Below are 69444 nucleotides of genomic sequence, written 5' to 3'. Positions count from 1 at the left end.
TTTACCTTTAGTACCATAAAAGCCCCAATTTGCCATTTGCGTTAATATCACAAAAATTCCAAACTAATATATTTGTATCAAATTTGTGCAAAAATTGTTTCACTACTTAGAACCTCAAACTGGTAGATTTATGGTAAATTTTACTCAAACTAGTTTTTTTTTATCACAAAAATTTCAAATTGGTACATTGTAACAAATTTATTTTCTATTAATTTTTGTTAAATTAAATTAATATAACAAAAAATCATAAATTAATATAGACAAATGGAGGATAAAAACTCTACACTAATACACTTGTGATGTAACTCAACAATTTGGCTGTAAAATTTAATAAAAACTAATGAAATATGAATTTATTGTAGATCTATTAATATGAAGTTTTTTGTGATAAAAAAAAAGTTTCTTATAAATTTATCACTATCAGTTTGAGGTTTTTTGTTATATTAATCTTTCATTTTCCCAATTTTAAATGAGAAAAAGTTATCAAAAACCTCAAACTTTGTTAAATATGATAAAATTACCTTAAACATTTTTTGTGACACAAAAACTTTTAACTTTGCCAATTGTGACACATTTATCTCAAACCCATAGCTAAATGGCATCTTTGTCTTTTATTTTTATTTTTCTTGTTATGTTTTACCTTTTTCTTCTTCTTCTTCTTCTCCCTTTGCTGGCCATGGCGAAGGGAAGCTAGACTCGAGCAAGAGTTGCCCTCGTCGATGTTGGTGGAGGGTTGCCCTCCCCTAGGTTGGGCGAGGACAACCCTTGCTAGATTAGGCCCAGGCGAGGGGTGTTAGGTGAGGGTCGCCCAAGAGGGCAGTCTTAGCTAGATTTGGTGAGGGGTAATCCTTGCCCACATCGGGCAAGGGCATTCCTTGCCAGATTGGACCTAGGAGGCAAGGGCAGCCTTTGCTCGAGTCCAGCCATGGTGGAGGGAAGAGATGAGAAGAAAAAAGGAAAAAAAGAAAAGAAAAGTAAAATAAAAAAATTATTTAAAGTAAAACATGAAAATGTTCTATAATTTGAGGTAAGTGTATCACGTGGATATAAATTTGGATTTTTTGTATCACAAAAAATATTTAAGGTAAATATATGGTTTGAAGTTTTTTTATGTCATAAAAAAATTTGAAGTAAATTTGTGATATTGGATAAACTTTAGGGTTTTTGGTACTTTTTCCCATTCAAAATACAATTTTTGCGATTTGTGATTTCGGCTATCGCGGTGCATCTTCTTCCTCCCTGCAGACCTCAACTGACGCCAGCGACGCCACAGCCCAGCCCCCGCGCCTCCGTCCCTCTCGCCGCCGACCGCCGACCGCCGTGCAAGCACGAGGCCCGGCGAGTCGCAGCCAGCAGCCGAGACTCTTGCTCGCTTCCACGCTTCACAGCCGGTAGATTAATTCCGTCGTGTCCTCACGCCTCGAACGACACCTCCGTCTGGCTCGCCGAGTGCTCGACGCCGACTCGCTCGATCCTGCACGCCGACCAGGTCCGTACAAGTCTCCACGACGTTTTGCTTTCTCCGGCGACTTGGAGATCGGACGACTTAGCTGCTCTCGTCCCCGTTGAGTATCACATTGCTCTCAAGCTGGGAGAACTTCCTTGCTATGCTCCTGCAAAAGTTCATCTCTCTCGCGTAATCATTGATAGATATTTGGCCAGAAAGGAGCCATATAGCTCGTGAAGATCATGAAATCGTTAACGGATGTGATAAATCATAGAGTTTCTAAGCTCTATTCAATTGGCATTGATAGATATATGGTGAGAAAGGAGCGATATAATCCTGTCTTTTCCACACGACCTGTATCCTTGATAGTTCCTGGATTCCTCTGCGGTTGATTCGGTGTTCACAACGAAGATAAAGCTGTTACAACTCAAAAGCATTGAACTGTATGATCTTTTGCAGGTAATGGAACCATGGAGGCAGGTGCGATGCGTGATGATGTAGAGGTTGAGGAAGAATATGTGTTCCTTGATCTTTACTCTGTCTCTGAGCAGTTTGACCTTCCGCCAGATGCACCATATGTCTTGTCTGTATGTGTTCGACTCACAAACTTACGTTGTTTAGCAGTTTCCTGGTCTTATTTCTGTAGTTTGTAATCATGTCATAGCGATGAGATATGCGGTTTCTACCGACAGCTTTGTCGAGTGCTTAGCCAAAGTTCTGTCACACCTGTGGTCTATGATACAATAATCATTGGATAGACAATGTGCTTGGACCTGCAATAGATGGAACATGCTAATACTTGGGCATCAGTATGCCCTTTCCACTTTTGATGTTCTGCTATCTTCAAAATCATTTGATTAAGACTTAAGACACTCACCATCCACCAAACATGCTAGCAGGCTCAGTTGTCTTTTAGCCATGTCTCATAGTCGTAAATTCGCTGTCTTCTTTTGAGCGAGAAGAATTTTTTCCCTTGACCATTTGCTTCTTCTTTAGTTCCTCAATGGAAACTCATGTTCACTGGTGTTCATCGAGTCAGATTGTTTCTCACCAAGTATTTTCTGTACTTCAGGGTCTGGATACATTGAATCCCATATTGGTCATTGATAACAAATTGAAGCTGGTAAGCTCTCTGTCTAATTTACATGTTTATTTTTTTTGGGTTGGGGGGGGAATTGAGATAAGAAATTTTGCGATGCATAGTTTCTTCCAAGAGTTTTTTCTTTCTAGCTGTCCAGTGTCCTGACATATGGTCGAGTTTTTGACTTGTCATAACCATTGCATAACAAGCCTCCTCTTTCCATTCCTCCATCTCTTCCCTAATTTATTTGGAGTGATTATATATGCGACAGTAAATAATGACGAAATCATTAATCTGTTAAATTATTTGCAGCCAGTTGGAAATGAGGCCCTGAATCTGTAGCATCATCTCATGATCAATAATGCTTGTCGATTTAGTTTATCGCAAAAGTAGACCTGAACCTGATGTAACATGTAACAGTAGCTAACTGTGTCGAGAAATTTAGCATATTGTTCAACACATGTTTTGTTCGTTGTTCCTTTATATTAGGTGTGGTAAGTTAATGGACCTCAATCTGTTGAAATAAAAATACCATGGTTACATGTGATTAATTATGCAGAATTCTGTCTATATACTCCAAATTTATGTCTCTATCATTTATTTATAATAATGTGGCAGGAAATTATTTTTGTTGAATTCTTAAGGGAGAACATATGTCCTAGTTTCATCTGCAATGCATGTGTGTTTTATTAAAGTATTGTAAGACTCGGTGGCTTATCTATGTTATTGCCCTGCTTCATAACAATGATTTCAAACCGGGGCTGGACTGGCGAATTCAACCGGTTGGCTTGGGAGCCAGACCATGATCCTGTGTGGTTTTTTCTCATTTAGTTGTACTGGTCAAACCTGGTGTTACCTGGTTCAACCTTTCAACCCAGTTCTGGCCATTGGTTGGATCTTTGACCAAGTTTTTGACTTTGTGAAAAAAATTGACGAGCTGAGGCAAGAATTAATTGACCTACTGATCTCATGCGGATTGTAGAACACCTTATCCATTGGGGTAGATGCTCATGATGTTGTAAGTGGGCATAATAAACACATACAAATTGTGTGTGTATAAATGTATTAGTAAATTCTCCAACTTTGTTGACCCAGAGGTCCAATTGGTTGAGTGGGGAGCTAGAACCAATGCCGGTTCTTTGATTGGTCTGGGTGTAAAAATACTGTTCCATAGATAACATTTTGCCTATGTTTCAATTATCTTTTCTAATTTCAGCATGCTTCCTTTCAGAAAGAATAAAGTAATGATGTTATGATGTTATCCTGAAAAAGTGAAAAGCATTTCTTTCATTTTAGTTGATATAACTTGTTTAGTTTACCTGTAAAAGATATTACCATTGAAATGAGAAAGACACCAATTAACATGTGAACTTGTAAATTTTTTGTAAATTGGAATGATCCTTTGCAAACATGTATTATTTGGTGTAACCAAACATCATCGTCACTAGATAATTTTTAAATAATCTAAAAAAAGAAGAAAATTTTTTTATTAAGAAAAAGCTTTAGAAAAATGAATCTAAGTACTAACTCTTTTCATTTAGTGATTTATGTGTCTAATTTTGTGGTGAAGTGTGTTCAAAGCCAAGAGAGAGACCTAGAGTTGTGAATTATGAGGATGTCATGTTGTCTTTTCAACGTGATTGTAGTGCATGGGTTTCCTCCTTTCAAATATCATGCTTGTATTATGTTAATGGGATTTGAATGTGGATGTGGATGTGGAGGTGCTGCAGTCTCAGTGTCTGATTCATCTGTGTAAATGTGTGCAATGTGAAGTTTATATGTATGTATATATTTTTTTAACAGAACTAGTAGATGTAAAAGTACATTCTCACTTTGTAGAATGCAATATTTGCCTGAAAGGTCTCTTTTTTTTTTCTTAATGGTGTTCAGTTGTTTGTTATCTTTTCTTCTAGATGCTACCCAATAATAGTTTACATCAGTTTTGTTTCAAAGCACACGTGTGGCATGTTTCTTCTTGAGATGAAGAGACTCTCGTTTGCAACCACACCTGTGTGCTGTCATATCCTTATTACATGGTTATATGACCTCAACGAAAGAGTTGGACTTAGTGTCAGTGTTACCTTGGTTTCACAGCATAATTGTATTGAAATTTGCTAGTGGAAGTCTTATTGAGAAAACATTCAGCTTCATGGATATCACATCTTTGTTATTATTAGCCCCTCTTTCTGGAAGTCTTCTTTTGTTCTATTTTTTAGTAAATTGTTAATTTTATCTTTGCTCTAAATCCATTTCGTAGTTATGCGTGGAGTACTGCATGACATGTAAAAATGTACATGATTTTACTTAAGTATTTTCATGCAATCGTGAGATTTCATGTGGACTCGAATCTAATTGCTTATGTTTTCCTTTGGTGCAGATTGGGCATTACGAGGAAACAATAGGAACATGTATTGCTCTTACCGAAGAGAGTGAGTCTCCTTTGATTTAAATTTATCTCATATCCATGGATCATGACAGCAATGACCAATCTTTAATTTGATAAGGGAATCTTATGTCTTTAAAAGTATGAAAGATTCCATTCACTTTAATTTCCTGGCTTTCAGGAAGTTCAGTATATGGACATCTTTTCTATGTATTAAGAAGCCAATTGTTGTGTAAAAGGTGCTGTAAAAGCAAATTTACTATTTATTTTTAGAAGCTAGGGGAGTTGGGGAATTATTGTTTCATTGGTAATTAAATTATTAGAGTAGTGTCCATTGGAAACCGGAACTGAATGTCAAAAGAATTGTTTATTGAAATTCTACGTTCGATGCTTTCATCAGTGTCTGCCAACCATTGCCATTCAATCAGGAGTTATGTTCTTTTAGGCAATTAAGAGGATTGAGAGCTTCTTGGTCTTGCATTCTGCATAAGTGAAAAAGTACAATTTTTGCTTTCACGCCAAAATTTAATAGATGAGTCTAAAAAAATTACGAATATATATGCAAATCCACGTGTCAATATTTATATGATGCGAAAGTTTCATGTATTGTGGGTTAAAAAAGACAAAAGTACATGAACGGCAGGATTTAGATTAAATTAGAAGGAAAAGTTAATCCAGACCTGCTCTGAATTTTAGTGATGACATATGATCAAGGAAGTTTACTTTCTTATAATGGGACCAAAAAAGGAAGTTTGCTTTCTGCCATTGTGCTTTGTTTGAAGAAGTTGAACTCATTTTTTGTAGGCCTCTTTTGGCTTCTTTGTCAATGGCTACCTTTCTCTTCAGTCTCCACTACCTATATGTCTAATGATCGTCTTTTCCATGCAAGTGTCATGCTTTATGCTTTTCAAATCCCATATCTTTGTTTCTTGCAACTATAATACCTGCTTAGCTATTACTGGAAAAATTTAGGAATCCAGGACAATAAAGCCTTTGCTGCAGTAAGTGGGACGGTGTACATGTGCTCTGTTTCTTATTGAGTACTTGATAAGAACTAACTTCCTGAGGTTTTCTCTTGAACTTTTCTTTCATATTTCTATAGGCCTTGACTTTCCGTAGCCCCTTGATTTATATTATTATCATCATTGCACAGTTACATCTTCTTGTTTGGCTCAAAACATCTTAGACAAGCTTCTCATCTTATCCTTGAATGCCATTTCAAAGATAAAGAAAGGCTGTTGACTGTTTTTGACGATGTTATATTGCTCCAGATTTTCTTTATAAGAGAAAGCAATTATCTGCATCCTCTTAGGAGCCATCTAAGGAAAATGATGTATACGATCTATGCAGGTACTTCCCCCATCAATCCTGAAGCAACAGGACCATCTGAAGCGAACAAATCCTCTGGCAAATGCAATATGAATCCAAATCAGTGTCCCAGCAAGCAAGTAAAACCAGTTGCCTGCATCAATAAGGTTCTCAAGTTTAAATTATTGGTAGATACCGATGTTCCTGATGCAAGTGCTCAGCCATTAATGAAAGTTTTCAATTAGTCATCAATCACATGGAAAATTGGTTGTCTTGTGGATACGTTGGGTAAGTCTTTTACTTTAGTATTTGAGCAGTTTAGTTCTTCATTTTGTCCTTTTGTTCACTTCTATGTGGTCTATAATTACCTTTTATCTGATCGATCTACATAATGCTTGTAGTTAGCTTTGAGTGCCCAATGATGTAGCTGATGAGCAATTTTATCTCCATACATTTACTTGCAGTAAGTTTTTCAAGCATCCTTCTGAGGACAGGCCTCTAGAGATAAAGAGGAGAAGACTACTGGTTTCTCTGGGACTTAGCAATCACCATATTTCTATCTGAAATTATTGGGGAAAACTCTTAGTCAGCAGTTCACATCCTTGTGGATGTGTGTTTCTGGGGTGCAATTGCTGGTATAGCCTGAAGCTTTCTTCACGAGCTTTTCAAAATAAAGGACTGGCATGCTTAATGGGGTGGATTAGTAGGTAGACAAATCTTGAACTTTCCTTGTCAGGATGAATTGGAGATTCATTTCTAGACCCTCCATATGCTGCTGTTTTGTACTCATGACTACTAGAACCAAAACAACCTCTGCACAGTATGTAGCTTACAGGGCCAGAGACCCTACATTTGAAAAACTCATGGAGAAATACAAAAACCTTCTCAAAGTGGTTGCAATTCAAGACCTCATTCTTGCTTCCAGCAACCCTTCATCATCAATTTCATTGGACTTCCTCAATAGGCTCTCCCAGAAGCTCCACTTGAATCGTGGTGCTGCCTCCTTCCTCCGCAAATACCCCCACATCTTCCAAATATTTTATGATACTAATAAGTCTCAACCCTTTTGCAAATTAACTGATGCTGCCATTGAAATTGCCCTAGAAGAAAGTCAGGCTATCAAAGCATCAATGCCCCTTGTTGTAGACCGATTAGTTCGCCTTTTATTAATGACTTCTTCAAAGTCTTTGCCACTCCGTGCTGTTTTCAAGGTCTGGAGGGAGCTTGGTCTCCCAGATGACTTTGAGGATTCTGTGATTTCTCAAAATTCCAATCTCTTCAGACTTTGTGATGGTCATGAACCAAGTACACATATCTTGAAGTTGGTTGATGATATTCACGAAAAAAATCATCTTACAGCAGCAGTTGAGAATTGGAGGGTTACTGAGTGTTGTAGAGAAGACAGTCAAGTTGATAGAACTGAAATTAGGTTCAGTTTCAAGCATGGTTTTCCTCCGGGTATGAGACTGAGCAAGGACTTGAAGGCTAAGGTTAAGCAATGGCAGAGATTGCCCTATGTGGGGCCATATGAGGAGATAGGGGAAAAGAGAAAGTCTAAGGCTGCAATAATGGCATTGGAGAAACGAGCAGTTGCTATTGTTCATGAATTCTTGAGTCTCACCGTGGAAAAGATGGTCGAAGTGGAGAAGATTAGTCATTTTAGAAAATGGTTCGAAATAGATATGAATATTAGGGACTTGTTCTTGGATCATCCTGGGATATTTTATCTCTCAACCAAGGGGAAGACACACACAGTGTTCCTTAGAGAAGCTTATGAGAGAGGATGTTTGATCGACCCAAATCCTGTTTATGAGGCAAGGAGAAAGCTTCTTAATTTAGTTCAGTTGGGACATCGTGCATTTTTTTCTGGTAGTCCAATGATAAGGGATGCTGATCAGAGCAAGGTGGATGAGTTTCGAGGAAAAGAATGAGGCCAAAGAAACATGAGTTTTACTGCAATTTGGACAGATCCTCTCCAAGGATGAGCTGCCTTGACCTCATCCTTTTGTTTCCCTGGTTATAAGTTTAGAAACATAAAAGGATGAAGAAGCTAACCTATGAAGTATGGACAAACGGTCAACTGATTAGGGTTGTCTAAGAGGTTGGGTTTGTCCACAAAGTTTCAGAGATTTAGATACTTTGGCATTTCTGGATATGGCCTAATAAACTCCATTCAATCTGGTGCCCTATCATATACATATGGACTCCTCGGGGGTAGTTTCTTGCTGATGATGGACAATCTCAGGCGAGGCCGGCACATATTTGCATGTTCCGAGGATGCAATGCATCTATTTGTGGTCACGCACAAGCATATCGGGTATTATTAAGTGGGCAGACATGTCTGTAGTTACGTGTAGTGCTTGTTCTTTACTTGAATGCAGCACTGTGTTAGGTATAACACTGAAATCATTATCTAGTTGTTAAATTGTCAAATTATTGAGTTCCCACCTCAAATGCTGTTGGTTGTTTTTGCCATTTTGGGTTTCAATTGTCAGTTCTGACTGTTGTGCAAAAGATTGTATGATGTGTTTCTTATGTCAGTGAAGGCCCTTTAGGCATTCTCAGCTCTCTTCTTTTCTTCTATGGCCCTCTTTACTTTTAAATTTTGGCATTAATGAAAACTGAGAACAGTTAATCATACTTTCAGTTACATCTTTCCATCAGTAAAACAGTTGAGGTCCCAGGGTTATGACTGCTCATGTTACTGAACTTCATGTATTAGTATTATGACCTTCCGCTTGAACAAGTGTAGTCCTTGATGAGTTTTTACTCATTACGGGCTTTTGGGGCCTTATTTTTTCATTTGATGAGCATGAATCAATTAATCATTTAGCAACTTTCTTGGTTGGTCATTGAATAGATAATAAGCGATCCTGTTTCTCTTGCAGCCATACTAAATATAGGTATGATTCAAACAATCTGTGATTCTGAATTAGCAACAGTAAAAATGAGTACAACTGCAAAGCAGGCAAAAGAAAAAAACTCCAAATCTGCAGTCTTGTGCAGTGTAATTTGCTTCCGCATCTCTTATCAATGTAATCTACTCTGGATAATGATATTGTTTATATGTTGTCTTCTCTAGCCGGGTTGAAATTTCTTTTTCTTATTTTATTACATGATACTTGATGAAAGGACTTTAGATTAAATGATACATTAGAATCCATTATCAAAGATGTGTCTGTCTTGCCCAAATGCCAACTTGTATTAGCTGCATTCTCTGTCTTGCTCTATGTTCATTTTCACACAAGAAAAAAATCATTCAAGTTTCATTTACTGCATTGTATTTGACTGATGTGTCAGATTAGTCCAGTTAGTTCCTTTCTTTTGCTCGTAAGTTGTGCACTGTGTTGCCCATGGTCTATGATACAGTAATCATTTGATAGACAGTGCTTGAACCTGCAATAGATGGAACATGCTATTGCTTGGCATAAATATGCCATTTCTACTGTTGATGTTCTACTATCTTGAAAATCATTTGTTTAAGACAGGAAACACTCTCCAACCACCAAACATGCTAGCAGGTTCAGTTGTCTTTTAACACTGTCTCATAGTTGTAGATTTGCTGTCTCCTTTGGAGTGAGAAGAATTTTTCCCTTGGCCATTTGCTTCTTTTTTAGTTCCTCAATGGAAACTTATTTTCATTGCTGCTTATCGACTCAAATTGTTTATCACCAAATCTGGGGGGGTGTTCAAGATAAGAAATTTTTGTGATGCATAGTTTCCAGTGTCCTGACATATGGTCGAGTTTTTTACTTGTTATGACCATTGCATAACATGCCTTCTCCTCCCCTTCCTCCATCTCTTCCCTCAATATATCCAGAGTGAACACACGCAACACTAACAGTAAATAATGATGAAATCATGGATATATCAAATTATTAGCAGCCAGTAGAATTTGAGGCCCTGAATCTGTAGCATCATCTCATGATCAATAATGCTTGTCATAACCATTGCATAACTGCAGGGTCTGAATACATTGAATTCCATATTGGTCATTGATAACAAATTGAAGCTGGTAAGTTCTTTACCTAATTACACGTTCTTATGTTTTTGGTGGTTTGTGAACCCTCCCTGCCGGTCGCCCGGGGTGGGGTGGGGTGTGGGAGGGCGCGGGTGTTATCGAGATAAGAAATTTTTGTTATGCATATTTTCCAGTGTCCCGACATACGGTCAAGTTTTTCACTTGTCATAACCATTGCATAACATGCCTCCTCCTTCCGATCCTCCATCCCTTCCCTCAATTTATCCAGAGTAAACATACACACAAGGCAAATAGTAAATAATGATGAAATCATTGTATGTGTTAAAATTATTTGCAGCCAGTAGAATTTGAGGCCCTAAATCTGTAGCATCATCTCATGATCAATAATGCTTGTCGATTTGGTTTATCTCAAAAGTAGACCTGAACCTGATGTAAACATGTAACAGTAGCTAACTGTGTCAAGAAACTTAGTATATTATTCAACATATGTTTCATTCGTCGTTCCTTCATATTACGTGCGGCAAGTTAACAAACCTCAATCTATTAAAAGCAGAATAACATGGTTAAATGTGATTAATTATTCAGAATTCTGTCTATATACTCCAAATTTATGTCTATCATTAGTTTATAATGATGTGGCAGGTGCGGAATAGTTGTATGGATTGCAGTGGTTAAATCTGTTTAGTTCTATACCTTTCTTTATCAACAGATTTTTTTAACGGCTCAGTTATGTATGTAGACAATTAAAATCGATCGATCTTCGTGCAAAAAGGAAATAAAAAAAAAAAAAAAAAAAAAAAAAAAAAGTCGATCGGTCAGATGTCAATAATTGAAAAAATGTATATTTTGGGTGGTGTGTTACAAAGCCGGGCATGATGCTTGCATGTTGACCCTCGTCAGTTTAGTATTGAGAATTCCCTTTATCTTCACTAAGTAGTCTTTTGAACCATCTTTTCGTGTGGTACGTTAGGTAAGTTCACCTAATTTTTCTTGTTATCACTCGCATATTGACCAAAGGACTTTAGCCTGATGGATTTAGTATTGAGAATTCCCTTAATGTTCATTTAGGTTGCGTTTATTGAGAATTTTCTTATTTTCCACATATTCCCTTCTTATTCACATATTGACTAAGCCAAAGCGAACGCAGCCTAAGTGAACATTAATTGAAAAGGCATCATAAAAAACTATCCGAGATCTAGGTTCCGGAAAATGAATGATTTTGAAGATATTTTTCTAAAAATAATTGCCTAAATCACTTAAAAATTAATAAACGAGAAATACTTTTACCATTTACGAAAATATTTAAACACAAATTATTATTGATGATGAAAATATTTTACATTGATTATTTGTTTTAAGTAATATAAAAATCATCTTTAAAGAAGTATTTTTTAAATTATTTATTTTTCTCGAAACAAACGGAGCTAAAAAAATGTCAATATTGAGAGTTTGGCATGGACATTTACAGAGTATTTATTCTCAACCATCATTATGAAAATGTGGAAGGGGAAGAGTCGCCCACTATCGCTAAAGAGTCGAGAGAAGGCAGCTTGTTTCCCCAAAAGGTTGAATGACAGTTGCTCAACTCAAATCTATATGCAGCAAATGAGGCCAACTGTAAGTAGGCCTCCCCTTTGCTTGGTCAGTTGAGTAAGTTCTAGGTAAGTTTGAGCTTTAATTAAGAGAGTCATTTGGTCCTAATCGGGCAAAAAAAACGTAACTGTGTGCGGAACACTAAAGACGACATTGGAAAAACACTTATTGCACGATCATTGACATAATCAAAGCCAACAGACCAGTTGTATAAATGGTGATAAAAGAAAAACCGGCTTAATGAATGAGATGCATCACTGGTCCTTACAACTACTAGAATTTGTGACACTCACTTCCCACTTGTCTAGAAGCCATGCATAAAAATGGGAAACGTGATTTTCCTAATCTCCCTCGACATTGAACTCATGTTGCACCATTAGCAACCCATCCGATAGACTAAGCAAATAAGTGGAAGAGTAACTTTAATTCAGTTACTTCAATACCAAGCTCACATTCACAAACTTACAAACATGCATTTAAACATCAAAGGTTGGTCATGGGACAAGTAGCAATTGTGTACTTAAGGAACGACCCATTCTATAACTAATGTTTACTGTACGCAGGTGGAAAAACAACTGCACAATGCTATCTTCTTCCCATCATTAGTTTAGCTTCCCTACTCTATCAAGCCAGAAGCAATGATTTGAAAAGAGATTCGTCCTCTCTCCGGTAATTTCAACGAGGAAAAGTAAAAATAATACGAATACATCCAAACATAATAAGATTTTGAATCTTTCATCAAAGAAAGTGCCGTCTCCACAATTCATCAACTCAGGCTTGCAGAATAGGCAGCACGTCATCAGTTCTCAAGCCTCCAACCTGAAGCAATTGAATGCGATCCCTCTTGCTTTAATACTTTTTCTTTAAACATGCGCTTTCTAGACACCCATTTTCTAAGCTTACATTAAGGCCGGTATCAGCAAACCTAGAAACCACAAACTGAAGTGACCGCGGATCAAGACGACCATAGCTTTTTGGTAAAGCACGAACCAGCATAACAAATTGACTGAAAATTTTAAAAACCACAAATCAAAATCACAAACAAAGATTGCTTATGCAGCTAAGAAATAAGCCAGATCTGAGTTACTGACAAATTCCTCGAAGAACTTTCGTGCTCAACATACTCACCCCACTGTGGATATGTTGGTTCGAGCGTTCTCCCCTCTTCCGGTTGGGGGGAGGTTCGAGTCACCGCAGTCACATTTGCGCAATTTAAGTGCGGCGCCGTGGGAGGTGGGTTCCTGTGCTAGCGTCGCTCCGAGTTTACATCGCCGGCTGCCGGCTATAAGGTGGTTCCCGAATTATCAAAAAAAAAAATTTCATTCTCAACATGAACAGAGAAATTTTACTTGGGAAGAGAGGCAAGCACGGCGTGAAGGAAGAGAGCTCGATGGCCAACATGAGGGAGGAAAGGCGAGTGACTTCTTGAGTGAAGAGAGGAGTGCCAGGGGATGCGGAGATCTGTTGTGAGCGAAGAGACGACTAGGAAATCATGAATGATAAAATGAGGGTGGGATGGGAAATTGACATTTTCATCAAATTAGGGCTGAAAGCATTTTGAAAATGTTACTTGTCAAAGCTCTCCAAGAACTTTAAATATGTAATTGCATCTACCAAAAATCTTCAGAAAATTTATCAAACATAATTTACATTGGGCTAAAGGTATTTAGAAACCTAAAGAGCTTTGGCAAATCATTGTCAAGCCATCGTCATGTGTTTCAAATTTTAACTCAAAATTTTTAATTCTATGAAAAATATATTTGACAATTCAAATTTGTTTCTAACCTATGTTGGATTCTTTAACACCATTTCGAAGAGGGGATATTGAGTTGGATTCCTTTTCAAATTTCAATGTTGCCCTGGCTTTTGTCTTTTGTCTGATTTTCTCCTTGGCATATTTCCCTTTCAATTTTGTCAGTTCCATTGGAATATATTTATACGCCTTTACACTAGCAATTTTGATTTGCTATAAGTTATCTGAGTTATTTTTCTACATGGAAAATAAGAAGTAGGTTCTATTAAGGAAATTTGGCCTTGAGTGGAATCTTCTACATACATAATGCCCTAAAAGAGCAAGAGGATAATTAAATTACAGTATTAGGAGGGAGTCTAATTTTGGGAGAGATTTGATACGAGTTCAGAAGGTAAGGATTTATTACCGCAACCTTAAAAAGGCGTCGAAATTTTTTTGGAGAAAATGGTGATGATCGTAATTGCAATTTGGCCTAAAAAAAAAAACCAAAAACCTACAGCCTATAAAATATCCCCACTAGAGAAAGGTGGGTCCAATACAATTTAATCCACAACAATTGCCAAACTGCCGTGGAGCTGGGGCCTACAGACAACGTGAAAAAGCCCCTCCCCTCCTGTCCCTTTCCATTCCCGGGAAAATGGAAAAAAGCGTAGCAATTCCGGACCGCGAAGTTTGATTTCGACGTGCGATAAAGCGTATTTCCTTTTCTTTTCTTTATCTAAATAAATTTTGTCCCAAACTCAAGCAATTTGCATAAACTGTTAGTCGACATTTGGCATGCTAGGTTGAGCTATAGCGACTCAACCGTAAATTTAATGATGAATCGAGTGATTAGTCGAGCATCGAAATCTTATGATAATGTCTGTACGGACTTGTCCATGCTACTTTATTGCGCTCGCACTCCAATGATAGAAAGGAATTTCCAATTCACCTCCCACGAAGCCACCGCGAGAGAGACAGGGACGATCGGGAGTCAAACATTGTGGGCACCCATCAAGAGGAGCCTCCTCCCCACGCCTCTTGTCTGAAAGGAGCCACACAGAAAGAAAAGCAAAAAGGGTGCATTTTTTCCAGTGCCTTTCGCCCCGCTTCAAATGTCTCATTAGCATAGCACCGATGGGAACTTATGCTCCAATGAAAGACGAGGTCTGTTCTCTAACATGTACTTAAAAAAAAAAGAAAAGAAAAAGAAAAGGTGTTCATCCAATAACTGCTAAATTACAAATAGGACAGACAGGTCCAGGTCGGGCCAGCCTCATTCTCGGGTTCTGATCGATCAGTTCGACCTGCACACCGGTTCATCGGCTCGTGGCGGTCCATCATGACCATGATTAAGAATTGCGGGTACATACGTGGGGCGTTGTAATAAAATAAAATAAAATAAAAGAAAAAAAAGAAAGCGGATAAACAAGAATACCGGCCGGATCACGCCCACGCGCGCGACGGCCCCATCCGAAAAGGGGCCTTTTTTCAACCCACGCCCACGCGCCTGCACCCGGAAAGAAAGAGCCCAAAAGCATTTTCCAACCACAAGGACAGGACAGAAACATCAAAGGGAATTCAAAGCCGCCACTTCCCCCGAGTTGTGACTCAGAGTCACCCACCAGCCACCCCCACCCGACCTGATCATCACCTTGTCTTGTATTAGCCCCCTGCAGCAGCAGCAGCAGCAGCAGCAGCAGCAGACGCGCAGAGAGAGAATCTGAGGGGGAGCCATGGCAGAGAACGGCGGCGCAGTCCACCTCGAGCGCAAGCTCCGGCTCAGGCTCGAGCCGCCGCCTCCGCTCCCGACCGCCCTCCGCCGCCGGCACTCGATCGCCGCCCCCACCGCCCCGCCCCCCCGCCCCCGCCAAGCCCCCGCCCAGTCCCTCAGCTTCCCCAACGGCACCTCCGCCTCCCACCCTCCCCTCCCTCCCCCGCTCGACCTCTCCGGCCACGACTTCCCTCCTACACCACCCTCCGGGACCTCCTCCCCCTCCCCGGCCGCCTCCTCCCCCCGCCGCCGCCGCCGCCGCGCCGCCGCCTCCCCGACCTCCGCCGCGAGCTCGTCCTACGAGATATCGATCCGCAACCGCCTGGTGAACCGGGCCGCCTGGGCCTACCTCCGGCCGATGTCGGCCTCCCCCCGATGCGACGGGCCCCACCTCCTCCGCCGCCTCTGGCTCCGCCTCTCCGCCTGCCTCGGGTTCGTCCGCCGGGCCCTCGGCCGGATCGCCAGCTTCTTCCTGCCGGTCCGCTCCGATAGATAGCCGTGGCGCCCCCCCGGCGTGACGTCGACGGCGTGGCTTTTTTTTCATTGCTGACGTCACAGACATGGCTCCCCCCGACCATTCTCCGGTTCGTATAAATATTTTTTTGAGCCTCTTAATTTTTCTTTTTTAGCATTTTTATCCCAAGGTAATGTCATAATACATTGTAGTCTATCTTTCCGATTTTTAACCAGCTGGGTTTTTTACTGAATTGATCTTGTGCACCGTTCTTGCCCAAAATTAACCAAAGTCTGTGCATACCCATAATTCCTAACTAATCGAATTAGGAGGAAAGAGACTCCGTAGTTATTCAATTTCGAAAAAAGAAAGGTATCCCAACTTTGTGCCTATACACAAGAGAAAGAGAGAGAGAGAGTTCTTGAAATTTTGTCGAATTTGATCAATCGATATGGTGATCGGCGGTACGGTGGCCGTGATGGGAGAGCCTCAGCCCGCAGCTGGTGGACCCGTGGGGCTTGTCGTCCTCCTCTGGAGACGCGCCTCCGTGATCCGGCACTTCCTGTTGCTCGGCCTAGTCCGTGTGGGAGCCGGGATTCGTCTCCCCTGATTCCGATCTGGGCGTCCTTGACGCTGAGCGGTTGATCGAGCCGAGGCTCCTTCCCTCCTGCAAACACCACCCGCTATGTCTCATTAGAAAATGTCCTCTCTCCACTGCCTGGTGGGCAGTGCTCGATCGCCAAAGGCATCAATTGCACATACTACTCGTGATCAGTAAACGACGCTTTGGACATCTCGAACCTCGCTCTAACGACGACAGTGAAAGGGGGAAGATAGCTGTGTCCTAAGCAGGGAAATTTCTGTACCTTGAAATTGAGAATCTTAGACTGAGAGGCCAAGTACTGCATGGCTCGAGCGAAGGCGTTCTGCGCGAAATCCGAGGTGTATTGCCTGCAGGGAGAAGCGAACTCCCACGCTCTCGCCTTCCACTCCTCCAGCTTCTCGTCGATTTTGCTCTCGTGCTTCTTCATGAACTGATCCTGCAGCGTCTCGTACACATGCCCGGTTCCCTGCATTTTCGAAAGCAGAAGCAAAACATCAGATTGAATTCACCTCCTTTTTGTGAAGTGTTGTCATCGGGTTGAAAAGCCTTCTTTCGACAATTCAAGGGCTTGTTGGGTGGGTTTTTTACCTCGGTTTTAGGATGCCACAGGTAGATGATGAAACCCAGCTTCAGTGGTTCCCAATACATTGGAAGCCTTCAACCAAGAGAAGAAAGACAACAAGAAGGAAAGGATTTATTTGAATAGGGGGTGTACATAAATGTCATGTAAGGCTCTGATGGAATATGGTTCTGCTTACCATGAGATCAAGACGTCGGCAAACCTTTCCAGGACGGTGAACATCGTCACAATGATCCTGCAAGCATTCGATACTCGCACAGATGAACAATTTCCTCATGCTTCATTTAACGTTGAGAAGGATCGGGAAACATAGAGACAGAAGAAAGCAGAAAAAGGAATATCGACTCCATATAGTCAGAGTAATCATCAAAGCGACGCCCTCGAGTCAGAACTTGAATAGCATCTGCCGGAATTCATTGAATTGCAGTAGGAAAGGAATTGCAATGAGTCGTCGACTCCTATACGCGATATGGTTCAATGTAATTCAAGCATTCTCGCGCAGAAAAGATAAGTAATTAAAGGCATTGTATCAATCCCTTAGAATCAAAGAAGGGTTATTTCCCTCACCAATATTGACACCACTGCCTGAGTTCCTTGGTCTGCTCCCCATTCTTCGCCACCTCGGTGTTCTTCGCCATGGTTTTGTAACACTGGAATGCTGGGTACACATACCCGAAAACGAACCTGCCATGTCGATGAAAACCCAACACGAGAAATCCAATCAATTTCCAAAGAGAGCATTTTTCACCCTCTTCTTTCACATTACCAAATGGGAGGTGGGGAGGTAGTAACATAAAGAAGCGATTTTACAGAAGAAAACGGTGGCATACAAAAGGCATCGGATGATGAAATTCCACAGCATTCTCAGATCAATGCACACGGGTCGTCCGGCACCCTGCCGAAGCTTTTTGCATTGCAAACGAGAATCTCGGTCACCACCGCATCGTCCCATTTTGCAGGGAAAGAAAAAGAATGACTTAGCAAAAAAGGCAAAAAAGAGTATCGATTTCTAAGCCGCAGGGGCGAGCTTGTTGGACGAAGCCAAGAATGTCGAGCAACCAAAACAAGAAAAGCGGAAAAAAAAGACACGAAATCAGACCGTGCATACCAGAGAGGGAGACTAATTGCAGGCCAAGTTAAAACGGTGAAAATGGGCTGGAGATGCTTGGGAAGCGAAGGGAGATTAAGGATCTCTTGAATTGCTGCTTGGGGCGAGGAAGAAGGCTTCGTTTATTTATACATGAAGGGGAAGGCTCGCATGAGAATTCGAGACAACCTCCTGGGGGATTGGTCGTGCGGTACTGGACAAAACGACTTTCGGACCTGGAAGTTGCCATGTTCGCTTCATCTTTGCTCCGAAAACGGTAAACAAGTACTTGCCTAATCGTCGGCGTCGTCTGTATTAAGCTATGCTACAGACGAAGATCTTCGAGACTTGCTTTCAGATGAAAAAAGGAATGGATTTGGTTTGACAGCCCAAGATAAAGATGTCACAGGAGCTTGCAACTCAAGGGAATAGATTCACTGTGTTTTATCGCCAGTACCGAAGGCAACAGTCAACAAGCACCACTAAATGGCAAGGAATGAGACGCAAAGAAGAAGACAATGGACAATGGACACTGGACAGTAAGCTATCCTGATGTATTGGAAACTTAGGATATTGGAACAAAGCTTTAACATGTGCCCTATCCAAACCGACCACAGCCGGAAGATTTGTAAGCAGTTTCAGGCCATAGCACTTGAGTTCGATCGTAGTGAAAATTTCAAGTGACTCGGACTAGACCTCACAAAAAGGTGCCTGCACATCCTCACATGATCTGTTGAGGAACTAGAAATTGTTTTACCGAGTAACATGGCAATGTAATGAAGTGAGAATTTGACTGCGGATGGAGGCAATGCTCACACTTTTAACATCTCTAGTTCTTTCCCGAGTAATGCGAGGAAGTGGCCAGTTTCAAGCTCTCAAACTAGGTCTATCAATATGTCCATCATACTAAATTTATGGAAACAAAACAGAAACAGAAAGTTATGGATCGTGATATTGCGTTAACTTCAAAAGAAATGTTCAAGCTCCACGTGAGAAAACCTCTTCTCAATAGAAAAAATGCGGGTTGAACAATTAATAGTGTATTTGGTAACGTTTCCGTTCAAAAATTATTTTAGGGAACAGAAATAAAAAACTATTTATGTTCCTTAAAACAATTTTTGAACAGAAGAATGCGTTTAGTAACTGTACAAAATTTCTGTTCCCGGAATAGAAAAAGAACATAAACACGTTTGGTAAACTTCTATAATTTTTTTTGTTTATTTTAATATTTTTAAATTTAAATTTTTTTTCATTTTTCTTCCTTTTGGCCAATCGTCAGCCTCGGCCATGGTCGGTGACCAGCCGACAAGGACCGGTGGCCTCGCCCATGGCCGGCGACCGGTCAACGAGGGCAAGCGGCCTCATCTAGCCACGGAGAGGCTCGCTAGCCTCCAGCGAGGCCAAGCTTGCGCAGTCAAGGTGGGGCCGAGCCTCGCCGGGGGCCGGTGACACTCCAGCGAGGTCGCCGGCCAAAGAAAAAGAAGAAGAAAAGAAGAAGAAAAGAAAGAGAAGGAAAAAATAGAAGAGAGAAAAATTATTTCTCGAAAGTATTCCCGGAACAAAAAACAAGTTTTTATTATTTCTTTTTTACTGTTCCAAATGTGTTCTCGAGAACAAAAGTGTAAATAAACGTATTTCTGTTCTTTTTTTGTTCTCCATAACAAAAGAACATAAATTGTATTTCGGGGAACAAAAAAAGAACACAAACAAACAACCCCTAAATATCTTTCTTTAAAAACATAAAAACATTTGAAGCTACTGGCCGCTGGCCAGTCCTAGTGAAGAAAATATCACAAAGACATTTTCCTTTCGATTTTGTTAGTTACAAGGAAAAATATATTTATGCGCCCATACACCAGTAATTTCAATTTGCTATAATTTATTCAAGTTATTTTACTAAATGGAAAATGAAAAAGTAGGTTCTTTTAAGAAAATATGGACTTAATGGGAATCTTGTAAATACATAATGCTTAAAAAAGAGCGGGGCTAATCAAATTATAGTTTTTTTAGGAGGAAATATGGCCTATAAATTTTCACAAGAGAAATGTGATAGTCTTTAATCTATTGTGAGAATAATGTGATTTTAACTACAAAAAAATCGAATAAGAAATAATTATAGATGGTTGTGGGATTTATCTTTTAAGAATTTATGGTTCACAACAAATTATTATTTTTACAGTAATACGTGATGTTGATTATCAATAATTTTACTGACAAGTTGCCGATTTTCTTCAATTCGTCGATTGTGAGTAGAGGTGTTAAAATGGGTCACAAACCATTTATGACCCATTTAAATCTTAAATGGGTCATAAATGGGTCACTTGTTTATAACAAAAGATAGTTAAATGGGTTTCACAATTATAGGTTTAAGATAGGTGGGTCTTAAGTGGGTTTTTAAATGGGTTGGGTTGAAAACTCATCTTTATAAAAACATTTCCTTTTTCTCTTCAACTTTATAAAAATCAAATTATAATTTTTTATTTTTATTTTCTCTTTTCTTTTTCTTCCTTTTTTTCTTTCTTCTTTTTTTTTTTTTCTTTCTCCTTCCTCCTTCCGGTCGCCGGCACGGCGAATCTAGCCTCGAGCTCGCCGGCGTCAGGCGAAATCTGGCGAGGTGGAGGCCTCGCCGACGCCCGGCGAGGCTCGAGCCTCGCCGATCTGGCGAGACTCGAGCCTGCTGGCGTCGGCAAGGCTCGAGCCTCGCCGATCTGGCGAGCCTCGAGCTCGCTGGCGTCGGGCGAGGCTCGAGCCTCGCCGATCTGGCGAAGCCTCGAGCTCGCCGGCATCGGGCGAGGCTCGAGCCTCGCCGGATCTGGCAAAAAGATCTGGCGAGACTCGAGCTCGCCGGCGTCGGGCGAGGCTCGAGCCTCGCCGATTATAAACTCGAGCTCTTCGGGCGAGGCTCGAGCCTCGCCGATCTATCTTTTAAGAATTTATGGTTCGCCGGCCGTCGTCGTGGCCGGCGGTCGGCCAAAGAAGAAGAAGAAGGAGAAGAAAAAAGAAAAGAAAAAGAAAAAGAAAAAGAAAATTATATTTTAAAAATAAAATAAAAATAATTAAAAATTTAATTTTTTAAAAATAATTAAATTTCGATTTTTTTAAATAATTATTTTAAAATTTATAAAAATTGTCCATTAAATTTATATTGTATAAAACTATTTTAGCAATACAATTTTAAAAAAAAATAATATATATATAAAAGCTTGGAAGTATTTTAATAATATAATCTTTAAAAAAAAACATGGGAATAAGTTTTCTAAATTTGTTAAATATAAAAATATATTTATTAATATGAGTTGGGTCGGGTCGGGTATGGGTTGGGTATGCCGGGTTTTTTACTTCAATAATGGGTCATCGTCGATTGTGAGTTCATTGGTGACTTTTGTTTCCATCAAACTTTGATCTCATCGATTAGGTTTGTGAGCTGCAGAAAATGACCCAATTCTTTTTACTTTTTGGTGTCAACAGGTACAATCCGTGTGCCATACAAACCGGCGAAACATCCTCGCAACCTTGTATGGGCACTATGACGTTTAAGGACGTAAAAAGGTAAAATTGGAAAGCAGTCTCGTGAAGATGCGACGGAGACGGAGACGAAGACGAGACGAAGACGAAGACGAAGACTTGAATGTTCCAAAGGGAAGTACATGGGTCACGCGTGACCTTCGACACAACTCATCTGTTATGTCGCACATGTTGACATGAATTGCCGGGAAGGCGAGTGGCCATGGATGCCGCACGCTCCGATGGGTAGTTGTAGTGTGAATGTTTCACTCGTATTGGACTATATTTCAATTGTCCCTTTTGAAAGGATCGCGATGATGTCCAAATTAGATCATTCAAATAGTTTTGATACAGTTATACTATGCTTAACACGCTCACGACGTGTTTGCTAACGATCAATTGAGTCAATTTTTGATACATTATCTCCATAGATTTTCATTACTATATTGAAAAATTGTTGAGAAATCACAACTGCTCGGATTGAGATTCGTTTATTGTTCATAGTATGTTTTGTATCAATCCAGTGATGAAAGATTACCGTGAGAGATTATGAACTTTTAACTGCAATTTGGCCTAAAAATTAAACCCGGACTATAAATATTACCACGTGAAAAAGGTGGAGTCCAAATTCCGATACAGTACGATCCACAATAAATTATAAGGCTGATTGTCAGATTTACGTGGAGCTGGGGCCGACCGATAACGTGAAAAAACAACCCCCTCCCCCGCCGCGGGGTCCCCTTCCCGTCCCGGAAAATTGGAAAAAAACATAGCAATTCTTGAGCCCGAAGTTTGATTTTTTTTTTTTTGTTAGTCTTATTCTATTCTTACTTTACACTCATTTTCAGACTTTTGTCCTATCTCTTACAGGGCGTAAGAGTCGAAACCCACTTTTGAAATTTACGCGTTCCTACTCCATCCCCCTGAAAATGTGGGAATTTGAACCCTTCATTTCCTCCTTCTATGTTGAAAAGGTGATCACCGAGGCGAATTCCAGTGGTTCCCGAAGTTTGATTTTGACATGCGATAAAGGGTACTCTTTTTTTGTCAAAATAAGTTTCCTCCTGAGATGAAGAGACTCTTGCTTGCAACCACACCCGTGTGCTGTCATATGCATATCTTTATTACATGATTACATGACCTCAATGAAAGAGTTGGACTTAGTGTCAATATTACCTTGATTTCACAGCCACAATTGTATTGAAATTTGCTAGTGGAAATCTTATTGAGAAAACATTCAGCTTCATGGATATCGCATCTTTGTTATTAACTTATTATTCGTCCCTCTCTCCGGAAGTCTTCATTTGCTTTATTTCTGAGTAAATTGTTAATTTTATCTTTGCTCTAAATCCATTCCGTAGTTATGCGTGGAGAGTACCGCATGAAATGTAAACATGTATATGATTTTACTTACTTATTTTCAGGTAATTGTGAGATTTCACGTGGACTTGAATTTAGTTGCTTTTTAACTTATGCTTTCCTTTGGTGCGGATTGGGCATTACGAGAGACAATAGGAACATGTATTGCTCTTACCGAAGAGGGTGAGTCTCCTTTGATTTAAATTCATCTCATATCCATGGATTATAGTGGCAGTGACCGATATTTAATTGATAAGAGAATCTTATGTCTTTAAAAGCATGAGGGATTCCATTCACTTTAGTTTTCTGGCTTTCAGGATGTTTGGTATGCGGACATCTTTTCTATGTATTAAGAAGCCAAATGTAGTGTGAAAGGATCTGTCAAAGCAAATTTATTATGTCTTTTTGGAGGCGAGGGGAGTTGTATTGTTTCATTGGTAATTATTAAAGTGGTGTCCATTGCAAACTGAAACAGAATGTCAAAAGCATGTTTACTGAAATTTTACGTTTAATGCTTTTGTCGTTCAATCAAGAGTTACGTACTTTTAGGGAGTTAAGAGGATTGAAACTTCTTGGTCTTGCATTCAGCATAAGTGAAAAAGTACATTTTATGCTTTCACACCAAAATTTAAAATGTTACGCAAGCCTAAAAAGTTGTGAAAAAATATATATGCAAATCTACGTGCCAATAGTTATATGATGCGAACGTTTCATGTATTGAGGATAAAAGTATGTGCACCGCAGGATTTAGATTAAATTAGAAAGGAAAAGTTAATCCAGACCTGCTCTGAATTAGACTTATGATAAAGGAAGTTTACTTTCTTATCATGGGACGGCAAAAGGAAGTCTACTTTCTGCTATCGTGCTTCGTCGTGAAGAAGTCCAATTCTTTTTCCGTAGGCCTCTGTTGGCTCCTATGTCAATGGCTACCTTTCTCTCCGGTATCCTCTACCTATATGTTTAATGATCATTTTCTTCATACAATCATACTTGTTGACATCTAAATTTTAACGATCCAATCATTTATTTATTATATAACATATAGTTTTATGAGCATTTATTATATAACTTATATTTTCATTATGTGCATTAGCATTGGACCGCGGTGGATGGTTTTGAGCTTAAAATTTCGATAGTGGAGCCCACGAAATAAGGGAAAATTTTGGCTAAGCCTAGAAGGCTAGGTGGCTGAAAATCACATGAAAACTACTTTAATTGGCCATGGCCTCGCAAGATTGCCTTTGCCCCCTACCGGTGAGGCCATGGGGAGGCTGCCTTGCCCAGAACCCTTGTTGGCCACTGCAAGTGGTGGCGGAAGAAGAATAACAATAGGAAGAAAAGAAAAAGTAAAAGAAAAAAAAATTATTAAAAAATTAAAAAAAATAAAAGATTATTAAAAAATTATCTTATTAGCATCGGTTGGACACTCATCACTAATTGGCCGAATTTAGCCAGATGGATTGAATTGACATAAATACAAAATGTCGATAATCTGAATTGGCCAAAAAAATTCATGACTTAATTGACAAAATTATAATAAGTTTAGGATTTTTTTAGTAATTTTTCCCATGAAAAACTAACACGATCTAGATCTAGGCTCAATTCGTTTCGCAGAAAATAATTTCTGGGAAAACGTTTTCTGGATTTTCCGGCGTTTGTTTCACGGAAAATGAATTCCTTGGAGAAAATGTTTTCCATGAAAGGAAAAACGTTTTCTTAATTATGGGAAAATGTTTTCCACTTTTGAAAAGTGGAAAACATTTTCCTTACTTGATCTTTCTTATCTCATACCTCTACAAATCATCACTTCCGCCTCCCTTTCTTCTTCTTCTTTCCTTTTTTTTGTATTCAAATTAATTTTTAATTTTCTTTTTCTTTTCTAATTCGAATTATTTTAATTTCCTTTTTCTTTTCTATTTCTTTTTTTTTTCTTTGTTTCCCATCTTCTTCTTTCTTGGCTAGTCGTCGGCCATTGCTAGGCGAACCTCGAGCTCGTCGATCTCAAGCTCTCGCTCTGCACTCTTACTTATCATTTTCTTTATTTACTTTACTCTGCAGTTGTACATTACTCAAGTAAAGGGTTTTACATGATTTGCTTCTTTTTTCTTTTGTTTATTAGAACACAAAAAAGTAAGGAAAGAATAGGCCACTCAAGTGGAAGATTCTCATTAGGGCTATACATGTTTTGCATCTTTTCTCTTTTACTTCTTTTCTAAAATTAAAATTATACGAACATTTTTTAGAGTAAATAAACGTTTGGTGACAATGAGGGAACAAAGATATGAAGCAAGTTTGTCTGGATTTAAAGACAAGTTCATATTTGATGGATTTATAAATCGGTAAGTGATGCATGCCTAAGTGGTGAAGTTTTAGAAAATATTTTCCTTATCGAACACCGAAAATATTTTCCAAACATTTTCAGGTTTTAGCCAAACACCGAAAAAATATTGTCATTTTCCCCGAAAATGACTTTTGGAAAAAATGACCAATTTTCCACGAAACGAACGACCCCTAAATTCTATTTGTTTCGCGAAAAATGAATGATTTAAAAAAATTCTCTAAAAATAATTGCTTAAATCGTTAATGAAAATTAATAAACAAAAATATTTTTACCGTTTACAAAAACATTTAGACACAAATTGTTATAGATGATGAAAACATTTTGTATTGATTAATTGTTTTAAGTAATATAAATAATTATTTAAAAAAATATTTTTTAAATTATTTATTTTTTCTGAAACAAACGGTACCTTAAAAAAGTGAATATTGACGGAGCATTTATTTTCAACCGTTGTTCTAAAAATGTGGAACTGGAAGAGTCGCCCACCATCACTAGAGAAGGCAACTTATCTACCCCAAAAGGTTGGAATGACAGTTGCTCAAGTCAAATCTACGTGCAACAGATGAGGCCAACTGTAAGTAGGCCTTCCCTTGCTTGGCCAGTAGAGTACGTTTTAGGTAAGTTTAAGCTTTAATTAAAAGGGTCATTTGATCCTAATCAGATAAAAAGAACGCAAATACGTGCAGAACACTAAAGAAGACATTGGACAAACACTTACTTATTGCATGGCCATTGACAAATCAAAAGTCTAACAAACCAGTTGTCCAAATGCTGATATGAGAAGACTGGCTGCATGAATGAGATGCATCATTGGTCCTTGCAAGTCCTAGAATTTGTGGCACCACTTGGCACTTATCTAGAAGCTACGTATAGAGATGGGACACATGATTTTCCTGATTTCCCTCGACGTTGAACTCATGTTGCCCCATTGACATCCCATATGATAAATTAAGCAAATAGGTGGAAGAGTCACTTTAATTCGATTACTTCAATACCATGCTCACTGTTCCTATCTTACAAACGTGCAGCTAAACATCAATGGTTGGTCATGGGACAAGCAACGATTCTGTACTTAGGGAACGACGAATCCAATAACTAATTTTTACTGTGCGCAGGAGTACAAGCAACTGTGCAGTACTATCATCTCATTGTTAGTTTCCTTATTCTCTCAAACCAGAAGCAATGACTTAAAAAGAGGGTAATTTCAACGAGGAAAAGTACAAATAATGCGAATGCATCCAAACATAATAAGGCTTTGAATCTTTCTTCAAAGAAAGTCTCGGGTCCACAGTTCATCAACTCAGGCGTGCAGAATAGGCAATACGTCATCACTTCTCAAGCCTCCAACCTCAAGCAATTGAATACGATCCCTCTCGCTTTAATACTGTTTCTTTAACGCATGCGCTTTCTAGACACCCTTTTTCCTATTTACATTGAGGCCGGTACTAGCAAACCTAGAAACCACAAATTAAATTGACCACAGATCAAGACGACCAGAGCTTGTTAAAGCACGAACCAGCATAACAAGTTGACTAGAAATTGTAAAAACCACAAATCAAAGTGACATCACAGAAGCGCGAATGAACCTAAGCAGCTAAGAAATAAACCAGATATACAATCACTAACACATTTCTTGAAGAACCTTCATGCGCAACATGAACGGAGAAATTTTACTTGGGAAAAGGCGCAAGCACGGCATGAAGGAAGAGAGCTCAACGGTCGGCGTGGGGGAAGAAAGGCGAGTTGCCTCTTGAGTGAATAGAGAAGCGCAAGGAAATGTAGAGATGTGTTGTGAGCGAAGAGACGGTTGGGAGATCACGGATGATAGATGAGGGTGGGATGAGAAATTGACATTTTCATTAAATCAGAGCCGAGAGCATTCTTAAAATGTTACTTGTCAGAACTTTCCAAGAGCTTTAAATATGTAATTGTTTCTCCCAAAACTCTTCAAATTTTTTTATCAAACATCATTTATGTTGGGCTAATGGCATTTAGAACCCTGGAGAGCTTTGGCAAAGCATTGTCAAAGCATTTGTCAGCCCCCCCTTCGTGTGTTTTAAATTTTAACTCAGAACTTTTAATCATATCAAAAATATATATAACCTCTGCAGTTAGGCTTTGCATGGTAAAAACTTATTCGATAAGCATTATGTTTTCAGAAATAATTTTTAATAAGAAATAATTTTTTTTTCTATTTTCCGGACAAATTTCTAAGCATTTAAAGGTGTTTGGTAATTATCCAAAATTTCTGTTCCTAGAATAAAATTGCGTTTGGCATCGCCACAACCATTTTGTTTTAATTTTTTAAAATAATATCATTACTTTTTTTTTTCTTTTCTTTCTCTTCTTCTTCAAGCTTTGGCTAGTTGGCAACCTTTCGGATGACTAGCGATTGGCCGGACAAGAGCTAGTGACCTTTACCGAGCATCGTTGGTCCCGAGCGAGGTCGAGCTTGCCTAGCCACCGGCAGGGCTTGATCTTGCCAGGCCACCATGAGGTCAAGCCTTGGTAGCGGTTGGGCGAGCCTTGCCGGTGGCTGGGGGAGGCTCAGCTGGCCATCAGCGAGACTTAGCCTTGCCCAAATTTGACAAGGCCGAGCCTCACCAATGGCTAGCCAAGCCTTAGGCGATCAACGGCGGCTAATGGTGGTGGTGGTAGTGGAAAAAGAAGAAAAGAAGAAGAAAAAATTCGGATTGACTTGATTTTGGAATTGTTCTTGGGAACAAATAATAATTTTTTTTTACTCGTTCATTTTATTCCAAATTTATTTGTTCTCCGGAATAAAAAATTTAGTTCCCAGGAACAAAAAAATATAATCGAGTACTATTTGGACGTTTGCCAAACATATCGTAAGGCTCTGTTTGGCAACGCTTCTATTTCTTTGTTTTTTTTGTTCTTTTGCTCCTCATAATAGAAAAAGAGCAGAAATTCATTTGGTAACGTTAATTAATTTTTATATTCTTCTTAATAAAAAAGTGATCGGGGAATAGATTTGGAATAGAAATAGATCCTCTATTTGATAATATTTCTATTCTTGGTGCAATTTCTTTTCGGAAATATACTTATTCTATTTTTATTCCCTTGAATAATTTCTGAGTAAAATAATGTATTTGATAATTTCATAAAACTTTTATTCTGGAAATAGAAAAAGATCAAGAATGTAATTAGTATGACCTACATTTTTTTTCTTTTTGTAAAGTGAAATTTCTTTTTTATTTTTTAATATTTTTTTTAGATTTTTTTTTCCTTCTCTTCTTCTTGCTCCTCCTCTAGCCAGTGACCAATGGCGGCGGCGGCAGGGGCGGGCCACAAGGAAGAAGAAGAAAAGAAAAAAAAAAAAGAAAAGAAAGAAAATGACTTAGTTTTAGAAATTGTTCACGGGAATAACAAGCTGTCTTTTTTTAATTCTTAATTCTGTTTTAAATCTATTCCCTAACTATTTTTCTATTTCAGGTAATAGAAAAATTAGTCGACATCACCAAACAGATTTTTATTTATTTATTTATTTATTTGGTTATGGAGAGCAAAAGAACACAAGAATGGAAGAAAGCCTAGCAATTCCTGAGTGTGAAGTTTGATTCCGACGTGTGGTAAGGGGTATTCTTTTTTTGTCAAAATAAAAATTTGTCCCAAACTTGAGTAATAACCATAAATTTTTACTTGATTGACATTCAGCAAGCTCGGGCGATGGAACCGTACATGTAATGATGAATTGAGCGACTAGTCGAGCATTGGAATCTCATCATAAATGTCTGTATGGAGCACACCCGCACTCGTGTATCACGTTCGCACTCTAATATAGTACAGGAATTTCAATTCACCTCCCACGATGCCTCCGCGAGGGAGGCAGGGACGATCGGGGGGTCAAACTGTTGTGGGGCATCCATCAAGAGGAGCCTCCTCCCGTCGCCTCGTGTAAAAGGAGCCACACAGAAATTAGCAAAAAGGGTGCATTTTGTCCTTGCTTTTTCCCCCAACGCAAAACGGTCTCCACGTCCCTTTCGCCTCTCTTTAAATGGCTCATTTGCATAGCACCGGGGGAGGAACTTATGCTCTAATAAAGAAAAAGACGAGGTTTGTTCTGCACCACATACTTCACAAAAGAAAAAGAAAAGAAAAGAAAAGAAAAGAAAATGCTTTTATCCAAAAACGGGAGATTCCTAATCGGTACTAACTATGTAGAATCATGGATGAAGCGGACCGGTAGGGCCGGATCAAGCCGATCTCATTCTTGGGTTCCGATCGATCGGTTCGAAGTGCAGTGCCCCACATTCGAATGCGCGCTTCACCGGCGCCTAGGGCGATTGTGGCGGTCCGTTCGAGTCGTGACCTAGATCCGCAAGGAACATTCGTGGGCGTTATAATAAAGTAATGAAAAAGGAAAGGAAGAAAGCGGATAAATGGGGATATCGGCCGGAGCACAGCTCTGCGCGGCAATGGCCCCCATCCGGAAAAGGGCTTTTTGTCCCCCGCGCCCACGCGCCTGCTCCCGGAAAGAAAAGGCCCAAAAAGCATTTTCCAACCACAAGGACTAAAACTAAAACCAGAGGAAATTCAAAGCCGCCACTTCCCCCGAGTTTTGACTCGGAATCACGCACCACTCCTGACCAGATCATCACGTTGTATAGCAGCAGAAGAGACGACCTCTGTTCTGTTCTGCCTCCTTCAGATTCTCTCTCTCTCTCTCTCTCTCTCTCTCTCTCTCTGTCATCCAGCCATGGGAGAGAACGGTGGAGCAGTCCACCTCGAGCGCAACCTCCGGCTCAGGCTCGAGCCGTCGCCTCCGCTCCCGACCGCCCTCCGCCGCCGGAACTCGATCTCCACCTCCGCCGCCGTCGTCCCCGCCGCCGCCAAGCCCCCCGCCCAATCCCTCAGCTTCCCCAACGGCACCGCCGCCGCCCACCCTCCCTTCCTCCCCCGCTCGACCTCTCCGGCCACGCCTTCCCTCCTACACCTCCCTCAGGGAACTCCTCCCCCTCCCCCACCGCCTCCTCCGCCGCCGCCGCCGCCGCCGCCGGTGGCTCCCCGACCGCCGCGGCATGCTCGTCCTACGAGATATCGATCCGCAATCGCCTGGTGAACCGGGCCGCCTGGGCCTACCTCCGGCCGACGTCGGCCTCCCCCGGATCCGACGGGCCCCACCTCCTCCGCCGCCTCCGGCTCCGCCTCTCCGCCTGCCTCGGGTTCGTCTGCCGGGCCCTCGGCCGGATCGCCCGCTTCTTCCTGCCGGTCCGCTCCGGGAGATAGCCGCGGTCCCCCCGCGTGACGTCGACGGCGTGGCTTTTTTTTTTCATTGCTGACGTCACAAACAAGGCTCCCCACGACCATACTCCGGTTCGTATAAATATATTTTTTGGGCGTCTTAATTTTTATACTTTTTATCCCAAAGTAATGTCATAATACACTCAGTCGCATTCGCCCTTTGATGTCAATTCTAATTTCCATAACATCAGTTGTAATCTATCTTTTTGATTTTTCAAAAGCTGGGATTTTTATTGAATTGATCTTGTGCATTGGTCTTGCCCAAAATTAACCAAAATATATGCATACCCATAACTCCTAGCGAATGGAATTAGGAGGAAAGAGACTCCGTATTTATTCAATTTCGGAAAAAATAAAGGTATCTGGACTTTGTGCTATACACAACAGAGAGAAAGAGAGAGAGAGAGAGAGAGAGAGAGATTTAATATTTTGTCAAATTTTAATCAATCGCTGTGGTGACCGGCGGCGCGTTGGTTGTGATGGGAGCGCCTCAGCCGGTGGCCGGTGGACGCGTGGGGCTTGTCGTCCTCCTCCAGAGATGCGCCTCCGTGATCCAGCACTTCCTGTTGCTCGGCCTGGTCCTCAACGTAGACGTACTCCGTGTTGGAGCCGGGGTTCGTCTCCCCCGACTCGGATTTAGTCGTCCCCGACACCGAACGGTTGATCGAGCCGTGGCTCCTTCCCTCCTGCAGAGACCACCCGCTATATCTCGTCAGAAAATGCGTCTTCTCTCCACCGTGTGTATGCTCATTCTCAATTTGATAAGCTCGACACCTTCTTTTTACCCCTAAGTTTCTTACCGAGCATGCCTGGTGGGCAATGCTCGACCGTCAAAGCATCGATTGCACTCACTACTCGAGATTGGTAAGACGACGCACTCGACAATCTCGAACCTCGCTCTAATGATGACAATGAAAGCGGGAAAGATAGTTATCCTGAGCAAGGAAAATTTCTGTACCTTGAAATTAAAATTCTTAGACTGTGAGGCCAGGTACTGCATGGCTCGAGAGAAGGCGACCTGCGCGAATTCCGAGGTGTATTGCCAGTAGAAAGACGCAAAGTCCCACGCCCTCGCCTCCCACTCGACCAGCTTCATGTCAATTTCCCTCTCGTGCCTCGCCATGAACGGATGCAGCAGCGCGTCGTAAACGTACCCAGTTCCCTACCATTTTCAAGAGCAGAAAATGCAAGAAGATATCAGATTGAATTCACCTCCTTTTTGCAAAGGAAGGAAAATCTTATGTTGTCGTCAGAAAGAAACAGCCTTCTTTGGACAATTCAAGGGCTTGGTGGGTGGGGTTTTTACCTTGGTTTTTGGATGCCACAAGTAGATGATGAAACCGAGCTTCAGCTCCCAATACATCGGAAGCCTTCAACCGAAAGAAGAAAGGCAACAAGAAGGAAACGTTTGAACGTATAGGAGGGGGTACATAAAAGTCATGGAATGCTCTGATGGAAAATGGTTCTGCTTACCATGAGATCAACACATCGGCAATCCTTTCCAGGACCGTGAACATCGCCAGGATGATCCTGCAAACATTCGATACTCGCACAGATTAACATTCCCTGCGCTTCGTTTATCCTCAAGAAGGATCGGGAACATGGAGACAGAGGAAAGCAGAACAAGGAAAATCGACTCAATCTAGTCGAAGCAATCATCATCAAAGCAATGTCCTCGAACCAGAACTCGAATCCTATCTGCCGGATTCATTGAATTGCAGTAGAAAAAGAATGGCAACGAGACATCAACTCCTATATGCGATATGGTTCGATGTAATTCGAGCATTCTCGCTTAAAAGATAAGTAAATAATTCAAAGGCACTGTGGATCAAAGAAGGGTTATTTCCCTCACCAGTATTGACACCAATGCCTGAGTTCCTCAATCTGCACCCTGTTCTTCTCCACCACTTTGTAACACTGGAATGCTGGGTACGCATACCCGAAAACCAATCTGCCATATCGATGAAAACCCAACACGAGAAAGCCAATCAAATTCCAAAGAAAAAACATTTTCTACTCTCTTCTTTTACATTACCAAAAGGAGGTGGGAAGGTGGTGACATAAAGAAGCGATTTTACAGAAAAAGATGGTGGGCATACAAAAGGCATCGGGTGATGAAATTCCCCAGCATTCTCAGATCAACGCACGCGGGTCGTCTGGCGCCCCGCTGAAGCTTTCTGCATTGCAAACGAGAATCTCGGTCATCACCGCATCGTCCCGTTTCGCGGGCAAAGAAAAAGAATGACTTGGGAAAAAAGGCACAAAAGACAATTGAATTTTAAGCCGCGGGGGCAAGCTTGTTGGAGGAAACCAAGAATGTCCAAATGCTTCCGAGACGAGAAAAGCGGCAAAAAAGAAACGAAAGCAGACCGTGCATACCAGAAAGAGAGAGAGAGAGAGAGAGAGGCTAATCGCAGGCAAAGTTAAAACGGTGAAAACGCGCTGGAGATGCTTGGGAAGCGTGTAGGGAGATTAAGGATCTCTTTGATTGGTGCTCGGGGCGTGGAAGTAGGGGTTCGTTTATCTATACATGACAACGATTCAGTAAAATTCGAGAGATTAGATTTACACGGGGCAAAATGGCGTCCGGCAAAATGACTCGTTTCGCAAATTCATGTTGCTAAATAGAGCCAATGAAGGACGAAAAAACAGACGAGGGGCATTTCTTCCACACGGGCAGAGAAAAGAGAGAGAGAGAGGGAGAGGGACATAAAAATAGGCGAAGACAAATTCACGAATTTAGCAAATCCAAACCGGTACGACCAGAGAGGAAATCTACGGATTCTTCGAAGTGTCTGTTGGGGCGGTTATTTTTCCCTTCCCGGTCTCTACCTTGTCTTCCTTTTCAGGTGGCAAATCCGTCAAACCGTCATGGTAAAGCGCGGGAGGCGGGTAATTCGCATGCGCTGGTGCTGCTCCATCCTTTGAAAAGAAATGGATGGTGGAATCCGGCCGTGCAATGGCGGCACTATCTTTATGGTTCAACTTCTATGCAGTGTTGTATTGTAGTTGTTCATATACTCGTTGAAAAGAATTTTTAAAGTTAAGGACACAAAGGCTCGTCCCAAGATGGCAAGAATCGACAGATAAGAAGAAAAAGAAGTAAAGTAAATTATGTTTTTGATAATTCATTGATGAAACATAACTGTGCACGATCAAAAAATTGTCAGGATCTTTAAGATGCCTATGAGAAAAAAAACTTACCCTTTTTCGAGTTTTCCTCATTTGGCGATCAATAAGTACAAAATTCTTTTCTTTTATGTTCGTTGAAAATTACAAATAATGTAATATAAATATAATCTAATGACACTGGATAAACACTCACTAAAAAAGGTTTTGTAATTTCCAACATATTGTCTTTCCCGTGCTGAATATAATTAATGAAATAAAAATCGAGACTTTATTAATTAAACATGGTTAATTAGTACCCAAAAAGCACTATTTAATAAAACCTTTTATAGTAATCGACAATCATTTATTACGTAAATATCAATCGAATGTGACGTACAACCGAAAAAAAAAGAAAATCGAATGCGATACAAGAAGAGATAATCAAATTAAGTAGATAAAAAAAAAGGGTTTAAAATTGGATAATTGGATCGAATTGCCCCAATTTTTACGATCTCGAGAGATCATCAACCATCATATCAAAAAATATAACAGGCCAGAGATAAAATATTATTTCAGGTCTGAAACAAAGAAAATCCGAAAGGGGGAAAAAGGAAAAATAAATGCTGCTTCGTCCTCCCTGCTTAGCAGTTGCGGTCCGACCACTCCCCCTCTTCCGTCGTCGCCGGTACGTCGCCGTCGCCGTCGCCGTCGTCCTTGTCGAGGTTCCACTCAATGGCGACGCCTGTCTGTATTTCTTGGTCATTTCTCTCTGCCGTTGTTCCCGAATTGCTGGCTGAATGAGCTTAATCGGTGATGTTTTGCATGGCTTCCTTGCTCGCCGCTCGCGGTCCGTTGTTCGATCGTTCAGGACGAGATTCGGTTTGAAATGTGAATTTGGAGTCATGGGTCGTGAATCCCTCACTTCGAAAGCCGCTAATTTTCGAATCTGCAACGTGTCCGGGTACGTAGAGCCGCTCGGCGATTGATGACCCATTTGATAGCAGGAGCTCTGTTCGCTGATCTTGTCGTTTCCATCTTCAGCTGTGCCACCGAATTGCTCGAAGTTCGATCGGAAGATCCTGCATTGCATGTTCTGTTCATTCCTGGGAATCCAGGTAATTTCCCCTTTCTTCGTGCTTCTTGTTTACGGTTGCTCGTAGTTCTTGATTTGTGTTTGCTCATGGGAATTGTCGCTCTGGCTTGGTGGCTGTGATAGGTATTGTTACATATTACAAGGACTTTGTTGAGTCGCTGTATGATCAGTTGGGAGGAAGTGCATCTGTTACGGGCAAGGATTTTTTTTTTTTTTTTTCAATTCTCTTGTGTGCATGTGTTTTGTGTGGTCTCTGTTCTTATTGATTTTTGTGTGCTTGATCTTCAGCTGTTGGCCACATATCCCATTCCAAAAAGGTACTTTTGCACTGTTTATGATGGATCTTCAAGCTCTCTGCTTTGGCACCTTATTTTTAATTTGGAACTTTGCCATATTTCTGCTGCTATCAGTTCTTGGTTCCTACTACAGTGTTCTTAGTTATTATTGAATCAACATTTGCACATTTTGAACAGTGGATGTTGCAATTCCGTATGGATATTGATACTGCATGACCTAACACGCAATTTTATATTTTCTGCAATACCCCTAATTTAATTTATATCCTTGCTTCACTTTGCAAATGGTGGTAATTAATTAATTTTTCCCAACAGGACTGGGAGAATGGAAGGTTCTTCTCATTACAGGAGCAAATTGACCATAAGGTAGGTTTTTGCTTTATTAATTGATTTTAAGCATGTATTAGACCACTAGGAGAGAGTTATGGCATTTTTAAATTTTAAAACATTAGCTAGAAAGGATAGAAACTATAACTTGAATAATCCATGTTGAGATGCCTGGTTCCTTTTAGTGGGCTGCGAGACTTCCGATCTTTACCTTTGAATCTTTCGAGCAGTCTAGTCTTTTTGGCCCATTATTAGTCTAGGAAGTTTAGCATCTTAGAAACTCTCTCTAGAATGGCAATCCTGAGTCTAACAGTACCTTATTATTTATCTATTCTGTGGCAAAGTACCTTTTCCCTAACTTTGGATTATTTCAACTGAAAGCTTGGTACTTATCCACTTCACCTTTCTTGTGTCTTAGGATAATTGTTCATGATGTTATTTTCATTTAATCCTTCTACAGGTGGAATTCATGAGACAGGAAATGCAAAATTCCAGAACTCCTTTATTACTGGTAGGGCTATCTTGGGTTAATTGATAAGACTTACTTTCTCAGTTTCTCAGCCCATACATTACTAAATTGCAAAATGTGCAAGGACCAATCAAAAGCTTGTTGCTATAAACCTAACGAGCCCCCTGACAATTCCTTTATAAGGAGCATGAGAAGAAATTTCAGTCCATAACAATATTAGGGCCTTCATGTGCAAATTTACTGGTATTATACTTTTGGCTGAAAGGTGTCGCAAAAGTAAAGCTACCATGTTAGTTTAATTAGTTACTATCCATAAAGTCCATCCAGAATTTAGTAAATCATTCTGTCTACCTTCCTTCAGGAAGTGTTCCTTTGTAATTCTTTTCATAAAACAAGCTTGTTTGGCATCGGCTGCAAGTGAATTTATCAAATGTTGTTGCCTTGAAGGGAATTCTGCAGTAAAAAATTTTAATTTGCGCGTCAACAGAAGAACGGAACAGATATACCTGTAAAGATGGTCTGCATAATTTCTTCTATCGCCAAGGACAGTTTCACCATCACTTTAAGTAGTGTTATAATAGAGTTATTGCGATTAGTATTTGTGAAATCAATAGAGTAGTGGAACTGCATGGAGTTGAGCATGTGTCGTACTTTCTACAAGTGTGAAGAAGGATTTCTGGCGTACATTAATCTGGTTTAGTTTAAGCTTCTTCTCTTCATGGTAAAACATACATAATTGTACTTTGAAGCTTGAGTTTCTCAAGCAGACAACCTTAGTGTAGATTCAAAAGCTCAAATGGTCTAAAAAGTTTAGTGTATTCTGGAGTATGAGGAACTTCATTTGTACCATAGAGCTTTATTTTCCTTATCTTGTTTGAATTAACAGTGTGGATCGTTGCCGGATAAGCTCTCAGATATTTGAGATCTAGGACATTTAAAGTTGATTCAATTACACAGCTTTTGTTTATTACCAAGTTTTAGCGTTGTGAGAATTATTAGTGATAGGAGGCCCTTTCTTGATCATTCTTGTTCTGATAGTTATCAGCACCATGATATTCTCTTATGACATGCAAGCATTTTAAGAATGATTTATGAGCGATGAGGACAAAATTCTGATGTCTCAACATTCTTACTTTGTTGCTTTCATTTTCGACCGATAAAGTATTACATAATGTTATGGATCAATTCCTATGTGTAACTATGTATGGCACATGTTATTGGCTATTTTATACTGAAACAAATTCTGGATACTTATTCTTCATAGTGACAAAAATGGCACACGCACATGCACATGTGTGTTAATAGTGAAAAACAGTTTTAATAAAGGAAGAAAATTTGAGATTTCAGTTTTGCAGAACGAGGAAGATTAATTAGAGTTTGGAATCCATGAAAGATTTACAGGGTAACATGATTATGTGTTGATCAATTTAATTTATCATTTTGTGCATTTTTTTGTTATTAATCTTACAGCAAGTGTGGGCTTTTCGCAGAATTTTGTGGAGAAAGTTTGAGGTTGAATGTTGTTTTTGGGTTTACTTTATTATAAAGAGAGATATTCTGAAGGGGATTTCGTCCCTGAAAAAATGAGGAAAGATCTTTTGCTCTCTTCTGACCTCTAATCAATGGCATGTTATGTTACTCATAATTCATACTTGAAGGTTGGGCACTCAATTGGTTCATATATCTCTATGGAGATCCTCCGGAAGTGCCCTGAGAAGGTGAATTTACTGTCACTTGATGATTTACAACCTATTAAGTTTCTCATAATGCTTTTAATTTGAAGAGGCAGGCTCCTGATTCTTTGGCTTTGCTAGGTCACGTATTGTATTGGACTATATCCATTTCTGACATTGAACCCAGGGTCCATGAAGCAGTCTATGATTAAGAACATTTCAGCGTAAAGCTCTTTCCTTGTCATGAGTAACATAATGATTCTGTCATTTGTTTTCTACAGAAAGTGGTGGATGTCTTCATTGCCTTACCTTTTTCCAGTACCCTTTACTACTAAGCGATATCTTTGCATCATATCACAAATATTTACCTACATGATTTTCGCTATTCTATATTTGCCATAGGCCTGGGGTTAGTTTGCAGTTCTCCTTCAGCTCTTTAATATATGTACAAACTATATTGCTCTGTAGTCCTAATGATTAACTGTTTAAGTAATTTTGTCAGGGCAAGTCCTGCATCTTTTCTTTGCTTTATCCAGTGCTACTAGGAACCAAATCCTCCATGTTTTTATTTTTGGTAAGACCATTACTGATTCAGTCAGTGGGTCTGATGTTGCACAGTCTTGAGTTTCAGGTCCTCCATCATCTGTGCAGCTGTGAGCCTTATCGTAGCGTCATTGGGTTCATTGCCAAGTAGATTTTCCAGGTTTATTGTTGCAAACTCCCTTGGAAAATCGTGGTCTCCATTGGCTATTAAGGCTACATGCACTCATTTACTGCAGGTGATGTTAGCTCTTCTCGACTTAAAGTACTACCCTCTCTGAATCCCTATTGGTGGAAATCGTCACAATCTTTTGTTGAATATCAAATTCACCGTAATGGCATGCTGTTTGTACTTACTGATAGTTTACTTCATTTTTACAGTATCATACAATGCGGAATGTGCTCTTCATGGCAATGACGGAATTTAAACAGGTTAGTGTTCCATAATCACATTTCCTAATTCAAAAGCAAAATCAATGCAAGTACTAATAAATTCAGTGTTCCATCAGGTTGGAGAAGTGAAGTTTTGCTATTTCTTTATCAAAAATCAGTGTAGTCATTTTTCTGATATTCAAGCTAGGCTTTGCCAACTGTGCTTTTCCTTAATGAAGCCACAAACACTGTGTTTTCACTTCATCTTCTGGAAGCATTATGATCCTTGCAAAAGATTTACTCCCTTCACGGAACTTAGATACCAATTCTAGTTGCCTAAAGCTTCGCAGTCGCTCTGGTGCACCCCGAAGTTGTTCCATACCCCATTTTTTTCTCTTTGATAATTTGTTCTATACTACATCGAAACTACTACCATATAGATCTGGCTTTGCTTTCTGCAGCATCAGATAAAAGAGATAAATCAACTTTGTAGCTAAAATGAGAGGCCTAGACTTCTGGTTATAGAGTCGCTTTAAAGATAGATAATCCTCTTACGCTCATAATGTCCGACTGAAACATTTTGGAAGTCTCATTTAACTAAGTAAAGTTTTCTTAAATTTCTGGGGCCGGTTAACCTGGTCTATATTCTTATAAGACGGTTCACCTTTTTCTATTTCCACTGTCCACAGAACAAATATTGACTCATTTTGCTCAAATGTTTCTCGTCATTGCTTGAACTTTTGGGGTTTCCACACATTTCTCAGGTGCCTGGTGAAGCTTATTCATTTAGACAGTAAGAAGGAATCATCTATAGTTCTAGCTTATGTGGGAAAGTAGTGGTAGTATGCATATGATAATCATGTTGGTGGGATGTTTTTTAAGCCAATTTCACCCAATCATTTAAAGAGAATCGCCTCTTGTTTCTCTATTAGATATTGGGCTACTTGTAGTATTTCCTGCATAGAGAGACAATGAAATGAAAGCCCGTGCTGACCATTGTAGTCCATGTCAGCTTCCAGAAGTACCAGATTGGGCATTTCTGAGAGCAAACAGGGAAAAAATTGCATTTCTGTTTGGCCTTGATGATCACTGGGGCCCGCTGCATGTGCTTGAAGAGGTAAATCTTAAAAGATCTCATAATGGACCAGGACTTACGTGGTGAATATGTGCACAGGCAGAGTTATTCTCATGATCGCTTTTTCACTATTAAATGTCTTCAACAGTGAATGATCATAGCTTCATGTCATCACTCATGATTATAATTTCATGCTTGAAGAATTTATGATCTCGTGGTTATTTGTTATTCTAATGCTACAGAGCTGTTCTCAAACTATTTGTAGGTGGCTAAAGTGATTCGTGAGCATTCCCCTGTGCTTTGATGTAATCAATGGCAATTCTCACTTTTTTGTTTTTCTTTTTTTCGTTGTAGATATCCAAGACGATCCCTGAAATTACTTTAGCAATTGAAAGGGAGGGCCATGCTCATTCTTTCTGCTGCACAGAGGCTGGATCAGTTTGGGTAGCTGAGCATATTGTGAGCTTGATCAAAGCCAGGATATTGACTTCGAACCAACGGATCTAAATTCAACAAAAAGACCTTGATCCGGTGAGTTGAGTTTCATAGTACCTTCTTGAATAATATGTACAGGGGGGAGGAGTCGTTACTAGACATGTAAAGTGATCTTTCTGTCTAAATTCTGACTCCCGTAGTGTCTGCCATATATTCGAATTGAACATTTTGTTATTGACAGTATCCAACTCAAATTGCTTTGCCATGCCACCAGTTGGTCAATGGTTGCATGTGGTACAGAAGTTCAAGTCTGAGAATGTGAATTCTTGTCCGTCTGTATTGCTAGTTTACTTTAGTTTCATCATGTCTAGGCTATGTACACTCGGATTGGAGGATTTGGCTGTTTATATCCCTACAAATTTTTTGCATGCTATATTGACTTCAGTGTGCAAGACATTGGTTCTCCACCCCCTTCACATGAAAAGAAGAGAGGGTACACCACAATTCTTTTTCCCTGGTATTGACTTCAATTATCAAGATTTTGGTCTGGAAGCATCTCCAGCCCCTTGACATGGGAAGGAAAAGTGATCATAGGAGGCATCGATGACTGTTCAAGGACCACTTTAAGTTCACAGATACTGCAGAGAATATGTGACCGGGCATAATGCACTGATATTGCAGAGAATATGGGACTAGGCATAATGCAAATTATGCAATGACATGGAAGGATTCAGTAAATTAGCTCTTTAAGGTTCTGCTAACCATTTAATTGGTTTGGCTGATAATTAAGGACACCCTTGCCGGTAAAACCAATTTCACAGTGATATCAAGGAACTTGGGATGGGAGTTCATCGTTGTAGAGAAGGCACTTTATGCAGGTTCGAGTCAGCTGTTTCATTTGTTAAGTTGCTTTCTGGGACTTACTTTTTATCACTGTTGAGGGATATATGCAAGTGGGTTGGGCCAATACATTGTGTCTACGCCCCTCAACTCCAATACCTGTACATGCCGAAATGGCTTGATGTGCCTGTTCGATGCCCTTGTGTCGGCACACGGTGTCTCAAGTAATTGAACTGCTATTGCATTTGCCTGGTCTACTGTTAGAAAAAAGAAGAAATAGAAATCTTCATAGAATTCCTTTACTGTGATCAACTTTCAGATCATGTGTTCCGAACAGGCCTTTCTGGTTATCCTTCCTTACCAATTTACAGCAATTACACCCACCGGTAGGCAGCTGTGATGGTTCAGGGCTTGCTCCTTATCGCCAAGGTTGCAAGTTCGAATCTTTAGGTGCTAGCGTTTTAAGTGGGGGGTCATGATGGTGGGGTTTTGTGCTAATCTCCCCCAAGGTATAGGGGCCTGGTCCTTTGGTGCTATCCGGGCACGGGGGGCCTGTGGTGGAGTCTCGGTTACCAAAAAAAAAAAAATCACAGCAATTATTGTTAAACTTTGCCTTCACTCCATTCTTGTGCTATTTTAGTACGTAGATAGACATGACAAATTCGACAAAACAACAGTTTCATTATTTCCCCGCGAAAGCTAAAGATTCTCAGCTCTGAATAGAAGTTTTGTTCTCTGATATCCACAACATTAAGGTACGAATAAGAAGCATCATTTGACTATTTGTGCTGAATTTGCTGATTCACGGGTTTGGGTTTCTCTCTGAAAACACAGTTAAGAGTTTCACGCAAGAATATCTTCATATACGCAAGTCACAGAGTAGTTCCATCGACTGGTATCAGAACAATGGAGTTTGTTGGTAATATCGAATTGTGTAAGCTTTACAGTGACAAAATAGAAGATCAAAATTTAGCAGCATATAATGACATCTTATCACAGAAAGAGACGGAGGACGAGCTCATTGTGTTGGCTTGTTCTGCCCCGTGACATTCTAGACTTCTATACCTGCCTGACATCTTGCTTAACAACCTCAATTATAGCTTAGTTCTTTGGGGACATATCGCCCGCCAAAAAGAGAAAACCAATGGAGTGTGTAATGGAATGTTTATGCACATGAGGAACAGTAGTACAATTAGATGTCAAATGAAAAGACTTGCGGGTACGGATGAATCGTCTTTCGGCTCCAACATGCTCTCTCTCTCTCTCTCTCTCTCTCTCTCTTTGTCTGGCTTTTGTGTATCAGGTTGGAAGTGCAAGCCGAACCTGCTGATTTTTGTCCTGAAAATGCTGTATCTGGTACTCGCTTGCTAACCTTGCAAGGACAATAATTTCGAAAAGATTGACATGAGGAAACGAAAACAAGCATCGTTCAGTCAAAATCCAAAGGCCGGCCTTTTTTGGAGCGTCCTCCATCACATCCAAGTTCAAAAAAAAGAGAAAAGCTCATTGGTCGAAGTGATTTTATGTATACTTGTGCGTATAATATACGCATCTCTCAAATTAATATGGTTTTGTGGGGGAAATTCAACGCCCCTTTGCAGGATGATAACGACAAGAAAAGGGAGAAATGAATGTAGCCCGTTTACGTCGGCAGACGCCCAAATTATCGAAGCGGGAACGTGCACGGAAGAATCATCACCTGTAAGGATCGCGGGTTGGCCCAAAATTTGAAGTGAGCTGCCCCTGCTGATTTAACGGATCGTTTCATTTAAAAATGCATATAATGCAATTTCCTGCATTCCCAGATCATTCCACTGATGTGTCAGTTTCTTAGCTGCTTCTGAAATTCTTCTCTTGTGTATTTTATAACTATGGCAACCAGCTGATGATTCATTTTCATCAGAAGATATATCTAGATATATGTATATTATATGACGGGAAGATATGGATATGCGAATATAATGAGAAGCTTTGCCATGTGGAATTTCAAGTCAACAAGCGTAGATGACAGCCATGCGATTGGCTCCTCCTCATAGGGAGCTCTGAGGAGATCTACTCTACTTTTATCTTCTTTTTTTATTTCTTCCTTTTACTGGGCCAAGTTTTTTGAAAAATGTAAATATTGATATATATGTATGTTTATATGTATATTCCACAAATTCATGATTAAAGTCATTCATGAACAACAAAAGGCGATTATAATCCAAAGTCATGTTATTGAATAATTAAGGGAACTTATAAAGCATATTTAACGAATTTTGAATTATTTATTCCATATGCATAGTTTCATGAGTAACTTAAAAGTGCACCATATTCCTTGGTTGGTGGGGAAGAAAAATATTCACCTATTAACAAGGGGCGGAAGGCATGCAAGCACTGGTATGTTAAAATAAGGAATGCAACCTAACAGGGCACCCCACTAAGGGTCTACCATAGGTGGCCTTTGCAAGTTAGGCAACCACCTCGGTCTAAAGGGAGACAAAGAAAGGATACATGAACTTGTCCTTTCTTTGTTAATGATCTTCACGCACGCCTAAATCACTTTTTTTTTTAATCGAACTCTACAATACTCTTTAAAAAGATTCTATGATAAACAAAAAGGAAAAAGTCAAAGGCTAAGGTAAAGATGGAAATGGTCGTGCCGTTTTTTACTACTTTCTTTTAGGTTACATTTGGCCATCCGGTTTCTAATTATGATATGACTAGATATGAAATCTAAGAGTTTTGCTATGTTCTATCCATTGTTTGGTGATTGTGGTAATAAAACTTGATATATTTATATTATATCATATACATTATTTGGTATAAACGACATATTAATATAAATAAACAAAAAAAATTATAAATGAAAATAGTAAAAATCTCTCGCGACACTCTTGCCTTTTATTTTCATTTATTTTTTAATTATTTTTTCCTTTCAATCATTATTTAATAAAATTTATTAAAGAGTAAACTATATTGATATACCTAAAATACTAAAATACATAAAATATATAATAAATAAATATATATTTTAAATATTAAATTTATACTATAAATATATTTAAATTCGAATATATAAATAAAAATAAGATTAAATTAAAATAACTCAGTTGTTATTTTTTGTTATTTTGGATTTATTTTATTAGAATTCAAATATTATTTATATTTAAATATAACTTTAATTTTGTTAATTTAAAAAATTGTTATTCGAGAAAAATAACTTTTCTATTGTAAATGTTAGAAATTCTATCCACATTTACCCTACATCCCTATGGGATAATTTTATATGGTTTATATCTCATTATATCAAACTTTATTCAATCTTGAATAGGTACCAAATGCGGGGTATAATAAATTTTATTGTATCCTAAATTTTACTTGATTGCTAAATGTAGCCTTTTTGATTCTCACGTTAAAATTTAAAAGATATAGGTGGTTAATGAAACAAATAAAATCACCATATAGGAAAAAAGAGTTACCCAGATCGTGCTGCATCATCTAAGTAGGAATAACATTTTATTTTCCAAAATAGTATTTAGCCCTTGTTGAGAAAATTGCACCACTCTTGAGTAAGGAATGGAATCAAGTCCAAAAATATTAATCAAATGGTTTGATCAAACTCATAAACCTTTAGCGAAGAGTGCAATTAATGTTTAGACCTTTCAAATGATTCAATTATGTCCTAAACCTCTATTTGAAGATGCATTTAAATCCTCGAAATTATATCATGAAAGTGCAAGTTAAAGATGCCGTGAATGCAATTTCTACATGACGTGTAGCAATATGCACTATTCAATGAAAGGTTTAATTGCACTTCTATGAAAAAATGTTTTGCCTATTCTGTAAACAAGACTTAGAACTTTTGATCCATTTTGAGATCTACTACTTAGCTATTTGGGGCGCGCATGGTAATGCTTCTTGGTTGGGGAACAGTTTCTTTTCATAAATAATTCTTTTATATTTCTACTCCGAGAAACAATTTTGAGTAAAATAAGGTGTTTAGTAATTACACAAAATTTCTACTCTTAAAATATAAAAAGAATAGAAACAAATTTTTTTTTGTATTTATTTGTTTTTTATTTTTGCTCATGGATTGCCGACCACCGACCACCGGCCGTTCGTCACGCTCTTCTTTGCCATCGCACGACTCCAGCCGCCGGGATCACATCGCCGACCGCCACCGCATAGCCCATCGACCGCCACCTCCCATGGCCGCCCGTCTCGCTACGGTCGGCGGTTAGCGACGGCGGTGATGGTGGGTGGTCGGCGGCGGTGGCGAGTGGGCGTAGGCGGCAGGCGGCAGTCGGCAGTGGCTCCGAGCGGTTAGAGGTGGCCACGGCAAAAGAGAGGAAAAAAGAAAAAGAAAAAAGAAAATTGGCTTATTTCTAAAAATTATTCCTAGAACAAGAATCAACTTTTTTTTGTTTATCATCTATTCCCAGAACAAAAAAATAGAGAAATTATTTCTAGGAACAAAAAGGGCTGTTTGTTTTCACTTCTTTTTTGTTTAAAAATAGTTTTTTTTTTCATGGGAACAAAAAAGGAACAAAACACATTTGTTTATGTTTTTGTTCCAAATCTATTTTTTTGTTCCCAAAACACATCTCGGAACAAAATTTTGTTTCTTGTTTTTGAACACTTTTAACATTTTTCTCTTTCTTCCATTTTCTTCTCTCTGTTTTCTTCTTCTTTTTTCTTTGGCTGGCGAGGGCTGGCGACCTCGCTGGAGCGCCGCTGGCCCCTGGCGAGGCCGACCTCGCGCCGAGCTAGGCGAGCTTGAGCTCACCCGGCCAAGGCGAGGTTGTCACCAAAAGAAGAAAAAAAAAAAAAAAAAAAAAAAAAAAAAAGAAAAAAATGAAAAAAAATAAAAAAAAAAAAAAAAAATTAAAAAAAAAAAAAAATTATACAAATTTACCAAACGTGTTTATATTCTTTTTATATTTCAAACAGATTTACCAAACACGTTTTTGTTAAAAAATTGTTTCCTCAAGCGAAATATTTTTTCTATTTTCGTTTAAACAATTTTTAAACGAAATGTCACCAAACACACCAAAATTTTACCAAATGGATTTCTGTTTTTTTTGTTTTTTTTTTGGTTCCGGAGAACAAAAGTATAGAAATCCTAAAGAACAGATTTGTTACCATGCAAAGCCTTGCTACCTAGCTCTTGCTCTTGATGTAGTTATTTGAAGTGGGTCCATGATGTAGTCATCGATACAAAATCTAGCTAATCACACTAATCATTGCATGAGCGAAATCCTATTTTCTTATAAGATTGTCATAGCTCATTACCGACGTCGCCTATAAGTGGTTGAGGCTTTTGGCTATTCTCGAGAAGGTTCAAGTTCGAACCCATTTAGGAATGTGTTTGCATGGTGAGAGAGGGTATTGGCCAAAGGACTCTTTAGGAAATTAAGGAGTTATAACTCAAATTAGACCTAAACAATTCCTTAAAAAGTTTCCTTTCGGTCCTTGTCTGGATCTCGAAATTACCGGAATGTAAAACAAAGAGAAGGGTATTCCCTCTCTCGGTAGAAAAGACAAAAATACAGGGAGAATTGGGAATGCAAGTACGTGAGCACCTGTACATAAAAATACCGGAATGTAAGAGTGAAAGCTTCTTTTCTTGATGAGGCAACTCATTAATCAACACCAAGAATCCAAGGAAGCCTCAAGCCAAGGTAACCTCTTTAGGAAATCGTGGAGTTATAATTCCAATCTTGAAGTAAATTATGAATTATTATAACGTGGTCGAGGGTAGAGAATTGATACGTTGGTGGCTCCAGTTCTCGAATACCACAAAAGGGTCGAAATCAGCGAGTTGCGAGTCCGGGAGGGGAAGTCGAGATAAAACTGTCATGATGAACAACGACAGCCCTGTCATCATAGCACCCGAGAGAGAGAGAGAGAGAGGGACCCACTCCATCTCCCCTGTCTTCACATGCAGCAGGCAGATTGCAGATTATTTATGCGACACTCACTCGCACACTCCCCCTCTCTCTTTCATCCATCCTTTCCCGACTCCCAAAACTCCTCCCCAATCTCTCTCTCTCTCTCTCCCTGACTGCTACTACAATGTCAAGCGGTGGCGGCAGCAGCAGCCGGAGGAGGGTCCTCCTCAACACCGTCGCCGTCGACGTCGGCTGCAGCTGCCGGAAGCCCAGGCTCTTCCTCCACTCCCTCCTCAAACCCGGCTCCAAGTCCAAGCCCTCCTCCTCCTCCTCTACCTCCTCCTCCTCCGCCAACCACCACAGGCGCTTCCTCTCCCGCTCCCACTCCCATTCCTCCTTCACCGCCGCCGACTCCCCCCCCGCCGCCGCCGCTGCCGCTGCCGCTGACCACTCCCTGCAGTACCTGCTGGACGCGGAGGCGGACGTGGCGCGTTCGGCGAAGGCGGTGCGGGGGTTCGGGAGGATCGACGACGAGGGGGTGGCGGTCGAGAAGGATTCGCACGACCCCTACCTGGACTTCCGGCACTCCATGCTGCAGATGATCCTGGAGAACCAAATCTACACCAAGGACGACCTCCGGGAGCTCCTCAACTGCTTCCTCCAGCTCAACTCCCCACACTACCACGGCGTCATCGTCCGCGCCTTCACCGAGATCTGGAACGGCGTCTTCTGCGACCGCCCAGCCGCCGGTCACCACTCCCCCCTCCTGCACTTCGCTTACAAGTCCTGGGAGTATTAATTAGCAGGCGGGTCGACGCGACGTCGTCGGTACGTCGAGACCGGTTTACCGAGCAAAAAGCGACGAGATAGTCCGTCGCGTTGTTGTTGCTCTGTAAACCAGCCTCGCCGTGTAACTGTGTGTTAACTGTTTAACAGCGTTAGCGGAAGATGCTTTAGTTTGACCTCGAAGTTAGGTATGTCTGTATGTGTAAGGTAGAACTAGTTTTTGTTGTGACTTTTCCCCTTTTTTTCTTTTCTAGGATTTTGAGGTCTTTGTGTTGTGTTTGGCATGCAAATGTGATTATTACAGCGCCGAAAATGGTCAGCTGCGTGTTGCGGGAGGCCGGCCATTAAAGCCGACCTTCGTTTTTCCTTCTGGTTTTTTGTTGGAAAGGAAATGAAATGAGATGTTGGGGGAGAGATGGTTAGACGTCTTTCCCCCTTTTGTTTTCCTGCATTAATGGGACTTTATGGTCGGGCGACTATCTGATAGGCCCGTGTGCGCTGCGCGTGATCCTTGTACGATGGCGTTCGAACGGGTAACGTGTGCGTCGAAGAGCCGTTTCGTCTGATACGGTTTTAGAAAGATTCGAAACTTTAGTCAGGTGGATGCATACGATCTGGAGTTTGGTTCTCAAGGGTTCCTAGGAATCGACACTCGAGAGCTCCGTGACCGCTCCGGTTGCCCTGGCAAACCGAGTACAGTACGCTTACGTCGATAGGTACACTCACACTTTCGCTACGTACAAGTAATTACAGAAAAAGGGAGTGAATATTATTAAAATAATCACAGACCTATTAGACATACACCGATTTAATCATGAAATCATTTAGTTCGGCTAATTTAGTCGCTGAGGGCTGCCTACAGGCGAGGGCTGGCAAGGGTGACTTTGCTTGAAGTCGATTATAGCGAGGTCGAGCCTCGCCAGGTAACCTTGCTTGAAGTCGACAAAGTCACCCCTCTAGATCTAAGGGTAGTTGCCAATATAGACCTTATAACTTACATCGATAAGTTCATTTACACTTTTACTACGTACAAGTAATTATAAAAAAAGAGAGCGAATATTACCAAAAATAGTCATAAACCTATTAGAGAAACACCGATTTAATTATGACACCATTTAGTTTCACAAATTTAGTCCTCGATGGCCGGCCACAAGCAAGGGCCGGCAAGGGTCAAGCTCACCAATTGCTAGATTACAATGAGGTTGAGCCTCGCTAGGTGACCTCGCTTGAAGCCGGCAAGGTCAGTCCTCCAAATCCAAAAGCGGTTGCCAATATATATCTTATTTAGGAAATTCGGTGATTCTATATATTTCTCTTGATTGCTCCCAAGCTTGGAGCTGGCAAGGTCAGCCCTCCTAGATCCAAGGGCGATTGCCAATATAAATCTTATTTAGGATAATCCGTGATTCTATATATTTCTCTTGATTACTCCCTCGCTCAGAAACTGGCAAGGTTAGCCCTCCCAGATTTGCCAATATATACCTTATTTAGGATATTTCGTAATTTTATATATTTTTCTTGATTGCTCCTTGTTTTATTACTTTAGATAGCCTCATGTAAAGCCTATTTACTCTTTGATCCAATAAACGAAAAAAAAAAAGAAAAAAAAAGAAGAAAAAAGAGCCTCTTTACTCTTGTAATCTTCACTTGCAAATAAATAGAATATTACATTTTTCTATCATCCCAATTCTTGACATGATATCGAGCCATCTATTTAGTAACACCAGTTGAGTTTCTCCATGGTGGTCATCATGACACCAGCTGCATCGGCCCCGCCACTCCAGTTTACCCCCCAAGTCTGCAATTTCAATTATTGTTCGAGACTCTTCGGCTGCTAATTTTGAAGAACAAACATTTTTTTTTTTTTGGTAAAAGTAAGCAATTGAAGAACAAATATTGAAATATAGAAAATTTCACTTTTTCGCGTTATTCTTAATTTGGTATTAGAGCAATACCGGAGATACTCTAAAGTATCATATATGAATACAACAGATACCCATCGAGTAAAAATTATGAACGTTTTACTTTAGCTGCGTAAATATAAGCGTATCGGATTGTTAGTGACCTTAGATATTCTACTACGTGAAAACCTATAATCTCAAAGATGTAAATAAACATGCCGGGCAGATGCCAACCGGCGAGGGTTGGTCTGGACTGTAGGAGCCCAAGGTGGGACTGGTCAAACGCCATGGCAAAGACGATGCTTGCTTCGAAGTGAACGTCCTGTGGGAAAAGCTAGGCATCGGGATTTGAATGGTGCTTGCAAGAGACAATCGATTTGAATGCCCTTAAATGAGGATGTCATGCGTTTGGGGACTGGCTCTGCATTTTCCAACGCTGTCACCATTGGCATTAGATGCATTGGAGACGACTACAAAAATAAAAAATAAAAAATGACAACCCTACTGCCACAACTGCAATGCAATTTGTCCTTGTGCTGCAACTTATTGTCATTGACAATTAAACATGAAATCCTAAAAGCCATTAGCATTTTAGGTGCATTCCTTTGAAATAATTGTCCGTAGGCTCATGAAATACCAAGCTGAATGAGACGATGCGTCCATATTTTTGGCTCGACTTTGAGCAGTTAATGCGCAGTTGGTACAATTTGAATAGATCATTTCAATTTGTTGTTTTTTGAAAGATCACACGTGATGTAGAGTTCTTAGGCCAACTACATCCAACTTTTTAATTCAGGGGTAATCGAGTAAATAAGTAACGTTGCAGACGATGATTATGGGCTTCCTAGTTGTGCGTGAACTCGATTAAAAAGAGAAGAAATGGCATCTCTTGTCAGGTAATAGAACTTTCCAAATAATAGATTAAGAAAACGGGCGGATCCTCCACTGGCTTCATTCATGAGAATTAGCTTCGAGCGCCAAAGCTTCTGTCATTTTCGTGTTATTTTAAGGAGTGTACTCTAAATCCCTAGGGGATTTTCCAAGCGGTCCAACCCAGCATTCGACAATACTTTAATCCCCCCACCATGCGTGCTTAAGAAAAAGGACAAAATCGCTGCATCGACTGCTTTAAACAATAGCCTCTGTCCATTAATTAAAGTGTGCTTAGCAGAAAGGAGCTTGACTAACAACTGTTCTCAACACACGCTGATCAAGACATTAGAGTTAGTAAAAATACGTGCACTTTTATCACTTTTCATAAGGCACTGAAAAATTTAAGGACCAACTTTTTTTTGCCCTAAGAGGAGCGCATAGACTTAACTTTATAGAAGTCTTTTGACGCGCTTGTTAATAAAGTTACCCAAAAGAACTCCATCTTCTTCTTTATCCTTTTGATTTTTCTCAAAAATAAAGTTACTCATGTTTTTCCTCTGCCGATTCTATTCATGCATATAAAATTAGTTCTGCCCACATATATCAAGTAAAACCCCATCTATTGGCCTTCTATTTTTCATTTAATATGATGGATCTTGTTAATGAGTATTTTCTGGATATTGATTAAACATGTTAGTTAAAAGGATATTTCCAATAAACTTACTATACATATTAAGGAGTGATAACATATCGAAAATGACAAAGTATCGTTAATCATGTGTCCAACTATTGCCTCCCACGCTTGTGGACAAAACCCTTGTATCATTACAGCACTTATAATGCAGTTGTCTGGTAATAAATTAAATTAAATGCATTTGCTGTCTAGTTTCGAGCGTTAGTCAAATGAAGCGCAGGGAATCTTCATGATAGTTTAGTGGAGGGAGAGAGAGAGAGAGCCCCTTTCATTTAAGCCCATTGAAGAAGGAGAACAGTGACTCTCTCTCTCTCTCTCTCTCTCCCTCTCTCTCTGTGCAATTATGGAAATGTGGCAAGCGAGCTGCAAAAGCCAATGCACATAAACGCAGTCAAAAGAAAAATGAAAACTCCGCTTCTGGTTTATTGGTACGACAAAAGACGAGAATTATGTCAACTTGTTCTTTAGTCGGGACCAGTTTCTGGGTACAAAATCTAAATCTACTGAGCACGATGGCTTCCTGAGTTCTCGTTTACTGCTCCCAGTAAAAGAAGCTTTATCGTCCACTTTACTCTCTCTCTCTCTCTCTCTCTCTCTCTCTCTCTCTCTCCCTCCGTCCCTTAGCTTTTGTGTGTGTAGTGGTCGGCATCTTTGTGAACAAAGCGAAAGAGCAAAGAAAATAATGAAGTAGCAACAGCGGAATGAAAGGACGGCCAGACGAAAAAAGAGAAAATAGACGTGAATTTTGATTAAGTGTTTTTTATTTACTTAAGTCATTTTGATCCAGAAGTACCCTTTTTGTGTAAAAGATTTTTGTTTATTTTTTGTTTTATTGAGTAGTTCGCACTTTACAAATGGGAGTCGATATTACAAGGTTATTGCAAACCATGTGATAGAATTAATTTGGAGAGCCATTTTGGTCCACGATAAAAAAAAAAATTAATCTTGATTTTTTTTTTTTTTTTTCTGGTCAGGGTATTCTCGAGTTGAAATACCCGATAGGAGTGCTTTAGTGATTCAATTTCACAAAAATCATGTTCGATTGCATTTTTTGTTGTCTAAAAGGTAATCCCACATTTTTAGGGACATGGTTTTTAAAGTAAAAACTAATTCATTGATATTGACCCATATTTCACTTTTGAGGAACGTCTATTTTACTATAGAGTTTTCATGTGTATATTTTTTTGTGACGACCGTCCATTTGAAAACCGTTTTGATGGAATACAATTTATAAAAATTGATCATTTTGTAAGGGCATCATAGGATTTGAGCCAAACCCTCATTCGGAAATATACTATCAGTATGCGAGGGGATTGATTTAGTGGAGTGTGCCCATAATCGTCATCAAATAACCGGCAAATTTTCGTGAATTTCCTATGAAAACAAACTCGAGCAATGGTTAGAGGTCAGATTTATTTTTGATCCTGTTTTTTGCATATGATTCTAATTTATGCTTGGATTTTATTCTTCAATACATGATTAGAATCGCTAGTTTTTGTCTAACATTTTCTCCTCATAGTATAGGAGTCATTTCGCGAGAAGGAAGGCATGATACGTGTGTAGAAGTGCTTAAAGAGCAGCCCTCCACGGAAAATTGTACATCCTAAGCAAATAGTCGAGCTCCATTGCCACGTCAAGGGAAAATACGCATGTAGACCATGATCCACTGGCCATGTGCGGTTATAATCCTAAATTTTCGAGAGATTCACGTTATGAAAAGTTGTGATTAACGACCTGATTCATCTGATTAACTTCAATGTGGGAGCCATTAAAATTAGTCTTTTTCGACTATCTTTTGTACTAATAAGGGGAAAAAAGAGCAAAAAAGCAATCTTATTAAGAAGAGATTAGAAAGGACCACTAAAAGGCTAAAGTCCAAAAAGCAAAACCGCCCCACATCTTTACTTTCTCTCTAAGGACGAAGATAATCTGAAATCCGCACAAAAAAGGGGTCCCGGCCCCGTCCCTAAAGGACGACCTCAAAAGGACCAAATCAAGACAACAGGTAATCATAAGAGGCTGCAGCGCTCCTCCTCTTTTCTGCAAAGCATTCCATGTTCGTTTGAGAATCGAGCCGCATCTGTCGTCCGGTCTCGTTGACCGTACCAACCTAAGCAAATCCTAAAGCACTAGCGAAACCTAAACGCCAACTTCTGCGTGGTCCCGGCGGCCGGCGGTCGGAGGAAGTAGAGTAAGCTCTAAGCCCGTCCAAGCCATGAATTTCAGAGAAGTTTTCTTTTTGACTTGAGGGTCAGTCAAAAGGCTCCCATCATGCCTTGGTCCCCTAGACAAGGATGCGAACTCCTCTATGGCCTAGGGCGTTGAGATTGGCCCGCACTACCAGTTCATTAGTGACAAAGTAGGATGAGCTTCTTTCTCTATCCGTGTCTCCATTCATCAGTCCATGAGAATGTGGCATGTTTTGGAAATTTAGATAGATATTACCGGGACATTCGTACAAAGACCGGCACGAAAGGATACGAGATTTGCATCGGCAAGATAAGCCCAATCGAGAGTGTTTTGTGGTCATTTTGTTGTCATGGACTCGGTGCTCCTGTGCATATTGGAAAGCCGTGCATATGTCTTGTAGAGTGACACTGAAGCTCTTTCTTTCTCCTAAATGAATTCTTGGGAGCACTCTAACTACCTGACCGTGCCAAATGGTATGTGCTTGCACTTGCAGTGTAATGTAGATTGGATGAATATCAGAGCTTTCAAGAGGACATGTATAGCAAGATTTGGTTCATCGATATTGGTGGATCTTTTATTGGGTATTTGAACAAGGATTTTGTTAATAAGTGCTCTCTCTCATACTTATTAAAGATCTCTAATAAGCAAACAAATTTCAGTAGCAATGCACTATTTATCTCGTGATATGAGTAATTGGAGCATTGAAAATCAAAACATTGTTTTAATAACTGTTTTTGGCAAGTATCCTGAGCACTTACTAACAAGACTCGTTCGAAACGTCCAAGTCCTTTTTCCCTTGTGGGCCGAACTTCCTGTCCAAGCCTCAAATGTTGTTTGACTCGTCGTAACCGGCCCATGTATTAGGCGAATTTTCCTGGGCCTAGAAGAGGTCTAGAACTCTCTACCTGCGAGCAAAGAACAATGCCCGATAAAGCATAGGATAGAAATTACTTTCAGGAATTATGTAGTACTTACGGAGTGCAGAAAAACCAAGTCCAAGAGCCATTTATTTCGCATGTCCAGGAATTACCCCGAGAGCAACTATCGAGCATCGTCACAGCAACACGCAATTCCTCAACGGAGATCGACTGGCCCGATATAACTCAACGATCAATAGGACTAGTAAAGTCTAGCCACAGAGAGAGAAAGTGGAGGGAGATTTGGAAGCAAAGCAGATCCACATTGAAAGTTCTTCACGATCGGATACGCAAGTGGCCGTCGAATTCAATTAACGTGGGATCGGTCCCTGGCTTTAAATAGCTAGAGATCAGAATCAGATCGCTCCAGAGGGCACTCGATGAGCCAAGATCTCACGACTCATCGAGAAAATATTGATGATGGGCCGTCTGAGAATTTAAAAGTTCAGGGGCTGCGCGCAGAGTCATGATGACGTGGGTCTTAAATGAATTTTGTCTCACTTGTTTGAGCTGAAAAATATAGGGCTTGTCTCGGCTTCTTGGCCGAATCGGGCCGAGTTTATTGCGGTTGCTGCGGCGATCCTGCAGCATCCGCACGCACGGCCTTAATGCTGCAGCAAAGGTCGGTACGGTCCCCACTGCTCCTAGCCCCCTCTATGGATTGAAGCGCAGACGTCTCCATATTAGAAACAAAATTGAAACAACGGGTGGGACATTTTCTTTACGAATAGCGGGATCAGTTCCCAATGCAGTCTGACTCACTCATGAATTGGACACTTGATCAAAAGGATCGATTTTCAATTTTTGAAACCAAAGAGCAGACTGCCTGATCCTAAGATCAAACCCGGTTTTCGAGAGGTCCAATGAATTCGGTTGATTTACGAATAATACTCCTTTGGAATCAGGAAAGGAAGAAGGAGGAGAGCAGGACACGCGAGAAGAGAAGGGAAAGAATTTTGCATGGAAATGAAAAAGGAAAAAAAAAAAAAAATCATTGGTCTAATCCCCTCAAAACTAAGACCGAATAAAAAATCATCAATTTCAATTTTTTGAAATCGGAAATCAACCAATGCTCCTAGGAACTCCCCAAAACCACCTGGTTTGGTTTGGTTTAGGTGGTTCTCGATTCAGTCTCTTGGCGTTGCTCACTCTTACTACGAAAATACTCCTCCATATTTGAAGTAGTGTACCAACAATCGTAACCCAGAGAGGATTAGCCTAATTAGTTAAAACTCAACTTCTAACGACGGCTTGGCTACGGAGTTGTCTCGAGCTCTGGCAGTTAGCCAATTGCGTCAAGACGGCGAACTGCCGTGATAGACAGGGAACAAAATGTCGACGGGGTCGAGTTGGGCACGGCGGCCGCTTTTAAATGTACTAGGGGCTTCTATATCACGAGTAGATCAAGATCAAGATCAAGATCAAATGGCCTCTAATGCCATTCTGATTGTCGAGCAGCACCTGAACCTCTACGCGAATGTTCACGAGCCCAATCCAGGGGCCCACTTTTTGTTCTGTTTTGGGCAGTGGAGCGTGATCTCCCTAGGTCCCAATGTAAAGCCCTCGGATCCAAGCCTTTCTTCCCTTTCACAGATGTGTTGGAACGACAAGGATGCCAGATCGTCCTAATCCTAACACGGTAGGAAATCTGATTGGGTTGTGCAATACCTGTAGCTACCAGATCAATGACTGTAACCCATTGTATTGCTCTCTATTAAAGAGTAACGAATCCTCCCAAAGGTATTAGGATGAATCAGGGATTTACCACCGTGGAGATAAGCTTCCAAGGGATTATTCTCTTGATCGTTGTCTAAACCATGTTAGTCGTTGGATATTTCTCTTCTTTTCTTTTATCTCTCTTCTATATATGATCATAGTTAAAACATGTATCATAGTGAAATGCGATCCTAAGGTTGGCTTCATTGTCAATGCTTGCACTTGTTTGTTGGTAACTAAGAATCTAAATTTTTCATTGTTGTTGCAATAATGCATTGCCAGCAGCCCATTATGAATTGCTTCTTTTTTCTTTTTCTTTTCTTTTTCTCATTTGCAATTTTAATCTTCGAAGCATTCTCTCTTAGTGGTTACTGTAGCCTATGATATGTTATGCACCATCTTCAAGAAATAAAATGTGTTTTGCACCATCCTAAGGAAATCGGTGTTCATTCTAAACATTGATTACACCCAAAAAAAGAACAAAAAAATTCCGGATGGTGCAGAACATGTCATAAGCTAATTATGCATCATCTTAAGGAAATTTGTGTCTGTTCTAAATATTGATTAAATAAAAGCAATTTCATATGGTGTAGAACAAATCATAGGCTATAGGAACCACCAAAAGAGATTGGTCCGAAGAATAACATTGTAGAAAAATAATTTACAACAGACTTATAGCAGTGTGCTATTGCGACAACAGTAAAGAACTTGGATTCTTAGTCACCAACAAACAAGAGGAAGCATTGACAACGGAGTTGACCTTAAGATCATGTTTTGCTCCGATACCATATTTTAATAATAATCATGTAAAAAAGAGAGATAAAAGAAGAGGAGAGGAAATACCCAATGGTAAATGTGGTTCAGGATGCATTTGGTTCAGCATTTCCAATGAGGTTTTAGCCTCTAAAACTCCTTGGAGAAATGCTCGACCGTTTGGTAATCATTTTAAAATAACTTTCAAGTAAAAGTCAATATTGGAAAAACTGAAAGCCCAATGTTAATAGGGATTAGTTTTGAACTTTTAGCATTTGGCCAAATGTTGAAACTTATTTTTTTTTTCCAAAAATATCATCACTCATTCTTCAAATTTCTTATTTTGCCCTCATTATTATTTTTTTAAATGCCAAAATAATGCTAAAAAAATCAAATTTATATAAATGCTAAAAAAATTAAATATATTTTGGTCTTTTAAAAAAATTATTTATATATTTGATTTTTTAGCATTATTGTAAAAATTAATATTTTCAAAGTTGCATACATTATTTTTTTCAATTTTAAACAAATAAAAATTAAAAATTTTGATGAAGGGTTTGGTCTTTTAAAAAAAAATTATATATATATATATATATATATATATATATATATGTATGTATTTGATTTTTAGCATTATTTTCAAATTTATATTTAAAAAGTTACATACATTATTTTTTTTTTCAATTTTAAACAAATAAAAATTAAAAAATTTTGACGAAGGATTTGGTTTTTTTTTTTTAATTATGTGTGTGTGTGTGTGTGTGTGTGTGTGTGTGTGTGTGTGTGTGTGTGTGTGTATTTGATTTTTTTTAGCATTATTGTCAAAATTTATATTTAAAAAGTTGCATACATTTTTATTTCTATTTTAAACAAATAAAAATTAAAAAATTCCATTGAAGGATTTTGTCTTTTTTTTTTTTTTTAAAAAATTATATATATGTATTTGATTTTTTAGCATTATTTTCAAATTTATATTTAAAAAGTTGCATACACTTTTTTTTTTTTTCAATTTTAAACAAATAAAAATTAAAAAATTCCTACGGAGGATTTGGTCTTTTAATCGGGAGTCGCCGTCGCTCGCCGTCCGACCGCCATGTTCGCCGCCGTGTACCGCCGTTCGTGTGGTCTAGAGGCAAGTTGGGGGTCCTTTGCTGCTCTTGCATGTGTGTTTGTTACATGTATGGTTGATATAGTGTCGAATTTGGGTGATTGGAAGAGTCATCTCGTGAAATTCAACTTTTTCATCGAACTTTGGTCATGCTCGTCCTGAATTTATATTACCCTTCAATTCGAATTAGCAAAAGCAATGTCGAGGAGCACGTGTTTAAGGCTTGAGAACCGACGGTGCGCGTGTGTATATTTTATTTTTTAGCATTATTGTCAAATTTATATTTAAAAATTGCATACATTATTTTTTCTCAATTTTAAGAAAATAAAAATTAAAAAATTTGGATGAAGAGTTTGCTTTTAAAAAAATATATATATGTATTTGATTTTTTTAGTATTGTTGTCAAAATTTATATTTAAAAAGTTGCATACATTAATTTTTTCAATTTTAAACAAATGAATTTAAAAAAAAACTAATATTAATCACGCAAAGAGCTTTTCAAATGTGTTTTCTACCAAACGGCATTTCTCTTAAAGTTGTTTCTCAAAGTATAGTTTACCAAACGGCTTTTGCATTTGCCTAAAGTCTTTTAGGTTAAACTACCTTGCATTTTCCCAATGGACTTTCAAAATACTGAACTAAACGTATCTTATAATCAACGAAATGATCCCTTGGAAACCTACCTTCATAGTGGTAAATCCCCAATTCCTTTTTTTTTTTGTTGAAAAAATTCCCCAATTCATCTTGTTATCTTTGAGGAGAATTCATTACACGAGCAATGCAATGAATTATAGCCATTAATTTGGTAGCTACAATTATTGCATAATCCAACCAGATCTTGGGATTATGACGGTTTGGCATCCTTAGCATTCCAATAGGAAAGACATTTTCTTCTAGATTCACACATATTCAACTGTACCCACGTCAAGCACTGCTCTCTGTCCAAGAGGGGGAAAAGCACACTAACTTGGTCTTCCCATCGGTCAAATAAGCTCGCATCAGATGCAAATTCGTCTTTTATTTCACCGAATGTGAAGACTAGCCTAAACCCTCTATTACATCTATCAAGTGCCTCCGGATTTGCAAATCAAAACTGAGGACGGCACATGTTCATCTCATTGAGATTACTGCTCCGGATCATGTCGTATTTACGGGCCTTTAGAGAGGCATAATTAATGCTTAATCAGACATTGTTGTTTAGAGAAAAGCAGGTCACACCGAGCCCGATGCCGTTTTGTCGCACATCAAATTTTAACACGGATTTTCTCGATGTTTCTCGGTAACAGAAGAGCTTATTAATGGGGACAACATGGTCTTGGGTTAATAGCCACTTAATTGCGAAAAGGAAGATTTAAATGTGATTGGGTTTTCCCAGGTTTTGACAAGCTATAGCCCGGAGATTAATTGTCTCCAATGCCGGTTTGTCTGTCTGAGCTGAGGCACAACAAGACCAATGGGGATATTAAGGATGTCTTTTTTTTTTTTCCTAATCCCATGTTCGAATCCTAAACAGGCGAGCCATCTGTTCAATCAGCAAATTACTAGCGGTACTCATCGTTTTTGAACATACAATATTGAGGAACAAAAATGATTGGTTTAATGAATTTCACTATCTGAAATATAAAGTTTTACACCAAAAAAAAAAAAAAAAAAAATTTGAATATGCTTTTCATGGTTTATAGGTATAGAGATATCAAGCACTGCCGTGTCTTCAAATTCCACGGTCATGTCGTTGTCTTTTTTATGTGATAGACATACTCTTTCATGTTATGAATGACATGAAATATATAAACTTGCGACTCTCAAATCAACCAACCATACTCAAGTTTAGATTTCTTTCAATATATGCAATTGTTGTTCAATCTCATATTTACGTTTCATATCACAAAGAAACATCTTTACTTTTAAATAGGTATCTCAAAAAGGGTATGATCCAATTCACTGTTTTTCCAAGAAAAATAGGTGATGATTATATAAATGACACTAAACTTCTAGTATCAAGTTCAATTGGTCACTAAACATTCCATGATGGATGGAGATGGACATGAAAGGTTTAGAATCACGTCAAGGACATTTGAAATGGAATACATGAAAATACAAATATATCTTAAATATTGTGACATACTTTGTTTGAATGCTTGAACATGCAATTTAATAATAAATTGAAAGCTGATTCTCAGTAAATCAAATTAGAAAACCAATCTTCATCATCCCTATAATCGGTCGAGCTTCAAAACTGCACCATTTGGAGTTCTCTGACTTTGATCTTTGTAGTGTTTTAAGTGAGGTTTTTTAACCTAACCCAAAAAGATATCTCCCCACATAGCAAAACATGGCAAGAATTTCCGAGCCCTCAAGATCATTAATTATCGAACTGCTAAAACCCATGAAAAGTCACAAATACGTAAAAAAATGTGAACTATCTTCAATGTCAGAAACGACAATTAATGTCTGCAGGAACCGGGAAGCTAAAAAAAAAAAAAAAAAAAACACCATTTTTATATTACGGTAGATTTAATAAATTGGCAAATCAACCCACAAGCAAATTGTATTAAACTTGGGATTTGCATTGATTAAGGTGATGAGATTAGGAAAATGCGCCGGGGCACAAGGTTTAGAAGCTTCGCCGCTTTTGACCAGAATCTTATTAGCTCAGGTATTATATATATAAATTTATATAAAATAATCTTATCATATAATAATTTGTCTCGAAGAGAGGACCCTCGTTGACAATAATGTTTCGGCAATTCACATGATCATGCCCATTATTTTAGGAGTCTTCATTGAATGTTGACACAACGGATTACATTAAATAATATTTCAAGGTACTTATTAAGCATATTATTAAAATCAAAATTCGATATCCACAGTATCGATCACCCGGTATTCATGAAACACTATTCGACAAAGTCGTAATCGAATCTCTTCCCCCTTTCGTTATCTTCCCATTTGGTGTTGTAACGCTATTTCAAAGATGATAAAAAGGAAACAAATGCACTTTAGTGGAAAGACCCTTGTCTTCTTCAAGGTCTCCCTCTTGTAATTTGCAAAGAACGGACGGCGCCTGACAAGTCCCTAAGCAGATCAGGACATGGTTCATCGTTTTCCATTGAAAGTGCTCTCGACTAATCTCCCTCGCTCTCACGACTAATGACAGGATAGAGAGAGAGAGAGAGAGGATCGGGAGATTCGACAGGGAGTGAAGGCTTCGTATTTTTAACCCTTTTCGGCGAGGGCGCCAAAGATTTCGAGGGATCAAAAGAGAGGTCGAATACAAAGAAAGGCCTCGCTCTCTTCGCGCCCACTACAATAAATTGCTGGCAGCGACATTCTCCTCCCCTACTGAGAAAACGTCCTTCTCTCCTTAATCTATCCGAACCGTCATCTCGTGCTCGTGTCTGCCCGAGAGAGAGAGGAAGTGATGAGGACCATCTTGGGGAAGGTCCCCCCCCCTTCCCCGGGGCTTTCTCATGCAAAATTAAGGTCCAAATGGAGGAACACCAAGGAATGACAACGAAAGGAAGACGACCCTAAATTGAAAAAGAAGTGGAAAATACGCAGAGATAATACCAATGTTTTTAGCTAGACGTCTTTCGGCAGCCATAGCAAAGGCTGAATGGCAGCTCGAAGCGCCCCCCTCTCCTCTTATGCTTGATTATTCGAGTTCGATTTTACCTCGTGGAACTACATGTTGACATCATCATCTACATTTGTACGTCCGAATCTCAGCGATAAAAGTCAGAGATTAGTAGAGAAAGGCGTTTCCTATGTTGGGGCCATTCACCTGGAATTTGGGTTGTGTCGTACGTGATTCGTGTGGAGTTATAGTTACATCATGAGTAGGGGAAACCCTCTATGGAAACAGAAGATTTAAAAATTTCGGGTTTAATATTCTTTGATAAGGCACAAGGGTGTTGATAATTGTCCAAAATGTCTAAAATTTGTTGCATGGTAAATCAGTCTTAAAGTTTTCAATTATACCAATTTAATCCTAAATATTTTGATAATTTTCCACTATAATTATTTCAATCAATTTTGAACGGAAATCATTGATGTAAATACTGATTGTCCAATATGATACAATCGGCACTGATGTAGATGGTATTTATAATTTTTTTGATTTCTTTTACCTTCCCTTTCTTTTTTCCCTTTTTCCTTCTTACTTTTTTTCCTATTTGCCTCTGTTCCCGTAAAGACTACATTGGCAAATCAAAGCCAAAATTGAAAAGTTCAAAATTACAGTGATCGTCGTACAATAGATTTATGATTTTTTAAATAATTTTTTTTCCTTATAAGAACCTATAGCTCGGCCCCAAATATTCTATGCCTAATATGCCATTTTGGCCATAGTTTGTGCTAAACAACGCACCCGACTCTTGTGCTACTCATGTAGCGACACCAAAAAGGTCTAATTGGACCAACCATAGACCAATCACGGAATCGCCTTGGAAATATTTGTCATTATAAAATTAATCCATCAGAGTCAACCTTAGTTTCCAATCATGTCTTGAAAGCTGCCGACACAAGACGATTCGATTCTCAAATTGCGTCGTACGATCCATCGCGATTTCAAACTAGTTCTTTCCTGACCCCCTTAATTGAAACGAGTACATATTTCAAACAAAATCTCAACGAGCTCTCCACTCGATGAAACTTCTCATGTATTTCTGAAAGTACCGGCCTTCATATTTCGCCATCACAACACCCCCCAACTTGGCAAGTAGAGACATTTTTTCCTTACCGCAACCCCCCAATTCATCCCTGGATCTGCAGCTTGCAGGGGGGGAAATGAATAAGGGGGTGGCGGTCCGAGCTCACCGGGCGGGACCGCGCCAAAGCTCTGCGCTGGCCTGTTGCTTTCACCCTCGCGACGACAACGAACCATTTTCAAATTTAACGGCCCCGATCTCCCGCATGATCCCGCGTCTCGGCTCCTCTCCGCCGCACGATCGGATTTCGGTTCTCCTAGATTTAATGTACGCAAAAGTGGCTCGGTCGTACCCGTTCCCCGAGCGCGGATCCAAGGGTGGATACGACTCTTCCGGGGCGGGTCCACGTGCACGTCCGTGATCGGCGGTGCACGAAAGATTGGCCACCCCCGGTGGCACAGCAGCGATCATTAAATATTATAATCCCAGGCCTGGCAGGTTAGCTGAAGAGGGAGGGGGGAGAGAGGGAGCTCAGTAAATTTTCTCATCAGTGCGTAATAAATATTTGGCGATGCCGTTGAAGCAAAAGGACCAATCGAATATATAATAAAAATCTTTGTAAAGAGCGTCAGAGATTTGGACCATCTCTTTCACTCTCTGCCTCTCCTCTTTTCCCTCCCTTCCCATATTTTTTTACAAAGATTTTAGCGATGATGGCCGTGCGGTGAAAGCAACACATCACATCGACCATGCAAACGCACGGTGAAATTTTCTTGGTGTGCCTTTCTCCTTTTTTTACTGGAAATAGATTGAGCCAGCTCCTTGTACGGGATGAACTTTGAACTTTCAGGGGGAAGACCCATTTGCATGATCCGGTCGACTCTATCTGGATATTTTCCAGACATCATTAACCCTAACGTTCGGACCGGATGCAATCCATCGGAACATGTGTGTGTTTGTTTTTTTTTTTTTTAAGAAAACGAAAGCCAGAAACGTATACAGAGACGCAATGATGCCCCTTGGACCACCAGCTATACGGTTGGTCCATGTTAGTTGTTCGTGTGACGAGCGTGGAGAAGAAGTACTGCATTCTCAAGAAGATCATTAGCAATGGAAAAAGATGGTAACAGGAATTTCCAAAATGCACTTAATCACATTTCATTACTCACTAATCTAACGATGAAGCATCGTGTCAATATGGGACAATGAGAGAGAGAGAGAGAGAGAGAGGGAGAGGGAGAGAGATGGTGATCGTGGCAGATGGGACTAATCGAAATCCTTTTTGGCTATCGTTAAAAATAGCCCGCGACCTAATGCAGGATACGTACATTGATTTTTCTACCGATTCTATCAATCAACGACCGATGAAGAGGTTTGTCCTTCATCTTCCACCACTTCCAGAAAGGCTCCCGACAAGGAGCATGGCGTGCTCACGGTAATGGTTTCCTCCGCCTCCGAGATGGAGACGCAGCGGGCAGACAGGGACGACGACGAAGCGGACGACAGCGAGGACGACGAGGTGTTGTACAGGGACAGCGGGGACGAAGGAGACTGGTGGCCGGGGAGACGGCATTGATGACGTTGACCGCCGCGGCGGCGGCGATCGCCGTCGACGATCAAGTCCACGAAGGCGCCGTAGATGTAGCCGTGGTTGTCCCGGTCGTTGTGCCGCAAGTAACAGCAGAGGAGCTCCTCGAGGCACTCCCAGTCGTCGCCCTTGACTCCGTGAGCCTCCACCATCTCCTCCATCGACTTCCTGAAGTCCTCGTACGGGTCTCTCGACTCCATCGCCAGCAACGTCACCTTCTCCTTCTTAAACGCCACGTCATCTTCGTCGTTCTCCTCCTCCTCCTCCGCGTTCGCCTCGCGAGCATCTTCATTTGCTTCCGCATTTGACAGGGACGGCCGGACGGCGAGGATGGAGCTGGTGTCGCCCCGGCTCGGCTCGAAGAAGAGCCGGCCCTCGGAGCGGGCGCCGCGGATGAGGGACTCGACGTCGCCGGCCTCCTCGTCGCCGCCGTCGTCGGGCAGCTCGGAAGGGGCGGTGGAGAAGCTAAGGGACGCTTCCGAGGGGGCGGCGGCGGGGGCGGCGATCGGGAAGGAGGAGGGTTCGGAGGGGTCGGCGGGGGAGTCGAGGACGAAGGCGGAGTTGATGGTCTTGAAGATGGGGCTGGCGTCGCGGAAGGAGAGGGTGCGGGGCTGGTGGCAGTAAGGCCACGGCCATGCCGACGTCGCCGTGTCGGGGACCGTGTCGTGGCGGTTGTTCTTGGAAGAGAGAGGGAGGAGTTTCATCTTTTCCGGGTGGAATCGGGGTTTGAAGTTGGATTTGGATTTGGATTCAGATGGTCTTTGGAGGGTGCTGCGGATCTGCCTTCTTCCACTTCGTGTGATGCAGGCATTAATGGCCAGTAGCAGGGAGAAAGAGAGAGAGAGAGAGAGAGAGAATTGAAGGAGAGATTTTAAAGAGAGGAGACAAGTAGGGGAGTTTTGGGTGAAGTTTTGAAGCGATGGGAGGAGGAGGGGGACTGGTGGGGTCCTTTATTTTTGGAAATGCAAATCCCGTTTGAATACTGCTCACATAGAATTGGATCGTTGTCTTCACTAATCTAAATGTCGAATAATAAATACATCTCTCTCGCTCAATGTCTGATAAAAAATCAAGAGGACACCACGATACGTGAACAGCAAAATTGACCTTGAGCATATGGTCTTTTAGGTGAGCTTAGTACGTATGAAATCGACTCGATTTCGACGCCATTAGAGAAGGAACAGGGCACGAGCTTTGTGTTTTTTCTTTCTGTCTGTCTTGGAACAGCTTCAATTGGAGTCGCGAGATCGCCATTGGTGGGCGGTTGAGACCAAGGTATCTGCCGCGGCCACGGTCGTACGGTTGCGATCCTAGGGTAGGATTTAATAACCCTAATTTGGGGGCTCGGATGAGGTGCTTGGGACCCAGCTTGGCTTCTCCTGTCGTTTTTGATTGCATAAAGACACGAGGGAGCACAAGCATGAACGGGTATATGGTCCTAGCAACGCAGCACGAGTGAAATTGATCACGGGAAATCCGGTGTTTGGCGACGACATGTCTTTGTAAGTTACCAGTCGAAATGATGGCGAAAGTTACTTCCGCGAGAGAAAGAAGCAGATGGTTTCAGAAGTTGGTCTCGAACATGAACAGAGACATTTGTCTATAGCATCACAATTAACCTGGAACATTACTTTAATAAAATCCTCGACGATCTCGAAAGCAGTTTAGTCATCAACTTCTATATAATTTTAATCAGGGTTAGGTCCATGATAAAGCCTTCTTGATAGCTCGAACATAGAACGAAAAAATATAGCTTGAAAAGAAAAACTCATTGATCTTACTTCACAACATAGGTTGTCCATGATCTATTTTGGTCAATTCAACTATGTACGCTAACTACACGATACCCTTTAATGATGCCTCAACTTTGATGTCATGGGGTTTCCTTTCCCGGGGAGAGAAGCGATCATACCTTTATGACCAGTTATCGATGCATTTAGTGCTTGCACCTTAGTCGTCAATTAGGTGAGCTCCACATGCGCTGCACCGAATACATCCTTCGTGCCCCTTGTTTCTTCCTTTTCCTATGCAACGAAATCTTGTATGAATAATCAAAATCAAGTTGGTCTGATAATATATGGACAACAGACTGACCTTAAGCATGGTCTTAAGTAAGTTTAGAACATGTGAAATTAACTCAATCTCGATATTGTTAGAAAATGAGCAAAGTGAGAACTTTTATTTCGGTTAGTTTGGATTTTAACGACTTTAATCGGCATTGTACAATTGCCACTAATAAGTGGTTGAGATAAGGCGTCTGCTAAGGCAGCGTCGGTATATTGTAATTTTAGATAAGCTTTAACGCAATTAACGTTTTAATAATCCATAACACGTTCTCTGGCAAATTCTAGTTAAGCTTTTTGTGACATCTTAAAATACAGCAATTCCTAAATCATTGAGTCAATCATATTGTGGCGGTCAACTCTGCTTTCTTTATGAGCAAGCACTTGAAGTTGTTGCCACATTATTTCATAAACCAACCCTTGTAGACTCTCCTTGTATACCTACCATTGTTGATGGGTTTTTCTCCGTACGGGGAAGATGCACCTTATACGGTTCAAACCCCGTCCTGCGGCACGGCTTGCGGGCCTGTGGTACGCCCCAAAATGGACCAGTTTCCCTTGACAAGCTGAGGTCTACAAAACAATAGTAGAGCCTCTGTACCGTACATATCTACCTATATTTTACTAGCCTCTAATAATGTGAATTCTGTACTTTTTCCTTGATGGGAACATGTCAAACATCATAAAGGTTATTCTTGACGTGCGCCTAAGCCTAAAGAGCAAAAAATGTAAGATGTTTTCAACTTAGTGAAAATCCCAAGAATTGTCAATTTAACCCCGAGTTAGACGCACCTTATCAGCCCACAAAGTCAATGACCTTAAGCAGGCTTCATATAGGGCTATATAGGGCTAGCATTAGTGATAAGAGATGCCCTTTGATCCAAGAAATTTAATTGATCATAATATAAAAACTTAATCTTGTTGGATCATTCAACTTATTGCTGACTGTAGGCACCAAATTTCTTTCTTGAAATCAATTTGATCGAATGTAGTTGCGATAATTGCCGCAAGGGTCATATCTTTTCGTGCTCTCTAAATAGTAGCTTATCTCACTTTCCTTTCTAATTCCTAGGATGTATGTTTGTGGTATTGGGAGACTGTACATGTCAAAGAAAACTAGAATTGCTTCTTATGTTCATGGAGGGAGGGAGGGAGGGAGGGAGGGAGAGAGAGAGAGAGCACATTAAGTGAATGCCTAATGGTTTCTATATAAGCTAGGACAAGATTCTTGTCCACTTTCAATGCGTTCCCTAAGTCTTCCGGCCTCCACATAATTCCTAACTCATATAGAAAGGAATGAAATTACGATTGCTTTGTCACCTCGTTCAATTCATATTTGGGAACTTTGGTATGATGGGTGCTACTCTCTTTCCACCATCGATTTCCTATTTGGACACGCAGCAGAAGATACGATTTTTTTCTATTTGGGAAACAGGCGGTCATCACCACGAGAAATAACATCGCATTGGTAAATCGATCGGATAAAAAGGTGGATCGAGAAAAATCCGAAAGCGATGGAGGGGGGGATGTGGGGATCGAATGAAAATCGTGGTGAAGTGTGGGGATGAAATTATTGTGTTAAGAATCTTGCGAAGTACCACCGCTCCATGTGCTCTCTCGCTGTCAAGCGAAAACCCCACGAGAGAGAGAGAGAGAGAGAGAGAACGAGCAATCATTGAGTGGTCATGTGCACAAGCTAGCGTTAAGATGAGACATCTAGGGTTTGCTCCGTCTTCTATGGTGGTTTCTAATTACAAATAAGCGATCACAGCTCACGCACGTCATTCATGTTTGCACAGCTTGATCAATGGTCAAACGTTTGATGTCCGGGACGGTGTATATTTTTCACTAGAAAGAATTGACCATCTTTACACGATCATCACGCCCATCAAGCCTATAATCCTTCATTACATGTTCTGCATTCCCTTCACGTGTTAGATGTTTGGGTTGGATGTGAGGTCTCTTGAAACTCGTTTCACTCAGTGAACTATCAATCCGATTCTTTAATAAACTGGAACTCATTTCACTTAGCGAACTATCGATCTGATTCTTTAGTAAAACGACACTGTTTAGCTATCATGGGATTGTAAGAGCACGCGTCGCATATGATGATGTTATTATTCTAGGTTAATACTATAAAAGTGTCCAAATTTACACACTTGTGACAAATTTACCTACAACTAATTTTTTGACCATAAAAAACCCAAAATTGCACATCTTTGACAAATTGACCAAAAACCAATACATTCATGAAAAATTTATTTAATGTTAATTTATATTAAATTTTACTATCAAATTGCTAAATTTGATTACACGTGACAATTGACTAGTCTACAAATTTGAGATTTTACTATCTATTTATCACAGTTGTGCCAATTTTATATTTTTTTATGGTATTAATTTAATTTAATGAATGATATATTTGTTTTTTTTTTTGTAACCCGAAAACCACCGTACATCCGGGATAGCCGAAGATAAACTCGATGCGACTTGCAGAGACCCAACTCCCACGGGCCGCAGGTGAGTTGCACAATGGGGGCAAGAAGTTTCGAACCTCTTCCCTGCTAGTTGAGGGCGGCGTGAAGCATCTCGTCCACCGTGGGGTGGGTATGAAGGATATATTTGTTTTCGACAGTCAAAAATTTAATTTGAAGATAAATTTGTCATGAGTATATCAATTTGAATTTTTTATTTTGTGGTTATTTGAGATAAATTTATTACCATCGTATCAATTTATGATTTTTAGTGATAAAAAAATAATTTAAGATAAATTTATTATATGTATATTAGTTTATGATTTTTCAGGATATTGATCAATTATTCTATATATCATGATGGAGATTCTGAGATAATGGAAGATATAATATAATATTGAAAAGTATTGAAAAGTATGTCATTTCTTTAAAGAGCTGTTATTTTTGGTGAGTAAGAAGTTAAAACAAATTGACCAATGAGATACCTGAAGATGTGGACTAATCGAGACACGGAAAAGTTAGACTTGGCCACCAATTACTCGCTAAAAAAGAATCAAACTGGGATTGCAGGACTGTGCATGCACCCCCCTCAAAACAATCTAATCGTAGCTCCCTCTCTCTCCTATCTTTGCTAGGTGAAATTAATGCCGCCTCACCGTTCAACTACGTGACACCACCACCAACCATACGAGCCACGATCAAGCAGTTCACCGATTTAAGGCCAAGCATGTGATATTTGAGACTTAAAAGAGGAGGAGAGGGTTGTCAGAAGATTGTTGTTGTCGTTCGATTAGCGCTGGTCGCTCCAAAAATCGATGAAGATCGACTGCTGGCCCTGCGAGATGTGAATTACTGTTCATTTTGGATAGGTGTCAACAAGATAATGGAGGGATCATGTAGAGTTAGGCCGACTTTTTGTCTCCCTCCCAACTTCTCGTCCATACCGTCTAAATTTTAGGCGCAAACCACCATATTTTACCCACGTTCGCCTAGCAATGACTGTCCTTGATGTCAGGATCGTGCGTTCCCCCAGAAATCCACACAGTAAAACCAATACGGACCAAATTTTCAAGGACAATCGTGATGACAAAACAAATCTGAAGGAGGGATAGTAACCGCATAAATTTAAGTCGATGA

The 69444-nt window shown here is 40.0% G+C and overlaps 7 protein-coding genes across 16 annotated transcripts; 4 read left to right on the top strand and 3 right to left on the bottom strand.

Moving 5' to 3' along the window:
• Positions 1-1197: 1197 nt before the first annotated feature.
• On the top strand, positions 1198-8777 carry LOC104447117 (protein ROOT PRIMORDIUM DEFECTIVE 1). Of its 5 annotated transcripts, none has more exons than XM_018859768.2 (6): positions 1198-1489; positions 1907-2034; positions 2520-2570; positions 4906-4957; positions 6262-6507; positions 6684-8777. In XM_018859768.2, the coding sequence occupies exon 6, from the start codon at positions 6957-6959 to the stop codon at positions 8148-8150; it is 1194 nt and encodes a 397-aa protein (XP_018715313.2). In that variant the 5' UTR covers positions 1198-1489; positions 1907-2034; positions 2520-2570; positions 4906-4957; positions 6262-6507; positions 6684-6956; the 3' UTR covers positions 8151-8777. The 5 variants fall into 5 exon arrangements, with proteins under 5 accessions (XP_018715313.2, XP_018715326.2, XP_010059204.3 ...); XM_018859781.2 differs by having other exon boundaries at positions 6621-8777; XM_010060902.3 differs by having other exon boundaries at positions 1198-1761.
• Positions 8778-15094: 6317 nt separating this feature from the next.
• LOC120294766 (formin-like protein 14) lies at positions 15095-16007 on the top strand. The gene has a single exon (XM_039315262.1). The coding sequence runs from the start codon at positions 15263-15265 to the stop codon at positions 15794-15796; it is 534 nt and encodes a 177-aa protein (XP_039171196.1). The 5' UTR covers positions 15095-15262; the 3' UTR covers positions 15797-16007.
• A 64-nt stretch (positions 16008-16071) lies between these two features.
• On the bottom strand, positions 16072-17864 carry LOC104415094 (putative HVA22-like protein g). 2 transcript variants are annotated; one of them, XM_010026337.3, is made up of 6 exons: positions 17769-17864; positions 17506-17622; positions 17117-17173; positions 16947-17013; positions 16621-16824; positions 16072-16421 (listed from the first exon to the last, which is right to left on the bottom strand). In XM_010026337.3, exons 1-6 carry the CDS (start codon positions 17798-17800, stop codon positions 16329-16331), a joined length of 570 nt encoding a protein of 189 aa, XP_010024639.2. In that variant the 5' UTR covers positions 17801-17864; the 3' UTR covers positions 16072-16328. The 2 variants fall into 2 exon arrangements, with proteins under 2 accessions (XP_010024639.2, XP_039171195.1); XM_039315261.1 differs by lacking the exon at positions 17769-17864 and having other exon boundaries at positions 17506-17754.
• A 12937-nt stretch (positions 17865-30801) lies between these two features.
• LOC104447151 (putative HVA22-like protein g) lies at positions 30802-32719 on the bottom strand. Of its 2 annotated transcripts, XM_010060932.3 has the most exons (6): positions 32591-32719; positions 32344-32442; positions 31965-32021; positions 31798-31861; positions 31450-31653; positions 30802-31177 (listed from the first exon to the last, which is right to left on the bottom strand). In XM_010060932.3, exons 1-6 carry the CDS (start codon positions 32620-32622, stop codon positions 30935-30937), a joined length of 699 nt encoding a protein of 232 aa, XP_010059234.2. In that variant the 5' UTR covers positions 32623-32719; the 3' UTR covers positions 30802-30934. The 2 variants fall into 2 exon arrangements, with proteins under 2 accessions (XP_010059234.2, XP_010059226.2); XM_010060924.3 differs by lacking the exon at positions 32591-32719 and having other exon boundaries at positions 32344-32580.
• Positions 32720-34135: 1416 nt separating this feature from the next.
• Positions 34136-41024, top strand: LOC104447166 (lipid droplet-associated hydrolase). 4 transcript variants are annotated; one of them, XM_010060944.3, is made up of 14 exons: positions 34136-34287; positions 34471-34563; positions 34644-34717; positions 34819-34890; positions 34984-35012; positions 35307-35357; positions 35779-35829; positions 37446-37505; positions 37602-37684; positions 38092-38239; positions 38382-38432; positions 39385-39489; positions 39802-39978; positions 40328-41024. In XM_010060944.3, exons 1-13 carry the CDS (start codon positions 34223-34225, stop codon positions 39952-39954), a joined length of 1035 nt encoding a protein of 344 aa, XP_010059246.1. In that variant the 5' UTR covers positions 34136-34222; the 3' UTR covers positions 39955-39978; positions 40328-41024. The 4 variants fall into 4 exon arrangements, with proteins under 4 accessions (XP_010059246.1, XP_039171640.1, XP_010059264.1 ...); XM_039315706.1 differs by lacking the exon at positions 40328-41024 and having other exon boundaries at positions 39802-40315; XM_010060962.3 differs by lacking the exon at positions 40328-41024 and having other exon boundaries at positions 34166-34324; positions 39802-40315.
• A 5661-nt stretch (positions 41025-46685) lies between these two features.
• Positions 46686-47832, top strand: LOC104447202 (transcription repressor OFP6). The gene has a single exon (XM_010060973.3). It carries the CDS (start codon positions 46780-46782, stop codon positions 47392-47394), a length of 615 nt encoding a protein of 204 aa, XP_010059275.1. The 5' UTR covers positions 46686-46779; the 3' UTR covers positions 47395-47832.
• A 15492-nt stretch (positions 47833-63324) lies between these two features.
• Positions 63325-64667, bottom strand: LOC104447214 (transcription repressor OFP15). The gene has a single exon (XM_010060982.3). It carries the CDS (start codon positions 64472-64474, stop codon positions 63533-63535), a length of 942 nt encoding a protein of 313 aa, XP_010059284.2. The 5' UTR covers positions 64475-64667; the 3' UTR covers positions 63325-63532.
• Between the last annotated feature and the right edge of the window lie 4777 nt (positions 64668-69444).

This window comes from Eucalyptus grandis, chromosome 6 (assembly GCF_016545825.1).
Source record: "Eucalyptus grandis isolate ANBG69807.140 chromosome 6, ASM1654582v1, whole genome shotgun sequence".
Taxonomy (NCBI): domain Eukaryota; kingdom Viridiplantae; phylum Streptophyta; class Magnoliopsida; order Myrtales; family Myrtaceae; genus Eucalyptus; species Eucalyptus grandis.
Note: the sequence above shows the minus strand (reverse complement) of the source record. Positions and strands in the feature narration are given on the sequence as shown.

Excerpts from the sequence above, each read along its gene's own strand:
- LOC104447117 (XM_018859774.2), top strand. The coding sequence starts at position 6,957 with ATGAATTGGAGATTCATTTCTAGACCCTCCATATGCTGCTGTTTTGTA.
- LOC120294766 (XM_039315262.1), top strand. The coding sequence starts at position 15,263 with ATGGCAGAGAACGGCGGCGCAGTCCACCTCGAGCGCAAGCTCCGGCTC.
- LOC104415094 (XM_039315261.1), bottom strand. The coding sequence starts at position 17,732 with ATGTTACTACCTCCCCACCTCCCATTTGGTAATGTGAAAGAAGAGGGT. Across the intron at positions 17,174-17,505 it reads AGGCAGTGGTGTCAATATTG|GATCATTGTGACGATGTTCA; the intron begins GTGAGGGAAATA and ends GAATGCTTGCAG. Across the intron at positions 16,825-16,946 it reads TGTGGCATCCTAAAACCGAG|GGAACCGGGCATGTGTACGA; the intron begins GTAAAAAACCCA and ends TCGAAAATGCAG.
- LOC104447151 (XM_010060924.3), bottom strand. The coding sequence starts at position 32,501 with ATGTTTTTTCTTTGGAATTTGATTGGCTTTCTCGTGTTGGGTTTTCAT. Across the intron at positions 32,022-32,343 it reads AGGCATTGGTGTCAATACTG|GATCATCCTGGCGATGTTCA; the intron begins GTGAGGGAAATA and ends GAATGTTTGCAG. Across the intron at positions 31,654-31,797 it reads TGTGGCATCCAAAAACCAAG|GGAACTGGGTACGTTTACGA; the intron begins GTAAAAACCCCA and ends TGAAAATGGTAG.
- LOC104447166 (XM_010060944.3), top strand. The coding sequence starts at position 34,223 with ATGCTGCTTCGTCCTCCCTGCTTAGCAGTTGCGGTCCGACCACTCCCC. Across the intron at positions 34,891-34,983 it reads AGGAAGTGCATCTGTTACGG|CTGTTGGCCACATATCCCAT; the intron begins GCAAGGATTTTT and ends CTTGATCTTCAG. Across the intron at positions 37,685-38,091 it reads ATGATTAAGAACATTTCAGC|GTCCTCCATCATCTGTGCAG; the intron begins GTAAAGCTCTTT and ends CTTGAGTTTCAG.
- LOC104447202 (XM_010060973.3), top strand. The coding sequence starts at position 46,780 with ATGTCAAGCGGTGGCGGCAGCAGCAGCCGGAGGAGGGTCCTCCTCAAC.
- LOC104447214 (XM_010060982.3), bottom strand. The coding sequence starts at position 64,474 with ATGAAACTCCTCCCTCTCTCTTCCAAGAACAACCGCCACGACACGGTC.